The sequence below is a fragment of the Vidua macroura genome, chromosome Z, assembly GCF_024509145.1.
Source record: "Vidua macroura isolate BioBank_ID:100142 chromosome Z, ASM2450914v1, whole genome shotgun sequence".
Taxonomy (NCBI): Eukaryota; Metazoa; Chordata; class Aves; order Passeriformes; family Viduidae; genus Vidua; species Vidua macroura.
In genome coordinates, this window is record NC_071611.1 from 46,518,323 (window position 1) to 46,584,496 (window position 66,174).

Here is a 66,174-nt window from a genome sequence, read left to right on the forward strand (position 1 = left end):
CCCTTTCTGTCTTTCTTATAGGCTCCCTTCAGGTACTGTAAGGTCACAATTAGGTCATCCCAAAGCCTTCTCCTTTCCAGGCTGAACAATCCCAGTTCTCTCAGCCTTTTCTTATAGGAGAGGTTTTCCTTCACCCTGTTCATCTTGATGTCCCTCCTCTGGACTCACTCCACTTCCTGTACTGGGACCCCAGAGCTGGATGCAGGGTTCCAGGTGGGCTCTCACCAGAGCAGAGCAGAGGGGCAGAATCTCCTCCCTCCCCCGCTGCCCACGCTGCTTTGGATGCAGCCCAGGACATGTTTGTCTTTCTGGGCTGGGAGTGCCCATGGCTGGATCATGTCCAGCCTCTCACCCACCAGCACCCCCAAGTCCTTCTCACAGGGCTGCTCTCCCCCTGTTCATCCCCAGCCTGTGCTGATACTGGAGATTGCCCTGACCCAGGTGCAGCACCTTGAACTTGGCCATGTTAAACCTCATGAGATTCCTATGGGCCTACTTCTCAACCTTGTCCAGGCTCCTCTGGATGACATCCCATCCTTTTAGGAGTGTCAACAGCACCACTCAGCTGGGTGTCATTAGCAAGTTTGCTGCGGGTGCACTCCATCCCTCCTGCTAACGAGTCAGGACAGGGGTGACTGACCTATAGTTGCCTGGATACTCTTTCTTGTCCTCCTTGAAGACAAGAAAGACAGGAGTGACTTTCTTTTTCTTTCAGGTCTCAGGAACCTTTCCCAGTCACTATGATCAGTCTAACATAATTGAGAATCACCTCACAATTATATCTACTAGCTCCCTCTGCACTCATGAGTACACACCATCAGGGTCCATGGCTTTAGGTATTAATTTAGTTAAATATTCCCTAATCTGAATCTCTTCCAACAAAAAGAGTACTAAATCCTCTTCCCTTCAGACTTCCCCCCACTCTTACCAACACTTAAACAAATTAATTCCTACAGATCTTGACAAGCAAGCAGTCATATTGTGGCCAAACCACTCCTTGTAAACCATGAGGAAGCCATTGTCTACTGATACAGACCAAGACAGGCAAGGTACAGAGGTGTCTTCTAAGTGTTGGCAATGCATGAATGGCATCTTCAGTCTCCTGTGTCAAATTCTGAGCTCCTTGGTTTGTTATTTAGCACCCAAGTGAGATAGCTTTGATTGTTCCTAAGTGCTGGGAATTGAACAAATCTATTAGCATCAGTAACACAATACAACAGCAAGAATAGGAGAATAGAAAGCGTTGTTTCTTATGTATGCCTGTGTTTACCCAGTATGACACTTTCCAGATAAGGCTGGGACAAGGCTTATTGCTAACTGTGATGACCATTCTTTAGAGAAGAAATCCATGTATGGACATGGATCACTGTTGTTTTCTGATGGGAGTGTGTTTTTTCTCTTGTCTATCTGCTACTAACCAAAAACCTCTATATTTTGATCCTTAGCTGTCCACTCCTGCTCAGGTAATTTAAGCTGTGGAAGAAAATCTTATGCTTCCCCTGCTCTGACCAAAGACAGAGAGTGAGCAGTCCTCAGGGTTATACCAGAACAGCTGGCTAAATCTTCCCAGGGTAGATTTCAAGCCTAGACATATGATGACACATCTCATCTCAGAGTGGGAACAGAAGCACTCAGTGCCTCTCACAGCTCTGTCAGGGAAGACATGACAGGCAGCTCTGAGAACATCAGCCAGAGCTCTCTCATACTCTGACACCTGACGACAGTGCATCCTTCATAAAGAGCCAGCTCTGTGAAGAACCAGGGTTTATGGGAAAGTGCTGAATCTGGACTGGTCCCCCTGGTACACCTCATCGCAGCCCTGAGGTAGAAGGCAGGTAAAGGTATTTTCCCAAAATTTGGTTAAGGGCAGAGGCTGTCTAAGGGCCATCCTAAGACAGGTATGTTCTGTCCAAAATAAGCAAGTGCTCTTTTCTGTCAAAAGTCAGATCTGACCTGGACTAACAGTTCCATGGATCTGTTTCCTTAATTAGATCTCGTGACTCCTGAATAATGGTCACAAGCCTCCTTAGAAAATTCTAAGATCCACGTGGCTTTCCTAGAGCTAATCACTCACCTTCCTCAGAATATTTATTACTCTCATTTCCCTTCTGGAGCACCAGAACAAGTGTCAATCTAAGTGACCAAGGAATCTGAAATCTTCACAGGTAAAAACTTTTAAGTAAAATGTGACCTTCTTTAAATACAGGACACCAGACAGGCCTTTCTTGTTTTCTAGGTAAACACTCTATATCATCTCAAATGAATCCCACCTTCAGCCTGCTTCCATACATACTTGGCTATATAAATCTAGTGCTTCCAGACTCCTGCTTCAATAAAATGTATCAGGGATTACAGTTTATTTCTGCCTGAACAATCAGAAGATGTCCACCATACAAATACTACGCTGCACTCCATCTGTGCAGGATCCTTCAGAGCTTGAAGCTTTTGAAAGTAGAAAAGCAGGGGTAAATGTTCTCCTCTAACACCACATAACTTGTGGTGTAACAGCTACATTATTGGTATACAGCAGAGGACTTAGCCAAAAACTTGCTAAGGAGTAAGATCTGAATTAATTGAGTGTTGTAACAGGCTGTGAACATATAACAAATGTGATATTGCTCCTGCTAGCAGAAAGATGCTATTATACTGTGGAGGCTACTGGTTTTATTTTAATGAGCTGTTTTCACCTAAATATATTAACCATTCACCATACTGTATGTTACTAGTTATAGAAACTCTAGGGCTTTTACCACACTAACACACTTGGACTTTTATGAAGTTTTGGTCTTTTTGGTAAATATCAGTAAGGTTTTTTAATCATCATCTGTTTGAATCTGTGTAAATACTGGGTCTTACTAAGTCTGCAAACCTGGGGATTTTCTACACAGAGCTTTTCCATTCACCTCCCTCTTGATGCAGAGTCTCTGCTGTTGTCATCCAGGATCCACATTCCACTTCTTTCAGACAGTCTGGTCAGGCACTCATGTAGTGGATGAAAAGGGCACAGAAAGGCCTCGTCTGCCTCATCCACAGTCCCTCATGGCAGTGGCTGGTAGAAATCACCTTTATTTCTGTCATTCTGGAAGTTTAGACCTTCCTTTCTCCTTCAGCAACTTTACTGTGCTAACTGTTATACTGAATTCCTCCAGTGTTTGTGGTGAGATTTTTAGCTAAGCCTGCATGAGCTATATAACAGTAGTCTGCTCTTTTCTTAGTGGTCCTTCTTCACATGCTTTTTTACAGGAACAGCCTGGAGGCAAATAAAGGAGGGTAAAGCAAGAAAATATAGTAAAGCAAGGCTAATTGTTTAATCAGAGATTACTTGAAAATTTCCTTCTGTCCCTCCTTGTCCTAAAGCAGAGAGAAGTAAGTATATCCTAGAAGGGCTTAGAGGACCTAACATTTACTCTCAGCTTCCGGCAACAGCATCTCAGTGCTCTGAATGCCCACAAGGAGCAGAAAAAAACTTCTGCAAATCATCCATGTCCACACTTCAGCTTCCTCCGCACCTAATACCTCATCACTTGGGCAGGGCATAATATCTCCAGACTGTTTAAACTGCCAAGAGATCAAGTGAACCTAAAAGAGGTTACTGAAAGCCCAGGCAATACTAGCAGGAAAAGGGTGATGTTACCTCCCTTTCAATAGGAAAGGTCAGTGAAGATGTGTGGAAACCAGACATGGCTGTGTGAAGTCATACATGTATGTCTTATATACAACTACACTCATTTTAATATGACATACAGCTTTACAAAGACAATGTCTTTTTTATTCCCCTTTTCATTATTAAGCAGCCAGGCTGCAATCAGCAACATGTCAGCTGCCCTAGCTGGCCAGCAGAAGGCAATGCAAGCAGCTCAATTTGAGTTCCCTGCACAGTTCCCTCTTCCTCAGAACATCCTGTTCAATGGGGTTATTGCTATTTGCAAGTCACTGATCTCATCAAAGCAGGGGAAGAGAGGGAGAAATTGAAACTTCTGCCAAATTGATAAAAATTGACCAATATGTTTTTTCAAATGCAGTATTTCTTTTAGACTGTAGACAGAGTTGACATTGGGCAACAGCATTTTATCAAGACTTTTTCCTTAAAGGAGACGCCAGAAGACAAGATAAGGCACTTGACAGTCTGGTTTTGTGTGAGAAGGCAGGCTCTCAGTTAGGTCCAAGTAGATTGTACAACCTCAGGTTTCTCACAAGCCTACTGAAGATTAAGGAGAACACAACCATCTCCATTTGTCTTGCGTGCAGAGAAGGAGTGGTGGATTGTCGTGGTTTAACCCCAGTTGGCAATGATGCACCACACAGTGGCTCATTCAGTCCACCCTCTCATCAGGAAGGGGCAGAAAATCAGCAGACTCAGACTTCTGGATTTACATAAGGACAGTTTAATGGGGACAGAGAGAACATATTAATGATGATGGTGGTGATGATTAATAATAAGAACAAGAACAACAATGATAATTAGAATATATAAAAGAGTGAGTGATGCATAAAGAAATTGCTTACTGTCTCCTCACTGATTCTGCCAATTCCCAAGCAGCAGGCCCCAGACAGCTTTCCTCCCCAGTTCATATGCTAAGCATGACATCATATGGCACGGAATATCCCTTTAGCCACGTGGGGTCAGCTGTCCTGGCTGTGTCCTCTCCCAACTTCTTGTGTCCTGCCAGCCTTCTTGATGGCAGAGCAAGAAAAGCTGAAAATTCTCTGACTTAGTATAAACACTACTATAAATTTAGTAAAAACTGAAAATGTAAGTCTGTTATCAACATTATTCTCATACTAAATCCAGAACACAACACCATACCACCTACTAGGACAAAAATTAACTTATCCCACCTAAAACCAGGACATGGACATATTACAGAAATGACCTGTTGCTGTTCTAAATCGAGGGATAGTGAGGGAAAACCTTGTTAAAGGTTTATTTTATGCAGCCTCTGCCATCCCTCCTGAATAATGCCTTATAATTACGAATTACCGCATCTACACAGGCATGTCTGTAGAGGCTGCCTGAGAATAACAATCATCTTTCAGCTGGGGAGGCCAGGACAAAGGCACATAATACTGAGAGCCTCAAACACCTTGGGGATACTTTACTGCACCTTCGAAGACATGGTTTTCTGCACACTGGGTAAAACACCAGTACAATTCACATGGCACAAGGGACCAGGACAGGAACACTTGACTGTCACTACAACCACTCAGGTGTGCTCATTTGTCTGAAGGAGTTGGTGAGTTTTCAGAGCAGACTCAATAAAGTCCCAGGCTGACAACCCAGACTCTTGAGCTCCTGCTTTTGCTAAGTTTCAGGAAAAGTAAAAAGTCCTGTAGCACAACAGACACAGTTTCTGGCAGACAAGAATTTTCTGCAGTGCTACGGATCACAGTACTAAAGGAAAAAAAATGAGCTAAACTAAAGAACTTGCATGTGTATCAATCCAGAACAAAGGCCTATCTCTAAGGGTACTAATCATCAGTAGAGTAGGAAGTAAAGGTCCCATGCCAAACAAATGACCAGTGACATTTGAAGAAACAGGATGACAAATGTTTGCAAAAGTGGAAAAGTACAGTAAGAAAGGAATGCTGCTTGGAGAAGCCCAAGGGAATTTGGGCTTTTCTTTTTAGTAGTCTTGTCCCAGAGGAAAAAAATAGAGCCTCAAGTTCTAAATCTAAAGTTCTCTTTTTGTCAACAACAGAGAAATTTTAGAAACCAAGTATCTCGCAAAGGGAAATTTCAATACAGATTGTTTTCTCCCACAGACAGCAAGTATGTTTAAAACCTATATACCTACATATATATTTATGTGTATGCCTACACATATACACCACTGTAATGCAGCCCTGGGGGAAGAAAATCTGTTAATTGGATGTATAAATGCTGAGAAGAAATAAGAGCTGAAAATACTTATGTGCAGAATGAGACTTCAGTAGAACACAGTGTAACACTGTTGGGTTTCAGATTAGACTAGAGACAGAAAAAATTATGTATATTTCTGAGACAAAGAAAGAAGAGAACTGCAAAGGACTCACGGTGAAAATATATTGAAAAGAGAATCACACAGATCTGCACGCTGTGTAAAATGGGGGGGAAATGCAATGTACAGTTTACAGCAAACTAAGAAAATGCCTCCTTCTTCTCCAATTCCACAAATGCCCACCTTTTTAGAGTCTTTTGTGCTGCTTTATTGTCCTTCCTTTTGTTCTGATGTTTTATTTAGTAACTCACCTTGTAGATATATAACAGGATAAAATGAGCAGCTAGGAAAACATTGTGATAACAGAATGTAAAACCAAAAAATTATAAACTGCCAATTATAAACTGCCATGGCTACAAGGGAGGTATCAAAATAGATACCAGTGAATTAAAATATCACAGCAATAGTCATGGACACTACTGTTGAATTGTTTGTGTACAGGTGTAAATCTGGTCATGGAGAAAAAGCCAGTCAGTAGAATTTACAGGTGCTGTGTGCTGACCTGCTTACTGGAGTAAAGTGCTATACATTTATGTGTCACCTTGAACATCTGTGTTCCAGGAAAAACAAGCAGGACAGGAGAGAATGGTTGGAGACAAGTAATTTCTCTGCAAACACTAAGGCACACATCTCAAAAATCAAAAGACATTCACAAAAAAACTGCAAACACCCCAAGATAACACAGAAATTTGTGGTCACACAAATGTCTAGATCAGCTTGGGGCTCTGCATGAGAAGGGTAACTTCAGGGCTCCCTTGGCACAGGGTGGACACATGCAGGCCCCAGGACTTCCAAAGGGCCAGAGTACAGCTACAAGACACAACATGTCACAGCCTTGAAACATTGTCTTGGGACAAGAAGAAACTGGAATCAGACTTGTGAAGCTCTGGCTGCTGCTGTCTTCCAAACCTGTGTTTGGGAAGACTCACTTGACAGGTTCCTTGCCTTGAGACAGCTGCAGATTCCTGTTGTTCTCACCGGATCTGGGTAGTCTTGGTGACGTTTAACACACTCGCTGTCATGGATATTAGCGGGTAATATCCACAGAGATGCTTGGTAGCAGTAAAGTTGCCTGCATTTCCTCACCGCTGTGAGTGCTCTGAGGGTACTCAGCCGGGGAATAGCTCCCCGGGGAGAGCACAAGGAGGCGATACCGGGGGATACCCGGAGTAGAAATCCTCTTCCCACGCTGCCCTGCGGGGATAGCGCACGGCCTTAGCGCAGGCAGTGCTAAAGCCTTGGACGCCGGGACCACCCCAGAATACCGAGAAGTCTCATCACAGCCCCTCATCCCTCGACCCTCCGGCACCTTCCAGCGCCGCGCGCGCCCCTCCCGGCGGCGGGCGGAGGGCGGCGCTTGCGGGGCGGTCCCGGCGCGGCCCCGTACCCGTCCCCGGCCCCGTCCCCGGGTGTCTCTCGGCTTGGCAGCGGCAGAGCCGGCCCGGGAAAGTGGCGGGGACCGCCGGCCGTCATGGGGACGAATGCGCCGCCGCGCCGGGAGCCGCTGGCCCGCGGCCCCCACGTAAGTCAGTGCTGGGCGCGGGGGGCCGCGGGCGGGCCGGGGGCGCTGCAGGGCCGTGCCGCGGCTAAGCGCCGCGGCGCGGCCGGGGAGGCTGCGCTCCGCCGAGCCCTGCTGGCTCCCATTATGGGGGGATGCACCTGGGAGGGAGACGCCCTGCCCGCTCGGCGAGGATGTCACGACAGGCGCTGTCTTCAGGGCCATCTCGGGACCCGCCTCTGTGTCTGTATCTCCGTGTCTCCACCAGGCACTCGGGATTTGGGGCCATGCCGGCTGCTGTTCTGGGCGTTTAGAAGTTCTCGTGAGACCTGTGCTGAATGGTTGCCCATTTGTGCCCTTTCTCTCTGGATTCTCTTTTTATTACCCAGTCCATAGCAAGCTGTGGGGAGCCAGTGACCTTCCCAAAGCTAGCACCACTGTTCCTTGTAACTGTGACTACATTTCTATTATTTGGGAAGTGAGAAATTAGATTCACCCACATTAGGCTCACCCACCCTGGAAGGTGGTCTCAGCAAGAATAATTTCCAGTTTTATTTTGTTCATGTACCTGTGGCAATAATGAATGGCCCCAACATGCCAGGTGCTGTACAAGCACAAGGAAGCATGCACGCTCCAAGGATTCACTTTCAAGTAGGATGTGGACAGGGCTCGGGAGAAGAGATACGAATACAGGCGGGATAAAAAGGAGACTTGAGCTCTGTAGGCTGCTTTTTCAGGTAGGTTTTCTCAGAAGGTATTTAGCCAACAGGTGAAGTAACACAACATTGAGGGGAAGGCAGAGGAGAGTCGTACAGCAGGGAGGATAGCAAGCGCAGAAAGGCTGGGAAGACGGGGGCCAAGACTTATGGGAGGGAGGGGTCCAAAATCCTTGCTCTTTGGCCAGAAGTGCCACTGCAGGAAATAGTCCTGCTGATATTGTTGCCCCCAGCCATTGACTTTGCCACCTGTAGAGCAAGTTTTGTAGGTGACTGACAGCTGGTTTTAACTACCAGGAGCTACAGCTCTCTGCATGCTTGAAGAGTGTGGAACAGATATCAGAGGTGATGTCTGTCAAAGTACAAAACAAAAGGTGTGTGCCTGTCATGCAAGCAAGGCCTGTTCCATTTCAGTCTGAATGTCCTACCATATCAGTTGTTTCTCTGAAGTTTTTCTTTACCTATCCTCCCTTTGCTCTTGTGTTCCAGCCAGCTTTGACTTCAGATTTGGCACCAGGTCTCCCTGAGATCTGGAGATGCTGAAAAATATCACCTTGGATATTCACCAGTAAAGATATCCATCTAGGACTCAGATATAGGCTTTAAAGAAACTGATTTCCAAAAAGCACTGAAAATATATCTGTTGTATTTATTTTTAAGTAAGAAATTAATTGACATTTTCTGCTGTCTAGTAGCAGTGCTTTCCTATGGTGGTCTGAGTCCAAATCTGAAACCACCAGGACAGCACATCAGATACTGAAGATTAAACCAACACAGGGACAAAACTAAGAAAGCTCAGGGACAAAAAAGAAAATTAAGAAAGCTCCCCATTCATATTAAGGAAATCAAGGGTGGTGATGGAAATTATACAATGTTTGCATATTCCCCAAGATTTTAAATGAGAATGTCAGTACACAGGAACTATGTGGACTGTCTGACTTGGGAGCACTCTTCTATCAGAAGATTTCTCACCTCTGCTGCATTGCTCCTTAAGCATATCACACTTAACAACTGTACCTGCAGCCTGGAGAATTTTAACTGGTAAGAAGGTTGGTGGCCCACACTCAGGGACATGAGTCCCATCAACACTGTGCTGCCTGGGGAAAGCAGATTTTTATGGGCTATGTAAAACTGACACTAGGGCAGAGCCAAGGACAACCATAACATTTTCTGTAAATAAGCATGATTTCATGTGGTAGAAACCAGTCATAGGGATTTTTCCACTAAGTACTTAGCTTTGAAAATACAGGATTGTCCTTTTCAAAATCAAGTTCAAACTGTGTGCTTTTTCTTAAAATTGTAATCAAATTTTAATTCTAATCAAAAGATTGATCTTGATCATTGGATCTTTGTATGAGAAAATACAGGCGTGAGAGCATGCCACACAATGTCAGTATTTCATAACTGCCTTTCAGAGACACACAAGAGAGTTTCAAAAAGCACAGGAAAAGTAAGAGGGAGAGCCTTTCACAACCTGAAGTCTCATTGTCAGATACATTCAGGCTGAGTTTTTTATTAATAATGCCTCAGCAGCTAGACCAGTCAGAAAGTGGTCAGTGTCCACGTGATTCTGAGTAACCTCCTACACCCTGGCACGCGGAAGGCCTTGGGAAAATAGACTGCTGTTCTCTTAATAGTATATGGTCTTTCCCAGAGGGACTTGGCACAGCCTAAGGACATGGGTGTCTGTTAGAATGACTGTTGTAGAGTTACTCTCATGGCAAAAACCAGGGAATATTTTAGCAGTTACTTATATGTCTATGTAATTTTGGACAATTTTTCATTAAAACATCTGGTACTAAATCAAAACTTTAATAAAAGAACATGGATTGCAAATCCATCTGAGAAAATCAGACTATTCTAGAATAACAGCTTACTCAGATGTTCTGCATGTGACTATTTTCCAGATTAGTATCAAAAAGACGTAAGGAAAGAAGTAAATAGCAATTTAGCATGTAGGGTTTCTTGCGTTTTTTTCTAAATGTCATCCTGAATTCCAGAGATTTACTCTTCATCATCAAGATCTTGATTTTCTGTCCAATCAAAGCAAATTTACGGAACTTTTTGTTGTTGGTTGAAGGCTTTAGAAACAGAACCTCTTTTTAAAATTGTGTGCTTGTTTTTACTTTTCCTTGACTTTTATTTGTTGTTTGGAGAAACCAAACTTTTTCTGGACATTTCTGGTAATGAAAATAAGGCCTACAGATACTTCGAAAAACAAGGAGATTTTATTCTTGACCCAGAATTAAAAACACAGATGTACTTTTGTGGAATACCTGGTACCATTGTGCTTTTGACTGGCACTTAAGCCTTCTGTTGCATCTCTACAAGCTTCTTCATATGGAAAATCTGAAATTGTTTCAGGGAATTATAGTAGCCATGCAATAGACTAAGATTTAAGATCCCTCTGAGGGTCACATGATTAAAGGAGACATTTCAATAACTCACCTAATAATACCTAGTGTGTTAAAAGACAGGAGAATCTGGACTTAGTGAAGGGTAGCTACTGCTACACTTCTTTGTCCATTTTATATTCTGTCTCACAAAATTTCCTCATCTGTCTTAGTAAATGTAAATTGACTATCTGCTTTGTACTGTAACTTTACAATCTAATTTTCTTCTTTAATCACATTTTTTGTCTTAGTTAATAGCCAAAATCCACAAACTACACATGAAAGAAATTATTTTAATATGGCATAAAGGGTGGAAATACATGTTTACTATTATAATTCTTTAGTCCTGATAATAGATCACTTCTTAATGGATTTTTTTTTTGTAATTATGTAGTAGAATTAGTAATCCTTAAAATTAGAAATTAGCAATTACCAGAGAAGATACAATATTTCAAATATTTGTAATCTGATAATCACATTGAAAAACACAGTTGCATTCAAGTAGGATGCCAAAGAGCCTCAAAAGGACTAGGAGAGATGAAAAAAAAGAACAAATCAGTTGGACAAGAACAGCAAAGAGGAATCTTTAGACCAGTATGCAACACAGGATGTATTTATTAATAGTGAGAAGTGGCCAGAGTTTGATTCCTCCTTCCTGACAGACTTTTAACCTTCTTTTCAGCACTTCATGGCAATATGAAGTGAAAAAAGTAGGCAGTCTTAACGTCAGAACTGGGAAAGCTTAACAGAACTTTCTTTCCAGACTTTGACAAATGAGAGACATTTGCATCTTTGGCTGTTGCAAAATTGGCTCTTTCTTCTGCATAGTTTCCTCAACCAGGTATATTTCTATATATATTCATATATAACAAATAATTCTCCCATCTGTACCTGAGGTGGAAATTGGGATCTTGTATTTGGCAAAGTTACCCACCGTCTTACCTAGTGATGACAGCTTCCAATCAAGTTCATTTTGTGCTGGATCACATCCAGATACTCTGAGTAGGTACAGCAACTCTACTCATTCCATTGTGAACACACCCCAAGTTGTTTTAAGTGAACCACAATGTCTACTAATCAAGGGGTGTAGATGCACAGCACAGTAAGAGGAAGAATTACACCACAAGAACCACCCCAGCCTGGGCTGCCATCATTATTCAGGACCAACTGGTTTGAAGCCAGCTTGGGTATGTTGAACTGCATCAGATTTCCCCATGAATGTCTGATGTGTGTCAAAAAATCATCAGCAGCAATCATTCCAGCAGGACTGAACAAGAAGTGGAGCTTCAGAAGAAACAGACAAGCCATAACCTTAGCAGCATTGGTTACAAGTGAAGAAAACAGACCCTTTTGAAGAATTAAACTGATCACATAAGCAGAGTTAGTCACATGATGAGAGCAAAAAGTGGGTCAGTTCCACTCTTTTTAGATAGAGTGGGAAAGAAAAGTTTTGTGGCTTGGTGGTTTTTTTAGCAGAAATTAAGAAGATAAAGGCTCAAGACATTGAATGAACTGGAAAAAAACCCAAACAAACAAACAAAAAAACAAAAAACAAAAAACAAAAAAACAAACAAACAAAACCTTAGCAGCATTGGTTACAAGTGAAGAAAACAGACCCTTTTGAAGAATTAAACTGATCACATAAGCAGAGTTAGTCACATGATGAGAGCAAAAAGTGGGTCAGTTCCACTCTTTTTAGATAGAGTGGGAAAGAAAAGTTTTGTGGCTTGGTGGTTTTTTTAGCAGAAATTAAGAAGATAAAGGCTCAAGACATTGAATGAACTGGAAAAAAACCCAAACAAACAAACAAAAAAACAAAAAACAAAAAACAAAAAAACAAACAAACAAAAAAACAACCAAACAAACAAACAAAAAAAACCACAAACCAACCATTGAGGTTTCCCATACTCTTTCCAGTGCTTTCCATCGGTTTCAGATGGATATATATATTCAGATGGATATATAGCCTAGCCTACACATGCACTCCTGATGAATTCTCTACAACAGAGATTGCTTTTTTGCCATGCATCTATCACATTCTAAAACTCTAGCTAGTTACAATAAACTTTATTCACATTTTAGAGGATATGTGCAAATGCCATTATTTTGTAACACACCAGACACCAGAATATGCCATCTTTCCAATATGGAAAAAAGGGACTCTAGCCTATTACAGAACATTGGAAACTCTGAAAAAAAGTATAGGATATTTTTTACCTAATTCCTAATTATGTCAATGAGATTCACAATTCTGCCTGTTACCTGAGTTTTTGAAGCACCTAATTTTAACACCAAGTCATGGAATATTTAGATTGGAAAAGAACCTTAAGGTCATCAAGTCCAGCCATTAATACAGCACTGCCAAGTCCAACATTAAATCATGTCCCTAAGTGCCACATCTATGTGCCTTTTAAATAATTCTAGGGATGATAACTCCAGTACTTCCTTGGGCAGTTGCTTATAATGCTTGATAACCCTTTCAGTAAATAAGTATTTCTGAATATCCAAGAATAAACCACTGTCACACCCTGAGGCCACTTCCTCTCGTCTATCATTTATTACTTGGGAGAAGAAACTGATCCCCACCTTGCTACAGTCTCTCTTCAGGTAGATGTAGAGAGTGATAAGGTCCCTCAGCTGCTCGTCATAAGATAGCTCCCTGCACCAGTTTCATTGATTTCCTTGGATAGTATCTTTCCAGAGACAAAGAATAAATTTTCATATAGTTAATTATTTCCTCTCCCTTAGCTCCCTTAGGGAATTCTGCGTCTTACAATCTTAGTTACATGTAGATGCTCATTTTATGTTAGCAAATGCTCAGTGTCTTTGTTATAAGACACTGAGCAAAGATGTAAGATGTGTGTTGTGATGAGAAGAGAATAAATCCCCAAATTTCCCTTTTCATGGCATCTATGGCATTGTCTTATCCCTGATCTCTTCCCCTTCTCCAGAACATCAGATATGAACTGTGATGTGGTTGTCCACAGTTGCTATTAATTGCACACCTCACCTGGTAGTTTTAACTGGGAAGAACAAACAGGAAAATGCAGGAAGGTAAAATTTGTTAGGCTTTCCCTACTGTGTGTAACTGTTTATATTCTACTTATATAATGTAGTACATTGTACTTGGTCTCTTCCTACAAGGGATATTTGTAATGGAGTGCATTCATAGTAGCTGAACACTGCTGTGCCAGAATCTTCAGAGGTTATTGGTTCAGCTGTGTCAGAAGGGCCTGCTTTTCTGAAAGCCCTGATCTGTAAAATTCAAGCTGCTTTCAGGTGTTTTAGGCTGGACAGTACAGAATTGATATGGACAGCTGCTTTTGAAAATCTTAGTGGAAGTTTTCACCTTCTTACTCTCAGCATGTGTCTTTGACATAAATAAAATGGACTTAAATGAAAAATGAAGTAATAAAAGATTCACATCATGTAGATGCTGAAAAGTCAAAATGCTCTGCTTTCAGAAGGGAATAAGCAACACAGTGCTTAGCACCAGTGCAGAAGGTCAGAGTGCTACTGATTCTATCTGTCCACACTATCCATCTCCCAGGCACAGTCATGCACTGACCATCCCAGGTAAGCACCTTTCACCTTTTGCAGGATGGGTTTCCAATGAATCCAAACCAGCTGCAAACCAAACCCACTAATTTTGGTTCTTCTGTTCAGATCTTAAGCAACATGACCTCTCCCAAAATTAGTAAACTACTCATCTCCAACATTTCCCAACACTTTGACACTAATGTCCATTTAGTCTCTGCAGAGCCTTTACTATTCCTGCAAAGCTTTCTGATGAGGGAAGTGCCAATGAATTACCTGGATACTGAGACCCTATTCCTCTCATTAATCCCTTCACAGCCAGTGGCCTTGTCAAGGACAGAAGGCCCTCTTCACAGTGTCATTGGAGATTTTGAGCAGCAAAGCATAAAACCGACTGGAGCAGGCAGATTATGGGCTGAGGCTTCTCCTCCCATCTGATTTCTCTGCACAACATTTGTCTCTCTGCTGAGAAGCCTTGAGGCAGGGCTCACTCAGTAACAAGAAAAATCTAATCTTGTTTATGTAATATGTGAGGTCTGTGAGAAATCAAAAGGAGCATAGTTTCTTGTTTCTTCTGCACCTTTTACTGCAACATGCTGAAACACCATTAGAACATTTACAGAAAAGTCACATGAAGAGATGCACTGATGCTGTTGTAGGAGTAATTAACTCTCAATGTAGTTGCTTCTAGCTATGTTAGTACTAGTATAAACCAAAGTCTGTCCATATGTTCACACTTCCATACACTCATGCTCAAATATGATTCAGGCTGCTCTTCAGTGTTTCAGTGAAACCAACCATAGTTATGCTGGTAAGCTTATCATAACCTGAAAGCATTTATAGGAGACAATTCAAATTTATTTAATATGGCATTTCCAGAATGTACATGGGTTTTTAAGCAATGTGCATAAAGTAAATCTAGTGGTGCAGAGAACAATGAAAATAATTTAAACTGGACATGAATTGAACCTAAGGTGCCTTCCAGTTGCTATTACTGCATGTGGTCAGTATTGCAAGCAAAGATGCCTGGTAACTTCAGAAGCGGGTGTGCTGCAATATTCTCAAAACACTGAGTCTTTGCAGAGTTATGATTCATTGAACTGCAGCTGTCTGAGGACTTTCTGAACATCAGTATAGGATAAGATCCTTTCCACCTCTCTTGGGAAACAGTCAAGTCATCATTTTAAATTCCCAAAGGCAAGTCTTTAAGAGTTTTTACTTTAATAATCACTATTGAAGATTTTTTTTCTTTTAGCTGAAGACTTCACTAATTGTTTCTTAAAGTCTTTTTAAACAAGTATTTGTAACTGCTGGGAAAGTCAACCTTTTTCTCCCTGGTAAAGGCCAGAAATGCAACTATCTCATTCCTTGCACCTACTTTCTTCTAGGTGTGTCAGACAGGAGTCACTCTTACAGCTAGTTTTTCTAAGAATTAAAGGGCAAAAGTAGAAGGGATTTGAGACCCCTCAAGTATTATATGGATGAACAAAGATGCAATCTAGACTGAAAAACTGTGGCAAAGTACAGACTTGTTCAGATGTATCGCCCTACCACACTAGACTCAGGTTTCAGCCACACAAATGTGAAATCAGAGAGATAAAAATGGGAGAAAGATTGTCCTTTTACTAGGACTGGGTGACACCATTTCAGCTACTGAAATGTTTTAGGTAATTGTTTTCATAGTAGAATATAGTGGGTACAGATTGCTGATGTTACACATGGTGCCTCAGGTATTGGGCTGGGATCCAAGTCACAGTCACTTCACTAATGTGAGACTTGACCTCGAAATACCTCCAGCTTGAGAAAATAAACCACGTCTTTTACAGTCAACTGGAACACAGATGACAGCAATACCTGGTAGTTGGTTTAACAGCTTTTTTGATTGTGCTTCACACCAATGAAGTTGTCATTTGGTGGCACTCTGGGCTGAATTAATGCCAAAATTATAAAATTCTGGATCACACCCAGGCACTCTTCAGGAGCTACTGGCTGGTGCCCAGACTGGAAGGCTGCAGTTCCTCACAGCCTGCACCATCAGGCTACTGCCTTATTCTTCCATACACCCCTGTAGGCCATTTGTGCATCTGTGCATCCTAACTGTGCATCTCCTACAGCAACTCCACAGCCTCTAGTTCCCTGACAGCCCTCACTTTAAAAGCTCTTGACATGATGGCAGTCGCCAATCCAGCAGTTTTAGCTAGCTAGCTCAGATGTGTATATATGGAGTATTCCATATATGGACAGGAAGAGACTGTCCCACCTCAACAACATGGCTCCTCTTTAGGAAGAATTTCTTCACAGAAAGGCTGATTAGACATTGGAACGGGCTGCCATTGCAGTGGAGTCACCGTCCCTGGCGGGTGTTTAAGAAAAGACTGGATGTGGCACTCAGTGCCATGGTCTGGTTGACAGAGAGGTATTGGGTCCTAAGTTGGACTCGATGACCTCAGAGGTCTTTTCCAACCTAATTAGTTCTGTGATTCTGTGACGGCAAACTTGCATGAAGCCCTACAGACGCGCCGCTGCCCGCCCAACGCCTGGCCGGGGGCAGCTGGGGCCTCCGGCCCCGAGGCGGACGGGGCGCGGCTAGCGGCAGCACCCTCCTCCGCGCTCACTTCCTGCAGGGGCGGGGCTTGTTGCCGGCGGATGCGAGCGGGCCGCCACCGCCGCCGTGGTCCAGGCGCTGGGCAAGGTGACTGCGAGGTGGCCGCGCAGAGCCCGGGTCGGGCCCAGCCGGGCGCGCCACAGATGTTCGGGGAGGCGGCGGGAGCGCGGCTACGCCTGGGGGCGGGGCAGCGCGGGCCGGGACGCGTCCCTGCGGAATGCGGGGATCCACAGACCCGGAGATGCGGACGCGGGTTCCCGGGAAAAGCGGGGATCCAGAGCCTCCGCAGGGGGAAAGTGCGCACGAGGGAATTGTCCAGAGGAACTGAGAACGCGGGCCGCAGGCGTGGTTTTTCCCGGGATGGGGGGGAATGGGGGGGTGGTGCGGAGAGAGAGAGAGTACCAGGGCAGACTTGTGTAACAAGTGAATGGCCTGAAGTGTCAGGGTGGGCTTAGGCTGGGTATTAGAAAAAGGCTCTTCACCCAGAGGGTGGCTGGGGTAGGCTCCCTAGGGAAGTGGTCACAGCACCAGTCTGACAGGGTTCAAGGAAGCATTTGGGCAGTGCTCACAGGCACATGGATACTTGGGGTGTCCTGTGCAGGAGTAAGGGTTGGACTCAATGATCTTTGTGGTTCCCTTCCAGTTCAGCATTGGAGTCGTCATATTCTGTGATTCTTGGTGTATCAGTATTTGAAAAAGCACAGGGGGTGATGATCCCTTGCACCAGGGAGGGGCCTAGTGAAGATATCAGCCACATTTCATGGGGGGAATGGTGGAGAGCATTTTTTGCCCTAAAACACGTGCAGGACGACGGATGTTTTTCCACCCTCACAGAGGTGTTTGAGGGTGTTGTTTGATGTTTGGTCACCTGCACTGGGCTCTAGGAAGAGGCCCTGGGTGTGTGTGCACACAGGCGATGTAGAACTGATGGCTCAGCGGATGTGTGGAGAAGTGTGGTGGGAATACACATGCTGGTAGAGGGTGTGGGAAGAGTTCAGGGCAGAATAAACTATATGCCACGCGGCAAAGCAAGTGGAAAGATGAAATTGCCCTCAAGACATGGGCATACACAGAGTGTAGAGACTGGGTCTTTTGATTTTATAACCCAGTGTTTCAGAGGTGTGAATGTAGAATATAGAGTATACAGGTGGTGTCATTTGTTTGTGAAACAGTGATCAAGGGGTGTCTCATGCTCTGAGGACTGCTAACAGAAATAGTAGCTGCTTGGCTGCTGTAAAGTCTGGCCCAGAATTTCCCAGTCTTAAAAAGTCTTTGAATCTGTGATAATCTAAAAGCTTTAGGATGGGATACAGAAGAGCAGTAGACCAAAGCACATGGAGATTAAGTATTTCAAGTAGTCCTTCTTGGAAGACTGTTTTATTTCTTCTCTCTTCTGCTAAAGATTGTTAGTCCCTGCAAGGTGGAAGAGATAGACCTTGGAACAGAAGGATCCCCCAGCTAGAGAGTTCTGTTGTAGATCAAACTCAGTATATGATCAAACATCTAGAAACTAAGAGGCAAATGTTAGTGATTCGTTATTTCAAATAATTTTGGTGAACAGTCCTGAAAAGAGATTACTTACCTGCAAAAGCTGATAATAAATGCTAAAACAACAGTGGTAACAAAATTTTGTAGCTAGGGCGTCACAGCTCTGCTTGAAGGAATTTGCTGTTAATGGCTGAAGGGATTTGGGCATTGCTTTTTGACTGTGAATACTGTCTGAAAATACAGAATTATTTTTGCATTTAGGCTCAGAAAAGTTGGGAGTCAGGATAGAATAATGTCTGTTATTAAAATGTGATGTGGTAATACATCACATGTTTCTTTAGGAAACATCCAAGTCATCCTAGAAAATAATAAACCAATTTAATTAGTGGCAAATTTCCACATGCAGTTGATAATTATATTGCATTGTTACCTACCTTATGCTAGGGTAAATATTTTGGTTCTTCAAATAAGCAGGTGTTTAAAATTGACAGCAATGGAAAACCTGTCTGCACCAAGGCCAGTGTGTGGCTCACTTGGCAGCTTTTTGAAACTACTGTGTTACAGAGTCTTAAGTCAGTACTGGAAATAATTCTGCTTTGAAATGTAATGTTAACAGAAGTTGAACTAGACAAATACAGGAATTGCCTTTGATTCTAGTCAATTCAGACAGATTTGGAGTGTCTCAATATCTATGTCTGAAATTATTTCAAGAGACCATTGTTACAGCCAAATACTAATTGTACTTAAATGTGATCTTCATGGCTGGAAAGATGTGTGGGCTAGTGATTCAGTTCTGTTGGATCTGTAGTTATGGTGAGAAAAGAGATTCTATTTTTTTCTCAACTTACAGACCTGTTTTAGGAGATGGTATGTTCTGTGTCTGGATGGAAGGTTTTTAGAATTTTAGACAATGCTTAAAGAAAAAAGTAGAACAGAAAACTATTCTGCTTCTTAAAAGACTGCTTTGCATAAATGAAAAGAAACTGCTTTGTCAGAGGGGTCTTGGTGGTCTTAGCTCAGACAGCTAACTTGGAGTTAGCAGACTTCAAATAAGTTTGCTTTGTCACTTCCTTATTTTGCAGTTTTTTACTTTGGCTTCTTGTTTTATGTAACATAGAATAGGCATGCATCAGTGGCCAACTGGAAGAGTTTTGTGAGAGGTTTGCCTCTAGTTATACTAATATTGTTCATTCAGTTTCAAAGACAAGCTTACAGGTGTGTCAGAAGTGGCATCACCATTTTATTTGAATTAGTGGCTGGTTTTACATAAATAACAACAGGACGTCCTGCTCAGAACCACCTCCAAAGAGAGGTTGTTTTAGAAATTAGGAAAAGCAGTGGGGTCTGTTAGATGTGAATCTGGCTGGTGTCACTGCCAGTAATAGTTTTGCAGAGCTGTAATGGATTGCAAGTGGACTAGAGATACCACTTGGACAACTTGGCATAGATTCCTGATCACCCTAATGTTGTTATTACACCAAAGCATTGTTTTGTTACATGTGATGAAACCTAAACTAATGTATTAAAAATAGGGAAATCTTGAAAAGTTGCTGAATTTTGTAAGTTTCATGAGAGTGTGATGTCACAGTAGCCTTTCTTTTAGAACTATACTGAAAAAATCTGAATGCGGTCTAAAAGGAGCATGGAATCGCTCCTGTTAATATAATCATGTACTGTCATGCTTTTCTAGCTGGCAAAATCAGTAGAGACATTGATACTTCTTTGAGTCAAGGATAAGCAAGCCTTGTCCATTAATCCAGAAAAAGTTCCGTCTGCCGAGTGGAGCAAGAATCTGACATAACATTAGATTTATACCAGAAGGATGGTACTTACTTAAACTCTTGCTAACACCTTAGTAATTTCTGTCTGGGAGGAGAGAAAATTTCGGTTATTTTGATTTTCTGTAATACTGATTTTCTTAATGTACTTTGGCCTACAAAAGGGTATGTAAGGCTTTAGAAATAAATGTTTAACTTGCTTTACCTCACCAAAATGTGTTTAATGGAGATACATAAACTGTCCTGGTCAAAAACTTTCTCTTTTTGTTTACAGAGCCTCGGTGGATGCATCTGATCAATTTGTTCCATTCTTTTGTTTGGAATATGAGATTTTCTTTCCTTTATTTACTAAGGCAGAAGAGTTTTTCTACTTATACCATCAGAACAGGGAGAAGTCATTTTACTGCTTAATTACAGTTGAACTTCATAATACTTAATTATTGTTTATACAGTATTTTTATATACTATTTGTAGAAATAGAGGTATTAAAATTGAGTTTTAACTAGGAAAAAAAATTTTGGGAACAGAACTCCGTTTGTTTTGTGAGGTGCTAGATGTCCATTATAAGTGGAGTAGTTACTGTATATCCACAGTTGGGGCTGCACTTGTGTACTATTGATGAAGTATATACCATTTGATGTAAGTAAATTCTATTATTGATGACACACTTCTTGTTTTCTCTATTATGTCAGGAGGTGTACTTCAAGAATCTTTCAAAACAGAAACAAAAGGAAGTCATGGAGAAGAATGGAAACAACCACAAACTTCGTGTTTGTGTTGCTACTTGCAACCGTGCTGATTATTCAAAATTGGCTCCCATTATGTTTGGTATTAAGGCAGAACCACAGTTTTTTGAGCTTGATGTCGTAGTGCTTGGTTCCCACCTGATTGATGACTATGGGTAAGGTGAATTTTTATCTACCAGTATGTTTCTGAGGTGTTAGCAGTGATAATATGTACATTAGGTAAAACGAACTCTTGGCATCATGAGTGTACACAACAAAGTTTTACTTTTTTTTTCCAGAATTTTATTTTGCAGCTCCTTATGAGATTGCATATTTCATGCAGTCATTTTTTTCAGCCAGTCTTGGAATTCTAGAAAATTTTGTGCATATGCTGTAATTGAGACCGCCAAAATGGATCACAAACTGTATGCAGTGAGAAACTTATGTCCTGCAATTTTCCCTAAAACCTGGTGATTGTCAAATGGAAATGTGCTACAGTTTTTTAATTTTCATGGAGAAAAGAGCCTCCTCAGTCATTTTAAATTGCACCTCTTCTGCTTTACAGTTATTGGAGAAAGTACTTATGTATCGTATATCCCAGAAGAACACTGTTAGTTCTTTCTTCCAGTATTGTGGAGGCAGGAAAGTGTGGTCATATATTTCTGACAAAATGAATAACAAAATGACAGATATATGGTTATCTGTGGTATATGGGTAGGTGGGAGAGAAGAGAGTCCCTGTCCATAGCTCTCCATAAGTAAGCAGTCAAATCACCCGCCCAGGAGGATTGAATTGGTCTGAATTCCTTCCCGTGGAAGGACATCCCAGATCCCTGGTGGATATTCTCCTGATTGCTGGGGAAAAGGTAGAAGAAACAGCATGGATAGCCTTTCTGGGATTGTGGTTGATTTTCCTCAAGCAGCATTTACCAGATTGGACCCAGTAAGTGGAATACATACGAAAATGCATATTCTGGAAAACAAAAGCAGACTTTAGCTTAGGTCTGCAGTATATCGGCATTGTCGAACTTTAGGAAATGTATAAGCATATAGATTATACAAGTAGAGATACTTTTTTCAAGCAGAGATACTTTTTGGACTTTCCATTGAGAAATTTTGGCATTTTGTAAGCCAGGACAGGATGAAGTTATCCCATATTACTAAGACAGGATGTTCCACTGGTGACTGTTCTCTTTCTGCACATTATAGCACTCTGTTCCTTGCTTTGTACTGGACATTGTTTCCATCCAGTAACATGGCAAGATGAATTCAACATCACAAAACTAACTGATTCAAAAAAAACCCCAAAAAAACAGTTGAACTTCTTGACAGGATAGTATGTTGAATTGCACTGTCTGATTAGAGAAATAAAGTAATCCCATTTCATTTGCTAAAAAGGACAAACACAGTCCTGATTTCTACCTTATCACATAACCCTTGGCTGTCTGCAAGACTTGTGCAAAGTAATACAAAATACTACTATTTCAGTTCCAAGGTGTTTAATGTTTGTCTCTGTATTGTGAATGATTTGTAATGCACAAAGCAAACAGTAGAGATTTCGATCTGGCAAACGTTTTTGCTGTTAGTTACTTTGTAGTAAGTATTCTAAAAGCCAGGTACTCCTTGGCATCTTTTCAGGGCCTAGCCCTGCACCCCTTAATCTGGGTCATCCTAGGAAATTAGTGGATCCTCAGAACATGTATGTTCTAGTGATGTGAATGGTGTAATCAACAGTAGCAGAAGTCGGATGACGGTGATTCTGTGAAGTGTCTGGTACTGAAATGTTTGGAGAATAATAAAGGAAACAAAACCACTAGAAATGCACAGTCTTGCCTGTCTCCTAGATTTTCACCTCTCAAAAGGCAAAAAATACAGAAACAAAGAGAAGAAAAGTTTTCTGAGATGAATGTACATAATCAGGAAGATGGTAGGTCTGTGAAGGATATTTGTAAATGGAGTTGGAAATGTAATGAAATTTATACTATAAAAATGTGAGCCCCTTTACTCAGTAAAATAAAAAGGATATGCCTTAAAAGAATAGACAATCTGAAATAATATATGCTGCCTGCAGGACGTTTTCTTTAAACATACTGGCCTCAGCTTTGTATCACATTGGTTGTTGTATTTATAGAGTTGTCCACAGAAGAGTCGATAAACATACCCTTTCTGACAGGAAATCATGCCACATCTATTCTCTGAAAGGCTCAGTGGACACATGAAAGAGTTTGATTTCTGAGGATTTCCACAATATGTTCAGCACAGTTCCTCTTTAAAGGTGCCTAGAGGAACTGGATGTTTGGAATATTAGGGAGGATCTTCACATGGATGAGAATATTCTGTTAAAATCTTAAAAGCTACTTTCCTCAGTGAAGAAGATGTGCAAAGCAGGCCTTTTTTCAGCCCCAGTACAGCTGTTGTAATTTGTGTTTATTTTGTGAAGCAGTATTGCTGTAAAATCAAGTTGTATTTACTCTAATAACCCTTTTTCTCTGACCTTCAGTAATACCTATCGTATGATTGAACAAGATGACTTTGATATTCATACAAGATTACACACCATTGTGAGAGGGGAGGATGAGGCAGCTATGGTGGAGTCGGTGGGCCTTGCATTAGTCAAGTTACCTGATGTCCTCAACCGCCTGAAACCTGACATAATGATAGTTCATGGGGACAGATTCGATGCTTTGGCCCTGGCCACGTCTGCGGCCCTGATGAACATTCGCATTCTTCACATTGAAGGTGGGGAAGTCAGTGGCACCATCGATGACTCCATCAGACATGCCATAACCAAACTGGCCCATTACCACGTGTGCTGCACAAGGAATGCAGAGCAGCACTTGATAGCCATGTGTGAAGACCATGACCGCATCCTTTTAGCAGGCTGTCCCTCATATGACAAGCTTCTCTCTGCCAAAAACAAGGACTACATGAGTATTATTAGCATGTGGCTAGGTAAGTGGGTCACTTTTTATGTTTTTCTCACATGTATTCAACACTAGACAAACTCAGTAAGTAGGCTATCAGTCAAAAAGTAATATATATTTTTTAATAGTACCTGGTATTTCTTTCTACATTTGCGTTCATTCTGTATTCTGCCACGTACAACTGAAAAATTACAAATCTATTTTACTGAGCATTTCTAGACCTTCTGCCAAGTCAGAAAATAACTCCTTAAATGGGTAATTTCTCTGAGCTGAACAATTTAAAAGCAGAACAGTCTTAAATGAGCAGTTACCTTGGTGTAGTAGAGTTTTAGTTAAATAGAATCAAAGCTGTTCAGGCCTAATATAAAGAATCATACAGAATTTGTATTATGAACCTTTTTTTGAGGAATGCACCAAAACAGGATAATATGCATCTAAGGCTTTTGGTGTTTAATACTCAGTGACTTAGAAATAATTCCTGTAAACAGTGGAGTTTTGTGTTTGCTTTTTATCTTTGACAAAGCAGTCTCCTGTATGGCTACCATGTGTAGAGCTGCAGTCTTTTTCAATCAGTATGTTTTGCAGATAAATGTTTATCAAACGTACTAAGACAAGTATGATTGACTGTTTTAAAGCAGTGGAAATGAAGTCTTTGCTTGAGAATGGACAATTGACAGAAAATCAGAGTGACTTCAGGAGTTACTCCAGCTTTATAGTGGTGTGAGAACAGTCTCTTGATCTTGGTGTAGTCTGGGAAAGCTTCAGAAGTAGACTTGCAAGTTAACAGTTTGTTGACATTTAGGTAGTGTTCTCTAAAGTTAGGAGGCGTGCTTAGAGAGGCACATAACAAGCTAGGCTACCCTGTAACTCCCTTAATTTTTATTCTAGCATTGATCCATATGTGTTAGATAAATCCCATTCAGTGCCTTGACTTTTCAGGGTTTCACATCTCTAGTTCCGAAAGTATGTCCTTCCTTCCTCTTGCTATTCTACACTGATAAAAAAACTTTTCTTGCCCTCCATTTGGACAGGTGAAGATGTCAAAACCAGAGATTATATAGTTGCTCTGCAACATCCTGTAACCACAGATATTAAACATTCCATAAAGATGTTTGAGCTGACACTAGATGCACTCATCTCCTTCAACAAGAGAACCCTTGTTCTATTCCCTAATGTGGATGCAGGTGAGTAGAATACCTTCATGACAGAGTGACACATAACAGATTGTCCTCAAAAGAGTGCTTTTATCCCAGCTCCTCTAACCAGATGGAAATAGCTGGATTGTGTCAGCCTCATGGGTGCATCTGCTGCAGCTCTATGTTCACATTGCTGGAGACATTTCAGTTTTTCAGTGTGGGAAGGAAGATGAGAGAAACTACATAACATGTAGGAGCAATAATAGTGCCTCTTAAATTAGCTTAAAACTGGAAAGATACTTTTGCAGTGAATTCTTGTATCAAACTTTGGCATATGTGCTGAGCTAAATGATTTACAGTGTAAGGATAAAAAGAGAGCAAAAACCTATTCAGAGCTGGCAACTCAGTGAATGGCTGGCTACTAGATTCTTTGTGTACTTGGACTTTGATTTTAAAAGTAGAACTTAAATCATTTATTCTACTTTGGTTTTCTGTAGGAAGCAAAGAGATGGTTCGTGTGATGAGGAAGAAGGGCATTGAACACCATCCCAATTTTCGGGCAGTAAAGCATGTGCCATTTGACCAGTTCATTCAGCTAGTTGCTCACGCTGGTTGCATGATTGGTAACAGCAGTTGTGGTGTCAGAGAGGTGGGAGCATTTGGTACACCTGTCATCAACCTGGGGACACGTCAGACGGGAAGAGAAACAGGTACATGTTTGCTTAACTAGCGTTTTGTAATGCAGGACAGTGTATCAGAGGTGTCACCGTTGCTTTAGTGGAAGCAAGGGGAGGGGAGGCACAGAACTGATAAAGAGTGATGTAAATGTGATGGGCATCTTGCCCTCACAGAGGAAATAAAACCAATTTTTTTTTCATTTCTAAAGCAGCTCATACTCTAATGCAATTTGAGCATCTGATCTGTCCTATTATGTTAATTTTTGTCATCTAGGTGAAAATGTTCTTCATGTTCGTGATGCTGATACACAGGATAAGATTCTTCATGCTCTACAGCTGCAGTTTGGGAAGCAATATCCATGGTGAGTACATTCATCTTAATTCATTGGAGGGGATGTTAAAGCAGCAGAGTAAAAGGCATTTAGTCCTAAGGTGTTTCATCATATTTGATTGGAGTGCTTTTAATGCACTGATCTGAGGTTACAAATGATTTTTCATTTCAGAACCATAATGCGATATCTGGTATGCAGTAGTATTTGTACAACAAAATGTTACTAGTAATGTTTCAATACAAGTAGTCATTTAACATCCAACAGAAAGTCAAGAGGACAAAATTCATATTAACCTACTAGACCAGTGTGATTCGGAGAGCTTGTTCTTTAGGAGCAGCATGGGGAAGAACATCCTTTCTGCTTACTTTGACTTGTGCCTGAAGGACACTTTTTCATGTGGGTACAAATGATACTGAAAGCTGAAAAATGACAAGGATCAAGGAAGACTATAAAGCCCTGGCGAGGCACATGAAAAATATCTCTGCCCAAGTCACCTCCTCATGTATCCTACCAGTCAGAGAAATCAGGACAGCCAGAGGCAGATGCATTGTGCAGATCAATATCTAGGTTTGTGACTGGCACTATCGAGAAGGTTTTGGCTTTTATAACAGTGGGTTGTGTTTTTATGATTTTTAGCCTGTTACAGGGGAATGGGATCCCCCGGCTAAAAGGGGCAGAGAGTCTTTGGCAGCAGGCTGGCCAGTCTAGTGAGATGGACTTTAAACTGAAGGACTGTGAGTCAGGGTGCAAATGGCAACGATTGTGCTATTGCTTCCTCCTGGGGAGCAGGTCATAGCAACCACTGCAGAGACCGGTGTTCCTTGGCTGCAGCTCAGATTGAAGATCTCTCTTGTTTTGAGGCAATTTAAAGAGATGAGCAGTCTGAAATGAGTAACCTCCCCCTTGATTCCAACCAATCCCTTTCCACCAATAACGAACAACACACAAGTAGATGCAAGTGAAAAAATAACAATTTATTAACAAACAGGATGCCAACAGGCAGCGGGGGTGGGGGGAATAAATAACTGTTAGATACCAAACTGCTAAATCTCACAACCCCACGGGAACAAAGAGAGACTTGAAATGCCGGAAAGTGGTAATGCCTGAAGTGGTACCTGCCAGAGGCAGCTGCATGGCGAAGGACAAAGGGAAAGTGGCATTTCACCCTTCCCTTCCAAGATGGTGCCTCCCAGGTGACCACACGTTTGCAGGAACAAAGAGACAAGATGGTGAGAACCCCCACTGGGAAGGCAGAAGTCTGCAGAGCAATTCTGGAGGCAGATGGAAACTTACTGGTTCAAGTGGCTGCTGCCACTTCCTCCTGCTGTCCCTGGACTCTGCTGGTGCTGCTGCCATGCTCTGCACCATGGTTCTGGGATGGGGTGGTGGAAAAGGAGCAGTCCATCCACACTGGCACAGGGTGCCCAACCCCAGGAACTCGCTGGCTTTTTTGCTGCCAGCAGACCTTGTGAAGATCACTTTGAAACAGTTTCTAACTGCAAAATGCAGTTTTTAGAATGGCAAACCCAAGGCTGCCACAAAAGGGAGAAGCTCTTCTCCCATAGTCTTCTCTCATGGAGTGGCTTGGACTGAAGCGAGGCCAGTCCCTCTCTGCAGCAGCAAGAGGGCACATATAGACTTTGCCCCAAGACAGCCCGGAAATGCCAGCTGGTGTCCCTCTGAGGCAAGAGGGAGGAAAAATGAAAAGAGAACCAGAAAAGGGAAGGGAAAAAAACTCTGCCAAAACAAAGATGAAACAGCCCTCAAAGCAAACACTATGCAGCAAAAGGCTGCCTGGGCAAGGCGATTTTAAAAATGCCTGCAGTCACACCCCCACCTGCCACACACACACAAGGTCCCCAGCTGCAGGGTCTTGAAGAGACAATGATTTTTTGCACAGATAGATACAGAATACAGTAACATATTAGATCACTCCAGGACAGGATCAAAGGGCAAAACACGTCAAGGGTTTTTATTACTATGGTGTTCATGGACTCTCACACCCCTTCAAGCAACCTGATTGATTGAACTTCTGTGAAGTGCCTGTATACCAATGCACACAGCAAGTGGTATAAACAAGGTAATCTAATAAACTAGAAATCTATGTGAGGTTGCAGAGCCACGATCTCATTGGAATTATGGCAAGATACCTGGAATGTTGTCATGGATGGCTATGGATTAGAGAGGACAGGTCAGAGAAGCAAGGTAGTGGAGTTGTTCTTCATGTGAGAGAGCAATTGGAATGTATCAGGCTCTACTCAGGGAACGATGAACAAGTTGAGAGTTTATGGATGAGAATTAAGAGACAGGCTAATATGGGTGACACTGTTGTGGGTATTTACCAGAGGCCACCTGATGAAGAGGAGGAAGTTGATGAGACTTTGTGTGGGCCACTGAAATAACCTTACAGTCACAGGCCCTGCTTCTCCTAGGAGACTTGTACCTGATATTTGTTCAGAGTGACAGCACAGCTTGGCACTCAGTTCAGGAAGTTCCTGCAGATCAGTGAAAATAATTTTGATGCAGTGGTGGAGGAGACAGTGAGGAAGGGTGTGTTCTGGACTTTTTACTAACAAACCAAGAGGCACTGGTTGAATATGTGAAGGCTAGGGACAGCATTGGCTGCAGTGACCATTAGAAACTGAGAATTCTGCATTGGGGAAGCAAAATAGCAAGCAAGATTAGAACCCTAAACTTGCAAAGAGCTAATTTTGACTTCTTCAAGGGCCTATTTGGAGGAATCTGATGGGTTAGGACTTCAGATGAGGAGCGTGTCCAAAGAGCTGGTCAGTATTCAAGCATCACTTTCTCTGACCTCAAGACCAGTGCATCCCTGTGATCCAGAAATCAGGCAAAGAGGGCTGGAGACCTAAATAGATGAGATTCTAGTGAAACTCAAACAGAAGAAAGAAATGTATGGGATGTGAAAAAAGGGACAGGCCACATGGGAGGACTATAGGAACATTGTCAGAATATGCAGGGATGTGAGAAGGAAGGCCAAAGGCCATTTGGAATTCAGTCTGGCTAGGGATATAAAGGACAACAAGAAGGACTTCTACAAATTCATCAGCAGCAACAGGAAGAATAGGGTAGATTCTTGGATTCTCAGTGGCTGCTGGATCATATGGATGTCCTGGTGTTGGAAGACACTGAGAAGGTGGAATTACTGAATGCCTTCTTTGCTTCAGTCTTTACTGCTGAGAATGGCCCTCAGGAATCCCAGACCTCAGAGGTAAGAGGAAAAGGTTGGAGAATGGAAGACTTGTTTGTAGAGGGTTGGGTTAGAGATCAGCAAGGAAAATTAAACACCCGTAAATCTACAGACCTGATGGGATGCACCTACATGTGCTAAGGGAGCTATTAGATGTTGCTTATCTTTGAAAAATCATGGAGTGGGAGAGACGCCTAATAACTGGAGGAAGGCGAATGATACTCCCATCTTCAAAGAGGGCTGGTGGGAGATGTGGTGGTTGGGGGCCATTTGGGATACAGTGGTCATGCAATAATAGAATTCTCAATAATTGGTGGAACAAGGAGGGGCACCAACAAAACTTCCACACTGGACTTCCAGAAGGCAGACTTTGACCTAGTCAAGCAGCTGATTTGGAAAGATCCTTAGGAAGCAGCACTTAAAAACAAGGCGGTCCAGGATGGATGGATGTACATCAAGAAAGTAATCTTGAAGGCACTGGAGCAGGCTGTCCCTATGTGCCAAAAGATGAGCTGTTGGAGAAGATGACTGGCCTGGATGAAAAAAGAACTTCTGAACGAACTAAAGGAGAAAAAGATGATGACCTTTGGAAAAAGGGGCAGGTAATTTAGGAAATGTTTAAGGATGTGGCTAGGTCATGTAGGAAAAAAAAATCTAGGGAGGTAAAAGCCCAATTAAAACTTAATCTGGCCACTTCTGTGAAGAATAATAAAAAATATTTTTATAAAGGCATTAATGGCAAAAGGAGAGGCAAGGATAATCTCCATCATTAGATGTGAAACAGAATTTAGTAACTAAAGATGAGGAAAAGGCAGAGATACTTAACACCTTCTTTGCCTAAATTTTCATCAATAAGACAGGTTGTCCTCAGGACAGCTGTCTTCCTGGGCAGGTAGATGGGGACAGGGAGCAGAATGGTCCCCCTGTTATCCAGGAGGAGGCCATCAGAGACCTGCTGAGCCACTTAGATGCTCACAAGTCTATGGGCCCAGATGGGCCATCCCAGGGTGATGAGGGAGTTGGCAGATGAGCTTGTGAAGTCGCTCTCCATCATTTACCAGCAGTCCTGGCTCACTGGGGAGGTCCCAGATGACTGGAAGCTGGCAAATGTGATGCCCATCCACAAAAAGGACAGGAAGGAAGATCCAGGACACTACAGACCTGTCAGCCTGACATCAATGCCTGACAGGATTATGGCACAGATCATCTTGAGTGTTGTCACATGGCACCTACAGGATAGCCCAGGGCTCAGATGTAGCCAGCATGGATTTAGGAGGGGCAGGTCCTGAACAACCTGATCTCCTTTTATAACCAGGTAACCCACCCGATGGATGAGGGAGAGGCTGTGGATGTTGTCTACCTGACATTCAGCAAAGCCTTTGACACCATCTGCCCGTAGGACACTCCTGGAAAAGCTGGCAGCCCATGGCTTGGACAGGAGCACTCTTTGCTGGGTTAGAAACTGGCTGCATGGCCAGGCACAGAGAGCGGAGGTGAATGGTGTCACATCCACTTCGTGGGCAGTCACCAGTGTGTCCCTCAGGGGTCTGTGCTGGGACCAGTCCTGTTTAATATCTTCACTGATGATCTGGATGATGGGATCAAGTCCACCATCAGTAAATTTGCAGATGACACCAAGCTGGGAGTAAGTACTGATCTGTTAGAGGGTAGGAGGGCTCTGTAGGGGGATCTGGACAGGCTGGATAGATAGGCCAAGTCCAATATAGGACTCCAAATAGGAGGTTTAGCAAGTCCAGGTGCCGGGTCCTTCCCTTGAGTCACAACAAGCCCCTGCAGCAACCACAGGCTGGGAACAGAGTGGCTGGACAGTGCCCAGGCAGAAAGGGACCTGGGGATGCTGGTCAGCAGGTGATTGAACATGAGCCAGCAGTATGGCCTAGTGGCCAAGAAGGCCAACAGCATCCTGGCCTGTATCAGGAATAGTGTGGCCAGGGCAGTGATTCTTCCCGTGTACTGGTTGGGCCTCTCCTTGACTGCTGTGTCCAATTCCTCAATTTAGGAAGGACAGAGATGCTTAAATTCATGCAGAGAAGGGCAACAAGGCTGGTGAAGGGCCTGAAGTGAGGCGCTATGAGGAGTGGCTGAGGGAGCTGGGGTTGTTTAGCCTGGAAAAAGGGAGGCTTGAGGAGACCTTATCACGCTCTACAACTGCCTGACAAGAGGCTGTAGCCAGGTGGAAGTTTAGGCTAGATATTAGAAAATATTCTTCACAGAAAGAGTGGTTCAGGAATGGAATGGGCTACCCAGGGAGGTGGTTGAGTTGCTGTCCCTGGAGGTGTTTAAAAAAAGACTTCATGAGGCACTCAGTACTGTGGTTTAGCTGATAATGTTAGGTAACAGGTTGGACTCGATCATGTCAAAGGTCTTTTCCAGCCTAGTTTATTCTATGATTCTGTTATTTGGGGTCTGGAGCATCTCTCTTATGAGGAGAGAGAGACTGTGGAAGCTGGCCCTGTCTAGACAAGACAAGACACAACTGAGAGGTGGGATCTGTTCAATAAATAAAAATATCTCCAAGGCAGGTGCCCAGAGGATGGTGCCAGACTCTTCTCAGTGGCTCCCAGCAACAGGACAAGGAGTAATGGCCATGAACCAAAACACAAGTTACAGCTCAACATGAAGAAGAGCTTTACATTGAGGGTGGCAAACAACAGGCAAAGACTGCCCAGATTGTTTTGAAGTCTCCCTCCCTTGGAGACACTAAAATCCCACCTGGATGAGTTCCTGTGTCACCTGCTCGACATGACCTGCCTTGGGGGCATGTTGGCCTAGATGATCTCAAGAGGTCATTTCCAACCCAAGCTATTCTGTGCTTTTGTGACACAATACTCAATAACTGATTTGACCTCATGATGCGTAGAGAGTCCTGAGTGCAAGCTTCCAGGAAAGCTGCAGAATTCTGGCAAGGTGCTTTTCCTCATTCTTCAGCCCTAATGAGTATTGACTTTCCTTTCTCTAACATGTAAGTTCTTACAAACTTCGATAGATATTTGCTCAACTAAGGACAAGGATAAAAGCAGTATTTCTTAAAAATCTAAACAGAACAATGAAACTGAATTCTTTAATACCAAGTAACTGATACCATGTATGATATTTTAGGAACAGGCATGTTGAAAACTGACATGAATATACAGTTTATTATTATATAGTTGGCACCTGTATGATAAGTACATCTTATTTGATCTGTAACACATACATAAACTGTCCAGATTTTTATTTCTGCTTTATGGTGTGGGTCCCTTCATGAAACTTAATTTTACAGGGGTTTTGGTATCATTAGTTTCCAGTTTTCTACCTTCCAGTTTCATATTCCAAAATTATTGAGCTAATGCCAGACTTTAAAGATCTGTGTGTGTTCTTTAAACTACTGTACATAGTCTGTCATAGTGTGAGCTGCAGTACTGGCAGAGTAGCCATACCATAATATTTTATGACACTGTTACACTCTTCTGTCATAGAAAGAACTTTATAGATTGCAGTGTTATTTCCGATTACATTAATTCTTTTTTGTATTATAGCTCAAAAATATATGGAGATGGTAATGCTGTTCCAAGGATTTTGAAGTTCCTTAAATCTATTGACCTCAAAGAACCATTGCAAAAGAAGTTCTGTTTTCCTCCTGTCAAAGATAATATCTCTCAAGATATTGATCATATTCTAGAGACACAGAGTGCTCTGGCAGTGGATCTAGGTGGAACAAATCTCCGAGTAGCAATTGTCAGCATGAAGGTAAATATTCTGTTGTGCTTCTAGATATTCTGCAAACTCCACTGGGCTTTATGGATGTGGGGTTGTGATGCAAAAGAGCTCCAAAACAAAGCAGTCTGTTGACTTTTATTGAGGGATAAAGAAGATTTCTTTCCTGCCTCTCATAGAGTCCTGATACAACTTGCCTAAGACTGATGTTAAACTAGCAATGCCCATTTGGTGGTGCAAGGTTTTAGCTGCTTCTTTGTGGGTTGACTACAGACTTTGAAGAATAGAACAGCTTTCCAATGTATTGGTTCTCCTTAAAAGGTGACTCGGTTCAACCTGCAAGTTTTTGTATGTCAAGCAAAACGTGGAGGGCTCCAATAGTAGATTTTTTTTTGCTTCCCCACTGCCTTACACTTCAATTACACTTGTGATTGACACACAAGACCATTCTGAGCAACAATCAGCATCTAGCAAATCAGCATTTCAAAGATGTGGATAAAATTCATGATGAGAAGTCTTTTGCTTTTGTTCTCAACAGTATTGGACAATTACGCCTACAGTTACACTCCATATTTGCAGATAACTAGATCAGTTCAATAATAATTGCCCAGAAGGCAGAATAAGGTGCCTGAAGCATGAAGGGTTATATACAGTCCAGAATTTTCACATTCATTTAAGAGATGTCTGACAGATCTTCAAGGCCTTAAAGACAGCTTTTAAAAGTGTAATATTTTTAGAAGCAAAATTGACACCATATTTTTTCCTATGAGTCAACACAGACTGGAAAAAAAATAATGTAAAAAATTTTTGCCCACTTTACATAGCTCAAAGTTACATTTGTGAAAATTGAAATGCTAGCAAATCAGAGTGAAAACAATCAGACTTTCGTAATAAAATTTACACAACAAATGTAAGCATTTAACAGCCAGTGGCAGAATATGAGATTTAATTTTATTTTCACAAAAAAAAAGGAAATTTTAAAATTCCATTTAGAAGCCCTTATGTCTTCTGATAGTATTTGCTGCAACCTTGTCTTCCAAAACAAGTTCTCTGATGCGCCTTCGAAACTAAAAGTGAAGAAGAAACTAAGCATCCAAAATCCACAAACTCTGTCGCTCACGTGATACTGAGACAGTGGAACCCAGTACTCAAACCCATTGTCTGTTTGGAATTTTCCAAGTTCTTTGGCAACAATGATTCAGCCATGTTGCATATAGAATGTCTTTGTTACCCCTCTTTGCTGAGTTGCATTAATTCAGTGCAGTTCACTGAGATACATGGTACAGGAGATTTAACAGGGAGAATAACACTCAACACAGGATACCTTCAGCAGTCTCCTGGCTTAATCCTGCGATGTAAACATTGAATTAAGATCAGTTCCTTAGTACCAATCCAAGCAGGTGCCATGAATACTTTCATTACACAGCACAACTACGGTTGAAGATAATCTTCATGGCCCCTCCCCACCCTCTCCAAACTATTTACAAGGGCATGTTATGACAGGAAAAGGGGGAATGCCTTCAGCCTGAAAGAAGTTGGGGTTAGATTAGATTAGATTAGATATTAGGAAGAAATTCTTTATTGTGAGGCAGGGGGGCACTGGAACAGGTGGTCTAGAGGAGTCTGGGATGCTGCATCCCTGGAAGTGTTCAAGGCCAGGTTGGATGGAGCTCTGAGCAACCTGGTTTGGTTCAGTGTCCCTTCCCATGGTAGGGAGTTGGAACTGAATGATCTTTGAGGTCCCTTTGAACCCAGACTATTCTATGATATATGACACTTGATGGCACTCCAGAGATACTGCAAGTGACTCAGAAGTGTAATTGCTTAGAAGATATTTCTGAAAATATAGTCCTTTGCCTTGAAATTTCTAGCATTTCTGCTGTCTGATTCTGTTTTCATGCAGTCAGATTGGAAAGATTTTATTTTTAAAGCACTGTGGGTTTTATGTCCTTTTTAGCAATTGTTACTCTCTTTTTTTAACATTTCAGTGTTGAGCTTAAGTACATTGCTCTATCATGGTTCATGCTTAACAACAGTTGCAGCAGCTCTGGTGATACTTCCTCACACAAGCTATGTGTTCCTTAAAATGTATATTTAATTTCAGATGGGAGGTTGATTACAGAAGCAGAACATAATGCCTAATCTTACGAACTTGTCCCCCAGAGCTGTCAAGAACATTGCCTGCAGGCCCAAAAACTAAAGTATAGCATCTATGTTTTTTTTAAAGAGATAAGTTATGGCTCTCTATTTTCAAATTGACCTGTAATTTATATGGAAGAGAAATTTCATCATCACATACATTTCTCTGGGGCATGTTTTGTTGTTTTTAATTTCTAGGGTGAAATAGTTAAGAAGTATACCCAGCTCAACCCTAAAACCTATGAAGACAGACTAGCATTAATTCTAAAGATGTGTGTAGAGGCTGCATCAGAGGCAGTAAATGTAAACTGCAGAATTTTGGGAGTAGGTAAGTTAACACATAGTTTTTACATCTATCTTTTTCAACATTAAATTAAATCACTACTCATTAATTTAAAACACCTCTCTGAAACAGATCTCATGTAGTTTAAGTTCTTACATATTCTAAACGAATAAACGTTTCTAAATGGGTGAAAATGAGAAGCTGACTATAAAGACTGAAGTTTCTACAGTTTGTAACAACCATTAAACAATCTGTTATGGTAAACTATATCTAAAATGTGTTTTTGTAGTACTCTGGATTTTGAAGCTCTCTGCATTTTGAAGCTCTCTGCGGTCTTGGCCTTGTGAATCAGATGCTCAGTGTTTATCAAAACAGCTCTTTGCTGTCTGTAAGCCTTCCTTTAGGGCTAGGATCAGCTGTGCAGCAGAATTTTCAGATACACCAAGGCAAACTAAAAAGGCTAGAATGTTAGGAGTAAATTTGTAGCTAACAGAGAAAACAGCAGCCCTTCTGCTGACTTTTAGTTCACTTGCAGTCCCCTTCTGTGTTAAACTATGTTATATCAGACATGACTTCTTCAGTTTAATGGTGACTAGGAGATTTGGCCTTAGATATTAGTTATTTATGAAAATGTTGATTAATATGTCATGGATTTTTAAGAAGGACATAGAATATTCATTTTAGCTGAGACATGTTCCTAAAGAAAAGTAGTTTGTTCGAGATGAAAACTTACCTGAATCACACACTACAAAGAAAAGTTAACTTGGACATATATTCTTTAAAAACAATATAAGTACACAAAGCTGTGAGGAGAAATGTTAGCCCTTCAAATCAGATCTTTCTTACACCTTTAATGTTCAATTCAGCTGCTAGTTTTAGAGCTTTTATGGCTGCTTTCTGTTACAGCATTAACCCTGAAACCATCTTCATACGTGACTCAGTTATATAAGCCCTGTACAAGAAAATGTTCAAACTTTACTGCCTAGAGCTAAATACCTCCATAATAGAGACCTGCTTTTCAGTGGTCCTTCCACCAACTCTGGAAGCCTCTCCAGCTAGGGAAAACTGGGTTGGCTAATGGAGCCTATTACTGGCCTACTCTATTCAGTAGACAAATTTCCAAACACAGTTTTGATCTTTCACAAAAACAGTATGTTTTTAAGGAAAAACCACTACTCAAGGTCTAGTAATTATTTTTAGTCATTCTTAATCTTGAGAGTTACAGCAGACTTCTGGACACTAACAGTGTTCCAGGGTTTGAATAATTTATTTTTGCTGTTATGTCTTTTGTACAGCAGTAACAAGAAACACAGCTATTAAATGATTTGCTGCAATCTTGCCTGAAGTAGGAACATTAACTCTCTGACTAACATTAACCACTTCCCATCTAGTTAGTCTTAAGATACTTGGTGCATTGTGATTAGAGGTGTGGCATTCTATGAACTATCTTCTTTACTTTGAGGGTGACTGAGCACTGAAACACACTGCCTGGAGAAGTTGTGGAGTTGTCTTCTCTGGAGATATTCAAAACCCACATGGACAGAATCCTGTGCCACTTGCTGTAGGTGAACCTGCTTTAGCAGAGAGTTTGGACTAGATGATCTCCAGCGGTCCCTTTCAACCCGCACCATTCAATGATTTTGTGATCTTTACATGTCCAAAGTGGAACTGCCAGTAATACTTCAAAAAATTTTATTTTTACGCTCTGCTTCAAAGCCTAGTATTAGAGGGAAAAAATCTTGTCATTAGAGAAAGAAAAACAAATTTCTACTTAAAGTCTGTTATACAGATTTAGTTTTCATTTTTCTCTCCTGTATTTCTGGGACTTAGGTATTTCCACAGGTGGACGGGTAAACCCTCGAGAAGGAATTGTGCTTCACTCTACAAAACTCATTCAGGAGTGGAGCTCTGTGGATCTCAGAACTCCTATATCTGATGCTTTGCACCTGCCAGTCTGGGTGGACAATGATGGAAACTGTGCTGCTCTAGCAGAGAGGAAATTTGGTCATGGAAAAGGAATAGAAAATTTTGTAACACTGATTACTGGTACAGGTGTGTATGTCGTAGTTCAATGACACCCAAAGTCCAGCATCATCACTTAGAGGCTCAGGTGTTCTATAGGCATAAACATTACCACTATGCCTGGAAAACCAAAACTTTTTTTGCTACACCATTTGTTTGGTTTAAGGTGTTTTTTAATATATTCAGGCAAATAAAACCACTTCAATAGTTTAGACTTTTTGATGAAAGAAGTTCTTCTGGTACTGCTACACAGGCAATTAAGGAAAATCTGAGCAACTTCAACTAGAATAATTTTGCATTTTTCAGCTTTATAGCTTAATTCTCTTTCAATTTTAGAAATACAGAATATGTATCTAGAAGATAAGCAATATAAGAAAGTATGCTTAAATCTCAAATGCAAATGTGAGGTAACTTTTCTCATTTGCTAAGTATATAGTCCTTTAGATGGTGGCAGTAAGAACTAGCTGATGAATCTACACCCAGTTTGGGAAGGGGCAGCAGATACCTGCACATTTATCTGTTCTGGCCATTTAACACGCAGGTTTAACTGTCTAAATACAAAAATGCAAGATTTTGAGGCCAATTTGGATAGTTTTCTGTGTAAAGAGCATGACTCACAAGCTTAAAAGATCTGTCATAGTTCAGTACCATCCATAGGTTTAAAAAAAAAAATACAAGCATTATATATCATTTTGTGCCATATATGAATAGGAGGGAGCTATGAGCTTGTCTATTATGCATTTCAAAACACTGAACAAATTATTTTATCTTGTATATATCAGAATAAGCAAATATCAGTGTCTTGTAGAACTGAGGCCTTTAGAAACTGTTGGGGAGCAGGGGGTGTTTGTCTTTTTTTAAACAAAAGAAGTCTTAATATCTTTGCAGGAATTGGAGGTGGAATCGTCCATCAACATGAATTGATCCATGGCAGTTCTTTCTGTGCTGCTGAGCTTGGGCACATTGTTGTATCCTTAGATGGACCAGAGTGCCTGTGTGGCAGCCAAGGATGTATAGAAGCATATGCCTCAGGAATAGCGTTACAGAGAGAAGCTAAGAAACTGCATGATGGTATCTATTTACTCTGGGTTTGAAAACACAGTTACTAAACTGCAGTATAGGAAGCCATTTTCAAAGAAGGTATTAAGAGAAAGTAAATGTGCCTTCTTTTTTCTAGGAGGAGACAAGAATAGGTGCACAGGCAGCCTGCATAATACAGATCTTTTTCAGTAGCAAGGAACATTTGGAACCAGTGGTCTCAGAATTCCCAGAAGCACACAGTCGAGCTTGTCTCTTCTTTTTAAGCTTCACATAAACTAATCTGTCGGGCATTCTGTGACATTTAGTTTCACAGTGATTGTCTTTCAGCAAAAGTTTCTCAGTCTTAAAGAAGTTTGAGAATATTTATATTTTATTTATTTTTGAGTCTAACAAGACTAATGAATTACCACACTCTAACTGTTCGAGTTTGATTCTCTGCTTCTGCAGGTAGTGTCCTGAATAATACAGATACGATTATTTCAGCTAAACTCAGGGTTGGACACATTGTTCAGGATTCAGTATACAAGTAAAAGAGATGGAAATATTTTAATTGCCTATTTTTTCACCCTCTGACTTTTTCACCCTCTGCCACATTATCATGTTTTGCTCTTGGCTTTCTCTCCTTTTCAGATGATCTGCTTTTAGTAGAAGGAATGTCAATGAAGGAGGAGGAGATTGTTAGTGCTGCACACCTTATTCAAGCAGCTAAACTTGGGAATACAAAAGCAGAGAGCATTCTCAGAACAGGTGAGAACATAGTCCAGAGGGTGAAACACTTCCATGATTGTATTTTAGGAGGTACAGAAATGGTAATGCACGGTAACACTACAAGAATCCTGTACATGTTGAGGCCCTCTCAATATAGAAATTACTTATGGTAATGAGATTTAAAATATAAATGTTGGAAAAAATATCAGAAGTGTTAAAAGTATCTGTTCCAGTTAAAAAAAAATATTAAAAGGCTCTACAAAGATGAGTTTAAAAAAGAAGTCTCAACATTATCATAATGGAAAATTCTGGGACATTTCATTGTAGGCAAGTGAACGGCTGGTCTGAGGTAGCAAAGGCAATTTAAGTTACGTGTTACTTTACATGGAGGATTTTACTGGTTTACTTGTTTTAAGAATAGTCCTCCCTCATACATACCACTAAGGTGGTAGAGCGATGCTTTCCTATTTTCTCCTTGCTTACAAGCATGCTTAATGCCTTGTTTTGTCTTTTCACATCCATAATGTTGAATAACGCATTACTGTGCAAAAAAATTTGCCTTTTCTTTTTTCCTTTTGAAAGAAAATGTAATAGCAAGACACATATTGCCTAATAACATAAAACAAAACACTTTACTGACTTTCCAGTGTTATTTGCTGCTAACAGAACTGCTTCAACTACTAATGCCAGAATTGCTCTGAGTATTCTACTCAGTTTCTTTTTACTTCATCTTTTCAGCTGGGACTGCACTGGGCCTTGGCGTTGTGAACATTCTACACACCATGAACCCGTCTCTTGTGATCCTTTCTGGAGTTCTAGCTAACCACTATGTTAATGCTGTCAAAGATGTGATAAATCAACAGGCGCTGTCCTCTGTTAAAACAGTGGATGTGGTGGTCTCAAATCTAGCAGATCCTGCTCTTCTCGGAGCTGCTAGCCTGGTACTGGATTATACTACACGTAGAATATACTAAAGAATTACAGAAGAATTAGAGAATTGGACTATTCAAATTCCTAATGAGTGGAGGGAATACTTTGCCCCAAACTTTTCTTTGATGAGAGCAGCTAATGAATCAAAGTAGTGTTCTGAGTAACTAGTGACTACTTTAGCATTTCCTAATTAAGGTATTGTCTTTTTGTATTTTTCCTAAATTTCAGCTGACTTCATTGGAAGTAATGTGCAATTCTGGTTTTTTAATCACCTCTGTTGTTAAGCCTATACATTACTTTTGAGTGTGGCTGAATTATTTATGAGCATCTCTTGCTGTATGGGGATAATGTGTATGGTGTGTAAAATTATTACAACTCTTGGGGATCCATATCTCATTTCCCACTTATGTGAAATGAGACATTTACCAGCTTTTCAGTTTCCAGGATTCCATCCACAAAGTAAATATGATGTAATCACCAGTAGCAGGTAGTAATTTCAGTGGGTGGAAATGAGGGCCTCTAGAATTAAAAAAGGCTACACTTAGAAATTCCTTTTCATGAAGGACTTGGTAGAGGCAACCAAGTTTATTTATTAGATAATCTCTAAAGGCCAGTGTCCAATTCTAGAAGCTTTGCATATGAAGGAAAAAACCTACAGTTTAATCAGCTTACAGACTGCAGAGGAGTCCAAACAAACTGATAAGCAGTTGCAGTGATGCAGTGAGCATCTTTGTTTTCTGGCTATGACCAATAGTAAATTGTTTGAATTTTAATCTCGGGGGATAGCTCAAGAGACTGAATCTACTGCTTTCAGTGAGGGGGGCTGCTTATTCTTTGGTAGCCAGTTAGCTGAAATGCAGCCACATGGCACAGCTAATCATAAAGAATCTACCTTTCACTGCAGAGTGACACAGTGCATCTCAGCTATTCGCGTGGCTGCAGGTGCAATGTTCTTGTCCTGCTTTCGCCATCAGCTTTCAGGATGGAAAGTCAAATCTGACCCTTATCCTTGCCTTCAGAGCATTCAGAGGCCTAGGGGAAAAGTATGTCAAGTACCAGTGAAGGCTTGCCTAAGTAAGCTGTGGTTTGTATTTCTTTAATGAGTCCTTGATATACAGTGCTGTCTTTATCCAGCTCCCTTTTTAGCATACTTTCAAGATGCTGGAGAAATTGAAAAACCTATCAGCTATCTGTCAGCTAATCCAGAAAGATAACTCTGGAGGAACAGTCAGAAGACTATCCTGTCCTGAATTTAATTACCTATTTTGAATCTAACTCAACCACTGTTACTCTCAGGAGTCCAGTAATGTGTCAATACAGGGGCTATTTCCACACTTGAACTTCCCCTCCAATTAAAATGAAACAATCTTCTGCTATATAATGAACTTTGAGTGAATAGTTCACTCGCTAATTCTGGGATATAATCTATACAGGTTGTCTTTACTTCACCCTCTCTTCCACAAGGAATGCTGACTGGTAACTCACATATTCAGCGCAGATTTTAGGACCACCACCAGATCTCCCTTCTAATGTATCCAGGAACAATCATGCAGCCTCTATACCATTGGCAAATAACTGGTTGCCAAGTTATACTAGGCTTTATGTAACCAAGGAGTTTTAGTTCCTTTCCCTACACATCTTTGTTTGCTTGATGATTCCCATTACCTTCAATACCAGAGCATTAGCTCTATGAGCAGGTCAAAGAGAAACTGGCATTTCTCTGCAGTGACAGTAGCTCAGATCAGGAGTATGGAGGTTCTAACAGTGATGAGGCGTGTCATTTGATCTTTCCATCCTCAATTATCACAAGGAATGCCTAGCTGGAATGCCTGGCTAAAAGTGGGACCAGGCTTTTGCTTTCCAGACCCTCTGAAGCTTTGTATTTCTGGTATCTCAGACTCAAAATCTTTTTCCCTAGCAGCTGAAGGGAGGGTGCAGGCACAGAAAAACCACAACAGACTAAAACACAGTTGAAATGTTCTACACCTTTAACATCATGTTAAGAAAACGATTCTTCACATGCTTTTGAAAATGCTTTTTTTTTTTTTTTTGTCAATTGACTAAGAACTTGCTGCATATGTACAAGCAGTTTATAAAATCAGAAAGAATAAAAAATCATGTTTAATAGCATAATAGTGGTTTTGTTTGTCTCTCCTTACCCTGTACAGAAGCATCCTTTGAACTTCAGGTACTTTAATGTGGACCAGAGCTTTTATGGATATCAGCCCCCTGTTGTATCCAGTCCCAGAAGGAGCATCAGATGTTCACAGAATATCTGCAGCAATGTGCTTACTTGATGTGGTCCAATGTCCTTTAGAACAGCCCATACCATCAAGTTTAGTTATTCAGTATTTTGAATCTTTGATATGCCACCCAGACACTTGGAAATAGTAAATTCATTAGTTTTCTGGTGGTCTTGAAGCACTGTCCTTCCTCCATTTAATTGTAACAAAATTGTCAAAAACTTGCAAACGTATTATCAATGGAAGCAATGGCTATTTTGTATTAAAAAAACACAACACAGAGTAAGGTGCAGACGGAATTTACACTTGGATTCAGTGAAATCCGTTCACTGTGTCAATTTCAAATGCCATGGAGATACCACAGGCATTAGCAAGTATAAAATACCTGGGCTGTACACCCCTTGGGCCATTACAGATAATTATATCTGGATTAGAACTAGTGCCATAGTAGACAGTTCTGCAAGGGAACATGCTTGCATGCATAATAAGTACTGTTGGAGGAAACATGCTGCACCATGTTTTTTTATGGCTGCTTAAAACTTAACCGTTTTCCACAGGCTAAGAGGATGAATGCACAGTGCTGTTGTTTTCAGGCTCCCTGCTTTCCAATGAACACATGACCTCTCCATCCCCCTTCTTCTTTACAAATGCTCACTGTAATTTCAGACTGCCTGGCTGCTGGCTGCCACCTGATCAGAAGCTAAACAAAGCAAGTTCTATACCAGGATATATTCAGCAAGAGTCCACAGCTTCTCTCAATACTGCCTGAGATCTTCACACACATGCAGCTGGGATTATATCTGAAGGATAGAAAGCGTCCCAAGTTTTTTTCCAGATTCCACTGACTAATGCTATGGAGAAAAGCAGCAACAATGGGAAGTTAAAGCCAGTAAGCAGGATTGAGCATGCACAGGAGGCCAGAGGTGTAGCACAATACTGTCATGTCACATGAAGTTACAAAACAAAGTGAAAGATACTGACCTCTGAAAAAAACGAGTCAATGTTTAGAAACACGAACAAGGAAACTAATTTTCCCAAATAAACCTGAGAATTCCTTTGCTCTGTCACAAGGTCTAGGTATCTAAAGCAATGCTCAGACACAGAAAATGTCCTGACGCCAGGAGTGCTGTGTTTGTTTCTGAGCTCCCCAGTACATAAGAGACATAAGCACACCAGAGAGAGTTCAACAAAGAGCCACAAAGATTACAAAGCAACTACAGCATTTCTCCTATGAGGAAGGGCTGAGAGCTGGAACTGTTCAACTTGGAAACAAGAAGGCTTAGGGGAATCTTACCAATGTATATAAATACCTAAAGTGAGAGTGCAAAGAAGATAGCCTCCTTTCATTTGTGCCGTGACAGGAGACACTAGGCACAGGCTGAAACACAGGAGACTCCATCTGAACATCAGAAACACTTCTTTACTGTACAAGTATCCAAGTACTGGCAGAGGTTGCCCAGAGAGGAAGTGGACTTTGACTTCTTGGAGATCATCAGAAGCTGTCTGGATATGGTGATGGGCAACAGGCTCAATGTGGTTTTGCTTGAGCAGAGGAGTTGAACTACATGACCTTTAGAGGTCCCTTCCAACCACAGCCAGTCTATGATTTTGTGACAGCACTGATAAAGACAGTGAGCTAGCATACTTGAATGTAAAATTAAGGCAGAAGAAGTAACCTGCAAAATCTCTGCACCAGAGTTAGCAGAGGTAATCAGAATCCACAGAGCTGCATTTTAAGTGTTCCAACAGGATGAAATATGTCAAAAGTCTGCAAACACATTCTTAACCTCTGCAAACCCAGCATATAAAATACTGCTTTAACTTCTGTAACATTGCTTTAGCCTTGAATTTGAGTCTTTGCTTATTTTCTTGGATTGCAGTTCTAAGCCACATCCATAGCCAGATAAAATATTCTGTAAGATAGGAAAATGTAGTGGTCAATAAATACCATAATTCAGTGTGCAGAAATCTCTCCAACCTGCTGATCTTTCAAATTCTCTTAAATTCATATTAACACTTTAAAGACTCTATATTTAATGTAGTAACTTTATTACGTTATCAGCTCATTTTGAACACCTTTGTTTTCAAAACTTTTGAGTGTGCAGCAAAAAGGAAATTTTCAGTCAAGGTGAATGCATAACTAGTCAAGGCTATGAATGAGTGTCAGTATTCTACAGACTTGCTCGGTGCTTCAGTCTTGTTGGACTCACCTGCCATACCCTTGTGCAGGTCAGAAGATACCTTCTTGCCTTAATCTTCCATGGAATCAAGCTTTCAGACCTGTAAGCTACTATAATTCTCATCACCACACATCAGTAGTGTGTGAATACACTTGAAAACGTGAGACTAGGTCCAGTCATTACAGACAACAGCTTAACAACTGCAGCCCAACTGGAAACCATTTATTGACTACCTTACCCATCAAAGGGACACAGCTGCTAGTAAGACAGCTGCTGTGCAGCAACATCCTGAGCCATCATAATCTGCATCTGCAACCCTTTTCAAACTGCCTGGACTAACCCTCCAGCTTGTACATAAAAGGTATTAAAGCAATTACGCTACACAGTAGTTAAGATACTGTGTCTTTGATAAACACGGTGGAATAACATAGGAGATTGAACAGATTAGTTTTAGAAGATAGACAGCTAAGGTAAGGTTTAACAGAGCAAGGCTAGAACACAGCTCCTGTGACTGCTGGGTGACCAAAGGAAGCCGAACAGAGATTTTCCAGATCAGTTTGATTCAGATTCAACCACCTTGGCAGACAGAGCTCCAACCTAGAGATGAGCAGCAGTAAGAGCAAGTCTTCCCTTCTCTTACTCTCCAGCTCTTCAGTTCACCACATAGTGGGAGGAAGTGTCTGCAAAAGTCAGTGAGGACAAGCACACAGTTCAAAAACATCCAAACAGCCTCTACACCACAGATCTTTGCATATGAAGACAGCATTGAAAAGCTAGTGGAACACTATAAGCAGTAGAATACCAAAGGTCTTAACTGCGCAGTGCCCTCTCCTGTGTGTTGAGCCTCAGATAGGCAGCCAGAGTGACAGCAGAAAATTATACAGAACTACTTACCTGCAGAAGATGGCATCCTCAGTCCCAACGGAAGCAAGATAAGGCCCTTAACAAGCCCGCTGTTTAAGTTTTCTTGAGCTGCTGTCTAGTGTGATAAATTGGATAGGGGAGAAGTTTTTAAACTAAAGCTCTCAAGAGCTTTAAGAAAGCTTAAAGAAACAAGGAGGACAGCCCTGCAGAGACCAGAAGCACTGCTGGCTGGACATTCACCAGCAAGGTGAAATCACTAGCAATCAAGAGAAATGTTTACTCACACTTAATTGAAACACACTCTGTCAAAAGGAATCAGGAGACCTTCTCAATTCATCCAAAGTCAACACATTTTGCTGTTTAACAGATCTTTAATATCAGTAATGTAGTAAGTGACACCTTGGTGCACAAAACACAGAGAATGCAGTTTTGGAGGTTCTCCCATTTCAGACACAGAAAGGAAACATCAGGAAGAACATGCAATCAAACAATGATCAAGTCTAGATACATCATGATGTGGTCCAAAAATACACATTGAAACAATTAATCAAATTACTGCAAACATAGCTTCTCTGAGTAAGGTTAAGATATTGCATTTGTAGTGTCTCCATCAAGCTTTGCTTCAGCGAACCAGTGGAGCTTGCTTGAGCGAGATGAGGACTGAACGCATGCGAGACACATCTTTTGCCTGCTTACTAGACTTGGGATTAAAGTCACAGAGCTGAGCCACACGTTCCCACTCAGTGCCCGGAAAAACTTCTTCTGCATCATTCACAAAGGCTTCTTCAGCTGCCCTAAAAGCAATGCAATGCACCTTGTGTTAATGCCCAGCATATAAGGCACTCCTTCCCTCTTACAGGATGCAGTTTCTTTCAGCATGTTTTGTAAGAAATGTGACCTGACAGCTGCTTGTGGACATTATGACCACATATGCTCCCACTGCCCCAATCCTGGAGATGAAAGTAGATTGCTGTAGTATGATATGCACAAGCAGTGCAGAGGATCGCAGAGGATTGTGTAAAATGTTGGAATACAGGTGTTTGGTTTTAAGAATACTTATTGAGTCTTTGCCTAAGGAGTCACCACACAAACTTCCAGGAAGTAAGGTACTTCTATGTAGGCATTTTATTTATGGAGAAATGCCCAGGTCTTAACTAGGTAAGCCTCTGCCACTTGATGGCTTATACTGAACATTTGCCAGCTGGAAATTTACAACTTCCTGTAAGCATGTCTTAAACAAATTCCATTTGAGGATTTTAAATCAGCCCCAAGGCCTACATTATAAAACTATGTGCTGATGATTCCCAATGCTGTAGTGAAGCAGCATGAATCATAAAGAATTTAAGTCAGGAATCCCATGCTTGTGAGTGCAATAGACTACAGCGTATCTTGGCAGAGGAAATGACTTGTTTGAGGTCCCCTCACAGAACAAAAGTATTTCCCCTGCTCTCACCCTAAGGATACTCTAAGAAGGCTTTGTACATTATATACTGTATAGTGCCAGTGGCTTCCCAACTGTATTATTTTGGCTTGTCTATGCTGCCAATAGTATTGCTTCAGTGCAGGGATAACACTCCAGCATCTAGTTTACATGAACTGTGGGGCCCTGGTAGCTGCCTGAGTGCAAAAGCAGTAAGCATCAAGAGATCAAACCAAATCCATCTACGCCAACAAGCAGTACAGAGAAAGCAGTGAAAATGACTCTCTCATGAGGGTTCAGCACTATTCACAGGGATGATAAGGTTACAGACACCACTGAAGACAAGGATCACTACAACACTGCTACTTTATGTGACATGACACTTTTAAGGGCAGTAAAGATTTTTTTACTTAACTGTTCTAGGCTGTAGCAAGGATGATTTATGTTTGTGCTTAAAGGTGAAGAAAAGAAAAGAAACAAGGAGAGAAAGTTTAAGTCAGATATAGAAAATGAGAATGAGTTTAATGCAGATGATTAGCTGGCTGAACATGCACTAGTAGCTTAACCTACATTCAGGAAACAGGCAGCCAGTTTTATTATGCAGCACTTACACTGCACATTTGCATGGGACATATAACAATAAGGGTTTTATTGAAAAAATCTACCAAAACCAACTCCAGATTTCAGAAAAGATAAACACCACCTGTAAATCCATCATTTCACAAGTCTTGGTATACATCCCCCTACAGTTCGCTGTGAATTTCACACCAAACCTTCAATATTAATGCATTCAAAGCCACAACACGGCTCACCAGTACACCTTCTAAAGGTGTCACCTTAGAATCTGTGACATGTCCATCTTTCAATTCAAGTCTACAAATTAAAGGAAGAAATTAAAATACATGAACAAGCCAATGAACATTCCAATCCTTCTACCCCTCAGAAACTAGCATACTCACTGGGGCTTGAAAGTCACAGCTCTGTTGTCACTGACCTATTAGCCTGGCAAAACATCTACACTGCTCCTAATGTCTTCCCAGCAGTTTACATTGATTTCCCCCAATGCCACCTTCTTGTACTTTCCATCTGTTCTCTAACAGCCTCCTATTTCTACATACATGCACATTTTCTACCCTGATTCATGTCAGGCAATGCCTTTCTACCTTCCTTGGCTTGTGAACCTTTATGTGCGAGCATTGCTTGAATAGTTTTCTGATATGTAGGCAAAGCAGGTCATCACTACTTATTACAGAGTTAAAACACTGCTTTTCTGTGGAAGGACTAAATACAGCACCCATGTGAAACTGCAGGCACTAACCCACACCCCCAGCAAAGCATCTTGCTAAGCAATGTTCACTGGCCTGGAAACAACTGTAAACCCTTAGGTCTAAAGAGTACTGAAGTCATCGCCTTAATTCCAGCGCTATGTACACTACATGACTTAATCAGAAAGTGCAAGGATTTGTGCAGTGCATACAGGAGAACTGCACTTAATACTGCAGACCAGAATTGGTCCAAAAAGTAAATATTCAGAAGGCACCTTCAGACATTCAGCACTATTTCTAATCCTGCTTATTATCGTTATTATTAGCAAACAGAATTAGTAGTTAAGCAACATACACATAACCAATCACGTCAGCGAAGGGTTGTTTGTAGAAAGCTTCATCGGCCACCCTAGGTAGCAAGTAGTCCAACAGGCAGGCAAGCAGGCAGGAGAAAAGAGATAAGGATGAGAAATACAGAACACAGCTGGAGGCAGTTTTAACAAGCACATTAACCTTGCATCACCCAGACTTACTGTAACAGGAAAGCAGTTACTACATGGAATGAATCAATCAAGCCGTTGGTCAGAGGGGCAACACAGAAATTCTGCTACATCCTAGAAGTTTGGATCAACTAGTTGAGGACTAGAGCCCCAATGTTAGCATTAGACAACTCCCAGAGGACAGAAACTACCATCAGGCAAGAGATCTCTCCAGGGTGATGAGAATGCCAAACACTTCTATGTATTTAATGAGCCTGCTCCAGACTCCATATCCTGCACTCAAACACTGGCCATAATAAAATTGAGGGTATCATGAATTCTGGCCACCAACTAGGACAGTACTAATCCTGTTTCCCTTTCTTCACTCAACCAAAAGGTAGTGAATTCCTCAGTGAATGGAAGTGGCAAATCCATAATTCTGAAGAAAGTGTAGGCCTCCTTTCTTCCTTTAGAAAGAAGAGTAGTCTACCTAGGATTTTATTTAAAAAAGACTAACCTGATGGCCATTTTGATAAGAAAGGCAGTACTTACAAAAAACAAACTAACAAAAAAACAACAACAAAATGAACAAAGCAGCAGTTCATCTTGAACCCTGTGAGTTCCCAAAATATAAAGTAGTCTTGATGATTACCTGCACAGAATGAAGTAGAGATTTAAGAAGCAGTAAGTCAGTTCTATCACTTTTACCTTCATCTAGCTTGAAGTCAGAATTCCACAGGGAACTTCTAAGAAAGTGTCAGAGCTTACTATTCCCGCAACCAAGTCATCACTTTCTACCACAGGACCCATAATTAGGCAATTCAAACCACCACAGACACAAGTCACCATTCAGTTTTTCACTAGCAGAACTAAGTCATGTTATTTCTGAACTGCTTCCAAAAAGAGCAGCAAAAGATTTTAAGATATTTAATGAAATGACCTGTAGCAAAGATTAACTAGAATGCCACTTCCATAAGTTCTAAAGTAAGCAAGTAAGAATGCTAGTCTCAGGGTAGGTAACTGCAGACATTGAAGGCCTATGCAGCTGGGAGCATGACAGCAAGCAGGTAGAGTAAAATATTTTCTGGCCATGTTCAAGCTTCATGTCCTAAGGAATCTTCAGTAATACCTGATCATCATCTTAATGCTTCCTGGATACTTAATCTAGATTATCTAAGAAAAAAAGGTAGGTAGTAGGAGTGTTTACCGTAATGATCTGAAGGACTATTGCCTTAGGACATAGAAGAAGTATTCTAACCTCCCTTCCCAATTATTTTCATAATTCTCCCGATGGCTGGAAAAACTTTACCTGTTACTGGCTTTTGTTTTCTCAAGCTTTTCATCTTGCCTTGCATACCACTCTTCCAACTCTTTTATTGCTTTCTCTTTCCATTCTGCTTCCTGCTTCCGTGAGTTTGCATCTGAAGATTTAAGAATTGCTTTGTCAGTCACGTTTGTATTCAAATGCATCTTGTAAACATTTCAACTGATAGTTCAGGGTGCACTCTAGTGCAGGCAGTTGCTTCACCAACTCAGGTAAGGGCTAGGAGATTTCCTGATTTACACTATGAGAACTCTAAATACTACAAACATTCAAAGGATTACTGTGCTGCATAACTGGGACAGTCCACTTCAGTTTAGGATAGGCATTTTGCAGAGTAGTTCAGATTCAGTAAATCTGTTGGTCTGCAAACTGCTCAAACCAGAAACAGTCACCTTGCTATGCCAGTGCTAGAACAAAGCTTAGTAAAGCCTCTGTGCTTAGACAAGTGAAGGAATCTGGCACTCCACATACTTTTACACACAGCCTACAATTCAGGACAACCTCATCTGCTGTAACTAGTACAAAAGAGGAGTAAAATGGTCAACTCTATCCAGAATTACATTTTACAGAAAGTTCTATCCTAACAATTTCAAGCAAAGGCTCCTCCACCATGTAAGTGGGAAGCACACCAGTTTGTAGTCCCTTAGACACTGTCCATGGGTAGGTACCACTGCATTTGATAGCTGTATTTAGTTTAGTTAATAATCCATTACTTTCTTAATTTAGTTATTAGATTAAGATTCATGTGACAACAGATTGCCTCAGCAATTACAAAATGCTTTATCCTTTGAAATACACTACTAATGCCTGCAGTATTTATTATCATCAAAGCTTACAAAAGCTTTTCATTTTCTGTCAGCTCATCTGTAAGTAAAGGTTCAGAGAGCCACTTGCTTGCTGACTCCCATACCAGTCTTAAGTCTGCTTACTAGAAGACTTATCCAGGTTTGCTCCTTGAACACAGAAATTCACTTCCATGTCAAACCACGACACTATGTTAAGACTCTGAAGAGGCAGTGTCATGGTTCAGAATTCTACTGCTTAAGAATCACAGAATGGCTTGAGTTGGAAGAGGCCTTTAAAATCACCTAGTTCCACCTCCTCTGCATCTCTGTGGGCAGAGATACCTTTCATTAGACTGGACTGCTCAAAAACCCCATTCAGCCTGGGATGGAGCATCCACAGCTTCTCTGGGCAGCCTGTGCCAGTGCCTCATCAACCTCACCATAAAGAATGTTTTCCAAATGACTAATCCAAATCTACCCTCTTTCTTTTTAAAGCCATTACCCCTTGTAAACTACACACCCTTGTAAAAATTCCCTCTCCAGTTCTTCTGTAGATCCCTTTTAGGTACTGGAAGGCAGCTCTAAGATTACCCCAGAGACTTCTCCAGGTAGAACACCCCGACGTCTCTCAGCCTGAGAGAAGCTGACATTAGGTTACTCAACAAATACCATGCTTACCAAGTTGCTCCAGGCGCTCCTTTTGCTCCTCTCTCCACTTACGAATACTTTCCGGTTCTGATTGCAGTCGATCTACTTGGGAGATGGCAGCATAGCAGTCTGTGGGACCATTACTCTCCTTGAAGAAAATGAATAGTAAAGTTATTTGTGCATAACATGGGATTTCAGATAACTACCTCCCAGCTATATAAAATTAGACTCTATTTGAACTGAGCCAATAACACATTCATTTGATGTTATAACACATTTCCACCATTAAAAACATCTTACTACAAATTACAGAATCAAAGGAAATTAACACAGAGCTTCCTCCAGAAATCAGGGATAAAACAAAAATTCAAGACAACTGGAAATACAAGTGCCACACAAACTTAGTGCCAGAGCACTAAGCCTGCAGAACACAGAAGGCAATGCCTAACTCCTTACTACACAGCTGTAGGCCAGATATTCTCTGAGTTCATCTCACCTTAAATATTTGCTGTGAAAGTAATTTTTTTTATGGTTTTGCGCACAGGACTACAAAACATTCTTTGCAGCTTATTTGTCGACTTCAAGAGACATTACCATACCACATTACAAAATTTGGATTGCTGTATGCCACTTACAACACAAGAGGCATTTCAATATTTAAACATCAGAACAGTGAGAGTACTAACATCCTTTTCACAATGTAACATCTCAAAGACTTGAAATGAATAGGGCTAACATTAATACACCAGATTTACAAAGCTTATGAATATTGTGGTATTTGCTACAGAAGATACTCTAAGTTTAACAACTTTTATTGCTTCATCCTACAGAGTTAAGAAATACCACTTCTAAAAGTACCAGGTCGATTGCAGCTGACCACAGATTTGCCTGTACCTTGCCCCTCTCTGGACCTCCTGTAGCCCTCAATGAAGGAATAATGCAAAGAGAAGAGGCTAGGCTGGTGCAACACCATCAGGCTTCACATTTCATCCAGAGCACAATAAATTGGCCAGCTGCAGGGCCAACTAGTTACAGGTAGCTAAAACGTAAGTTATGTAAAGCCCATTTAGTCTCTTCTTTCTGATTAAGAGGAAGTTCTGTCAACGAAAGCAACTGATCTCTTAGAATTCCAAACACAAAATCAAGGTATCTAAAGAGGGAAATCTACCTTCTGTTGTACAAGGAAGCGCAAAGGGCCTGTAAAACACAGGTTGTCCCATCTATCTCACAGTAATGCTGAGGATATAAGAATGTCAGCAGCAGTGAAAGCCATTTGTGTCTCCACAAAGCTCAGCAGTCACTTCAAACTCTAAGGAGAAGTACATCGCTCACACGTTGCTTCCTTCCCAAGCATTCATTTAATCAGGCTACCAAGCCAACTCTGACACCAGGCAATGATCATGCCATGGACAAACTGGTGTGAAATTTAGTTACAACAAATTGATTGCCTTAGTATGCCTCATTCTTCCCTGACACCAATAAAGCAGGTATCTCCTCCTTTTGTCATTACCATGGCTGTCTAACATGCTTTCATAATGCAGTTGAGCTTTTTAGCCATCAACTTAATTTCATGCAACTTCATGTCACTAAGAAATGTATGTTTTCAGTCCATTCCTTGTAAGACTATCTTGATACGAAAACCAGGATGCATTAATTATCTCTAAGAGCAAGCAAATCTGAAAACTCTTCTTTAAACTAGATAATCAGAGCACACTTTCAGCTTAGCAGCCAGTGCAAGTCAATGTAAAGTTGTATCACAGAGCCTAACAGTCTGCTTTACAGTGCTTATGTACCCTTAAGCCACATTTCAAAATGAACTACTGCTTTAAGTAGCCTCTAAGTTCAGAGGATGGGCATAGTTAAGAAGACTGACAACTCCATGAGATAAGCTGCCAGTATAGAAGACCATCCTCAGCTATGAGACAAAATTACTTTAAAGACAAGAAACAGGAAGTATTAGTCTATATTAAGGTAAAGTTGTCAGAGTACAACGGCACATTCTAAGTACAGAATACTTCTATCTTACCTGATAGACATCCCCGTTAGCCACTCCATCAACGGCATCTGTAAAGAGGTGACTTGTTTAGTCATTTGAGAAAGATAGAACAGCCAGATTTATTGATTTCTGTAACTTATATGGAAAGCTTTACTAGAGGAGGTAAAATGTGGGAGTTGTGAATGTTACTTGACACCCTGCAGGGACACTTCCTTGTCCCTGCACTTTTCTGGACGGGCATGAAATCCAAGTGAGCCAACATTCTGCAGAACCAGAAATACAAGGTCATTTCTACATCATGAGATCCTGCTTCTAACAACATAAAAAGCAGAGCTGATACTGCTGAGAAGCTGCTACAGACTGTGTTCTAAAGCTACTCCCACTGTGTCCTTCCTCTCTTAGAAGCTGATCACTATACAACTGTTCTGAAGTTAAGAGAGATTACTACCAGTTTTTTAGTGTCTACCTAGAAAATTAACAATGCTGCAGCCAACAACTGGTAATTCTTATCCTAGTGTTGTTATCTCCTAATTAACTCAAAGATAGAGCTAACATTCCTAGCAAAGTCACCTTTCTGCTACCATCTGTGATGACATGCTTGAGAGCTCCTACTTCAGTTGCAGCATTATTATCTCTGAAGTGACAGTGGCAATACAGCCGTAGGGAACAAATACCAGTTGTGAGTCAAACTCTTAAGTTTTTGAAACCATTTATATCTCTGGACTATACAAAATAAACCAAGATTTTCAGGACAGGATTTTTTTGCTACATCTCAGCAGGGCATTTCTCTGGAGCAGCGCCACGTAACATCTGTCTGCATGCTATAGCGAGTAGTCATGTTACTCATACCACCATGGATAAATCTATCACACAAAAGTGTTTCCACCATAATACACCCCTCAGTGAAAGTAGTGACTGTACCAAACAGTAAGCAAAAAAATCTTATCAAAAAGTTATTTTGCACCACCTTCTTAAAAACAGATAGCTGACTGACCCAAAGTTACTCTGCTGTATCCTCTTTTTTGTGGCTAGGTGTGCACCAGTTTCATAGCTCTAGTGAATTTCTTCAATCTCCTTTATCAGTGAACTAGGCAAGTGTTTTAAGTCTTTATCTCTGAGCCCTGAAGAGCAATCATTAACTGTGTTATGTAGAGGGCTGTAAATTCATCAGTTCAGAAGAACAGTAGTTAAGTTGGAGGATACTAGTCCCCAAGAACATAGTAACTAACTTTTGCATGGGAAGACTCAAATTAAGAAAAAATAGCTTTTCAGTTATGAGAAACTGGTATTTTATAACTAGACTCCCATAATTGATAGATGGTTGCTACTTTGTCAGATTCCTACTCCTCTGCAAGGTACAGGAGGCCTTTACAAAGACTAAAGTCACCCACTGGACAAGAGGGCTCATAAATCTTGAGGATGCTTCCAAGTACAGTGATAATATGTTTTTCTTGTCACACCAAAACACATTCATTACGGTCTTCACTACTCAGGCTGGCAGGTAAAAGGAACATCATTGTTTAAGGCTGTGCCTGAGATGAAACACATAGGTTTGTCCAAGGGCTATTTTTGTTGTGCACAGAAACAGACACTAACAGACACCGAACTAAGTGTTTCCAGAGGGCACCCAGGTTAGAAGCATTAGCAGGATTAGAACGAATTCCCCATCTGTTCTGAGCTCCCTAGAACTTGCAATTAAGCTGCAGAGTCAGCATGCTGACTGAGCTTATCACAAGCAGAAGAGGAAACAGAACTGTACCAGAGTGCTGTCATATGCCAATACAAGTGTGCTACCTGGAACAAGACCAATAGTCAAACATTGCTTCATTTCAGCTCTCCAGTCCTCATGCTTCTATAATTAAGTATGAAGTATAGAAAATCATCTGTCAGCCTTCGTATCAGTAATCAATGCTAGTTGTGTATCAGGTTTTTCTGTTCACAGAAACATGCAATTTCATAAGCTTCCCACAGAAAAAGCCTACATACTGATAGTGCCATCACAACATTTTCAGCAGCCATGAACAATGAGACCCCCCTACAGGCTTCAGAGTCCATCCAATTCTATCATAGTATTGTATCTTCTGAAGTTAAAATCCACATATTTAGAACCATCTCAGTTAGCAATGATCCATACTCCTTGTTGTTTGCTTTTGAACTTAAGATAAACTTTTATTTTTAAGGGCACTGCTGCAATGAACACACAAAAACATCTACAGTTCTGGAACACATGCTGACAATATGGTAATAATGAACATTCATACAGCAACACAGATACTTTTTAAAGTCTGGAAGAGTCTGGAGAGGATAAGTCATATCAACTGCCTTGCATTCACAGGAGATACAACACCCAAGCTTGCCAGAAATAGGAAGCTAGCATCAATGCCCTCCACATTTACCACAGCTTACAAAAGAAAAGGCTGGGTAGTTTCAAGATAAATACAAACCCCATTTTGTCACTTCCTAGAAGCGAATATATGGCCTCAGAGGTTTATCACAATAATGATCAACTATTCTGAAGGCTGCTTCTGTCATCATTACCACATCAGTACCACCTGGCCTAAAAGGAAGTTAGCTTAGCCTAGTTTACCAGCCTCTCTGAAGTCTTATTCTCAATGCAAAAGAGGACTGTTATCTGAAACGTTAGAGGCAGTTTGCAGTACACTGAAATATTTTTTTATACTCTTTTAAAGTAGAAGTATTTTGTATGAGTCACCTTCAGCATCTCTTTTAAACAATAAGTACTCTACGTACTGCTACATTCAATGAGCTAACAGCTCTAGTTAAAGCAACAGAAGAACATAAAAGTTTCATATATTCTGACATAAGGTTAAGTCACTTCACCACTCAAGGCCTAGTTTACCATCCTTTTTCTTTCAGGCACAGTCATGTTTTCCTTTTACCTACCTCTAACCCATAACATGATAAGAAAGAATCTTTTACAAAACTTTTGTTTACATAGTTATGCAAGAACCTAGAGAAGAAATCATTTTTCTAGCCATAACTCATTCTCATGCCTGTGTGTAAAATAAAGGCAAGCAGCTCAGGAAGAGTGCTTCTTTCCAGTGTTTTAGTTTAATCTGCTGTCCTATCAAAACCCATTAGTTCCCTCATTTTCAATATAATCAATAGGCTAGAATTAAAACACACCTGCAATAACACTGTGCTGTAACAGTTTCTATAATTTTCCAGTGTAACAGCTCCTGTAATTTCCACCTTCTGCACATTTCCACTAATATTCTCTTGAAAAGAAAAAAATATAGATTTTTCTGTCCTGACTTTATAATAATGCAGTATCACTAACACAAGCTAGACAGATGTCATTCATTTATCATACTTATCTCAGTGCTGTCTTTTGGGGCTCTGAAGTCTCAGATACTGATTGCCTAGCAAAACCCAGATCAATGGCTGTTCAAACAATTAAGAAAAAAATCAATTGTCAAAAACAAGAACTCTTTCTGTCTGTGATGCAAACTACAAAGACAGGAGGAATCAATTCTTTCCTAAACAATTTTGAAGCTAATTGATTCTCAGTTCCTGAAAGGCTATTAAATGAAATACCTAGGCAAACCACCAGACACAATTAATTTTCTTAATTGCTAGAGGCTCATGAACATCTTTTGAAGATAGAGAAACATAATTCAGTCAAGTTCATATAAAACTTACAGAGGGTGAAAATGTGAAAGCAATGTTTGAGACTAGTCAGTCAGCATTAAACTTGTGTATTTGCACACTTGTTAACATACATAACTGCTTGTCTTTGAATGAAATGCCCCATAAGAAGCTACTCAACAAACTGGCATGATGATTAGTATTGGCATACAGGATCTAGAAACCACACATTTCCCCCTGAACACTTTCTTACTCAGAGAACACAGTAAGTGAACCGATACACACTCAAGACATCCTATTGTCAGAATCTCACTGCAAATACAAGGACTTTGATTCATCACTGAAAAAGAAATGTCATAAGACATCACGTTACCCATACCTAGGCAACAGCGTTGTATTACTTCATTTATACAGTACTCTCTGCCTTCTGAAGCAGGGATTATTCACCTTCCAAGGGAAATAAGATTAGGTTTTTGCAAACTCAGGCAGCTTGAATGGCATAGCTATTTACATCATGAATGGCCTACTGGATGAGGTCTGGATTAGTACTGCAACCCTGATCACGGCAACATGAATTTATGCTATGTGAGACACACAAGCCTGGCAACATTTTGCCATTCCCCCATACTCACCCAGTATCCACTATTACGACAATTAACAGAATTCCCAATACTTATATTTTCAATTTCTGTCCATGAAGCTCACTTCTATGTATTTGTCTAATCATTTACCAAGAGACTGAAATTGAAAGACTGTTTGTTGATGAGACACTATGATTTTATAATATGATTCTACAATATGAGTGTATTTCAAAAAGTTGATGACTGCTTGTCACTATATCTGAACTTAATATCTTCAAACTTCAGTTGGGAGCTCCCCAAGTCATTACTTTTGGTCCAGTATTTAGAAACAACTTATCCAACAGACCTGTAAATAAGGAGTTCAAAAAAGGTTACGGTTAAAAAAAGTAAATCCACAAATCCCTGGTCATGATGCTTAAGGATTTACATAAGAACTTGCGTTGTTTCAAGAAGAAATTTGCATTCACCTATTCAATTACAGAAGAGTTTAATGAGCTAATACGCCAGAGACTACAACTGTCTGATATTTATTAAGATACTGATCAGATGATAAGAAATGTCTAACATAAATGGAACAGAAGTCATTAGATAATTTGTCACCATGCCTGAACCAGTACATTTTGCATGGCTGAAGTCTGTGCTTTTTAACATAGAGAGAGAGAGTACAGGCTCTGACAGTCAGCAAAGACCAATTTTTGTTATGTTTCGGGGTTTTTTTGTTAAAAAACAGGACCACCACTAAAAGTCCACAAGCATCATCTACCGCACCTATTTAACAGAGCATAAATACAATCCCAGGGCATAAAAGAAAGTAAAATGACATACCGTTCCTGCTTAAAGTTCCCAGATCCTTGGATCATATTATCATATTTATTATTTTATTAACTTCTTCTTAAAGTTCTCCAATAACCCTTTTGCACTTCATGACAAGTCAACTTACATGACTTGAGAAAAAGCGCTTGAAAGGCAGTTTAAGAACTACTTTTAAATATCAAGCCAATCTAGAAGCATTGAACAAATCAACTTTTTGACAAGAAAACACTTTGCAATAGTCATCATTATATGTATGTAGAGAACATACTCTTCTAGTTGTTCTTGTACATTGTGGGAAAGGTAAATGATAGATTTTTTTTTTTTTCAACTAAATTAGTTTTCTAACAGCCACTTTAATGTTCCAGAGTCTGTTTGGAACATAAAGCCCATGTAAGGCACGATAGTTGTCTAAGCCTTCTGAAAGTAAGAAGGGAAGTGACCATTGTGTCTGTTTCTGCACGATACATAGAATACGGAAGTCAAATTATATATGATACCAAAACAGGATGGTGTTCTGATAACAATTATCCCCAAGTTCTTGTGCTGGGCAAAATAGTCCCCAGTAAATACCTTTTTTTCAGAAGTATGTGATCCATATGTTTTGGACCTTATGAGTGAGCTGATGTTAAGGGCAGTGCTACCTCTAAATAAGCACTGGAAGGTCTCCATTACCCAGTTTATCTAGATGAGCTTTATTCACTGAGATACTACAAACCTGCCCCCTCATACATAAGATACGCCAGTAATTTCTGAAATCAGGTTGCAAAATGAAGACTTAATTCTAAAGATGTTCCGACAGTGAACTGGAGAGCAGTTATTCAACTTAGTCTGAAGGAGAGTGGCATCCTACTGCAGAGACAAACGGATGTCACATGAGAGCAAATATGTCCCTGTGGCTCTGGTGACAAGTAGAAGAAAAGTCTTCTGAGAGTTTTGCAACATCAACCCCTTTCCACTCAGGCTTCAGTTAAAACCTTTCATAAGGAGAAGTGCTTATTTTGGGCTACTTTAGCCACCATTAGACTATAACCCATACTTCTAAACACACAGTTCCCACCCTTCTCCAAAAGCGGGTCCTGCAGTGTCAGGTTTGTTACATTAAGTACAAAGGTTACCAAGGAACAAAGGCTAAAGGTTTAGTAAAATTAAACATTAGCTTAACTGCTCTTATGCTGTAAGTCTAAGATCACCCCCGCTGAAGACAGAAACTCAAGTGGCGGATTTATTCAGCTGTCAGAAGGCTTCCTTCAGACAGGCTGCTGGATTAGACGAGATCAGCACCGTTCGCATTAGGACACGGGTACGCCTTAGGCATCTTCAGGAGATACCAGCCATAACAGAGGGAGCAGGGAGGTAGCTCACCTTGCGGCACAGCGCACCCAGGACGGCCCCGACCCACCCCCAGGACCACCCCCGGGCAGCGGGCCCCGCTCGTGGCAGAGCGCCGGGGCGAGGGTCCCGCCGGCACCGCCCCCGCCCGGCCGCGCCGCTCCGAGGGTCAAGGGGACCCGGGACCCCTCACCCCCTGGCCCCACCCGCCGCCCCCGCAGGGCGTACCCGCGCCGAGGCCCTCGGGACCCTGCAGCGCCTCGGGCACCTCGCCGTTCTCCAGGATGCCGTAGCCCTCGTCGTTCTCGATACCCGCGATCTCGTTCTCCTGCTGCGCCAGGAAAGCGGCGGCGGGATCCTCCTCGCCACCGTCGGGCATCCCGTTGCCGGCCGGCGGCTGCTGCGGCTGCTGGGCACCGAAGAGCTCCATGTCGGCCATGGGTGAAGGCAGCCAGGGAGCTGCGGCTCCGCACCGCGCCTACGCCGGGCAGCAGCGCGGAAGGGGCGGTGCCCTCCCGCCTGCGCCAATGAGCGGCGAGCACCGCCCGCTCTGCCCAATCAGCGAGCGGCCGTGGCGGGGCCTGCGGAACGAGAGCCAATCAGCGCCCAGAGAGCAGCGGGCGGGACGGGGCGGGGCGGGGCGCGGCGCGGCCCCGGTGCCCGGAGAACCGGGTGGCAGCAGTGGGCTCCGCTCCCTCGGGATCCGCTCCCTCGGGCTGTGGCTGGACCGGGGTCGCGTCTGCCAGCCTGCCAAAGCACAGGTGCTCTGCTGGGACCGTCGGCAACTTGGAGACAAATTCGAACCCGTAGAATACGTCCAAAATACCGGTTGTGTCAAACATCTTTCTCTCGAGATTTTGGGTGTCTTCTGTCTGACACAGGGAAGCTTAAGTCACAGAAACACAGAAGGTGTTGGCAGGGACCACACTGGGTCATCTGGTTCAACCTCCCTGCTTAAGCAGGGTCATCCCAGAGCATTTGGCACAGAATTCGGTCTATATGGTTTATAAATATCTCCAGTGAAGGAGATTTCACACCATCTCTGGACAATCTGTTCCAAAGCTCAGTCACCCACACAGTAAAGCTCTTTCTTATGTTCAAGTGGAATTTACTGTGCATCAGTTTTTGACAGTTGTCTCATGTCTTAGTGGTTGGCACCACCAAGAAGAGCCTGGCTCCATGCTCTTTACACCCCTGACTTTAGATATTTATACATATTAATGAGGTCATTGTAAATTCTGGAAGCATGTGTTCCATTGACCATGTGTTGACAAAATGTTCATTGGAAGGGCAGTGATTTCTGATACAATTTTTTTGACAGTTACTTTGATGTTTCTGTATCTGGCTTATAACACAGATAGAATAACACAATTGTAGATTAGAATGGACTAAGAGATCATCTAGTCCCAACCCCTGCTGCCTTGGGCAGGGACACCTTCCACTAGAGCAGATTATTCCAGGCCTTATCCAACCTGGCTTCAACACTGCCAGGGTTGGGGCATCCACTGCCTCCCTGGACAACCTGTTCCAGTGTCTCCCCACCAGTAGACTAAATAATTTCTTCCTAGTATCTAACCTAAATTTCCCCGTTTCAGTTTATAGCCATTATCCCTTGTCCTGTCACTACAGTTCCTGACATTGGCTCCCTCTCCAGTTTTCCTGAAGTAGCCTTCAGATAGTGGGAGGTTGCACAACCTTCTCTTCTCCAGGATGAATAGACACAGCTTCCTCAGTCTGTCTTTTTAGGGGTGGTGCTCCAGTCCTCTTACCAACATCATAGCCTCCTCTGGACTTGCTCCAACAGTTCCATGTTTTTCTTACTGTGAGGGCATTGGAACTGTGTGCAGTACTCCGGGTGGGGTCTCACGTGAGCAGAGACAGGGACAATCACCTCCTTTGACCTGCTGGCCATGCATGTAGTTTATTGGCATAGCAAAGAGGGAGGGGAAATATTTCTGTAAAAAAGGAGAAAGTGATGCTGGCAGCTTTCAAGCTGGGGCAATTGCTGCAAGAGGTACTTGTTTAATTCCGCTCACATGTTGCCTATAAGTCTGTATGTATCAGGAAATATTTGAGGTAATGCCATCCAGGCTTATGTTACAGTCCCAAACAAGGGTTCAGACGTATTTCAGAAGGAGGCCAAATTCAGAGAAAAATTTAACTCTCAAAGACAGTTGTTTGCCTTGTGAATTTAATGGGAGAGATAAATCACATGCTCAGTTACACCTTTCCCCCCATCAATATCATTTGCTAGAGAAAAAAGCACAAGTAAATTCCTGTAGTATGACAGAGAGCTCCCTTCACCTCATTTAGTCAAATAAAACATGTGCCTAGTTTTTCCTATGAAAACTCAGAATCTGGTATGGCAGGAGGCTAGATACTTCTGTATTTAGTCTCTCATGGAAAAACAGCAAGGTTATTTATTTTAAATAATCTCCAGCTGCCATGGGAAAGCTAAAGAATTAAAAACAATAGCAGTAAGCAGGCCCATAAATCACAACAGGAGATGATAAAAATGAAATGCCATCATGAAGTGTATGCCATGCTCTCACAGAAACTTGCTGACTTTGTTCCACAAGTTCTTCTAAAAAGATACTCCCACATTCATTTTCATCACTCTTCTTTCCTTATATGTGAATAAAGGAATATTGCACTGCTTCCCTTTAACTATGACTAGTGAATGTTGGATGACTGTCTAGCTATTTCCTTTTTTGCATTACCACTGCCTCTTAGCCCTCTGGGGGATTTCTGATGGCACAAACACAAGTAGGACATTGTGATTTAAAATGAAAAGCAAATCTGGTTACTTGCTTGTCTAAAAATAGCAGAATAGGGATTAAGGAATATGAAATATAAGCAGAATTGCAATTTTTCAAATAGCCCAAGAAAATTATTTTCTGTGTTCTATCAGAATGAGTAACTGAATGTTATTGCTTTAGATACAAAGGAAAATACAGTGAGCCATTAGATCTGTTTTGATGATGAATTCAAAAATTTGTATGTTATCTATCATTCAGATGCACTATGAAGTGTTCTTGCACTGTCAAAGCTATTATTACTTTTCTGCTTTCTTACCCTGTATAAGAAGTCAAGATACCTCCTTTTTCAAAGGCAGGTGTTACTCCTTAGAGAGTAGAACAAAACATAAGAGTAGCATATCCTTTGTTATTCATCCATAGAGGTTTGTTGATGTGTCACACTGAGGAGAAGAGTTTATTACAGAAATATTACAGAATAAACCCTTATAGAAATATGAAAAGGCAAAAAGACTACAAAGGAGTGTCAGGATTGTTCTGTTTCTCTCCATTCTTTAAAAGATTACAAAATTCAATTCCAGTTTCTATATGAACTGAGATTTCATTCAGAAGTAGTATAAAAATATGTTTTTGAGCATTTATAAAAATATGGGTTTGCAACTCTGCACTTCCAACAATAAGAAAGCCATCAGGGTATTGTTGACTTTTGTAAGAATTGCAACAGGGTAGTGGGATTTCTCTGACTCTTTCACAATGTTTTTGATTTAAGAAATTAAATAATTAGTAGAACAGATGTTTCTAGAGAAAAAAAAATTGAAATGCAAGTCCTTACAACACTCTGTAAGTATGCAAATGAGAAAGGCATTGCACAGCTGACATCTGGACATGAATCACTTCTCAGGAAATCTCTCTAACTAGAAGCTCCCTGCACAAGAGCCCACAGCTGGTGGCAAGTCAAAGATGAGAGCAATGACTAGGACTTGGTCCAGTTCCATTGAAACCAGTTAAGAGGTTTCCTCAGACTGCTGATGGCTAGCAACTTTCAAGCAAGCTATAGACAGAAGTTAGAAAAACCTCCCAGCTTTTCACTATGAGAACCTAGTATTTTATAACTAGACTCCTGTATCAGAAAGATGGTGCCTACTTGGGGTCAGATTGCCACTCCTTTGCAAGGTACAAAAGCCAAAAGGAACTGGTTTGAGAGGCACATAAAGCTACCAGCATCAGTCTGCTCCACAACAGCTAACCTGCACATCACATCAATCTGGAAGCTCCCTCAAAGCAGATTTTTAAAGGTCACTGCACATACACTGACTTGGGCACTTACAGCTAAAATTAACAGTTCTTCTAAATGGGTTTATGAAGACTAAAGCCCACAAAGAAAACATTTGTACACATCACTGCCATTCAAGCCCATCTGCACTACAGAGTCATGCTGCAGCTGTTCACTTTGTTTTGATGGGGTTGGATTTAAAGCCAAGCCAGTGTCTATAACTCATATTGACAGTAGCAGCTTAAACAAGCCATCTGCCCACTCTGACTACCTAGGAAGACCAAAGAGCAATTCTCCTATTCAGATAATCAAACTGGAGACATGATTATTGCTACAACATGTGAGAGAAGCCGGTGTTTAAAAATATGTAGTTCTCATCCCAGAAGAAAGGCAGTTTTTTCATGAGAGAGGCTCCTTGGGTGCACCAAGTCACCTGCAAGGCAGGAGGGTTTGAAGCGGCCCAGCCTTAATTCACATGTATATTGACAAGCATGTCTTCTGCTACAAGACCTCCAGTACCATGCCAAGACACACTGCTTTCAGTTTATCAAGCTGATTTGCTGCCATGATAATTTAATTAGATGAGGTCATACTGGTAGTGTCCACACTATTAAACACAAACATCCCAAGATAAGAGGTGCAGCTGTTTTTCAAGGAACAGTCAGTAGTCAGTAAAATAAGGAACATACCTACAACTAATAAATATGTGGTGTTATGCTGCTTTTTTGTTGCTCTGACAGCTGTGTCTAATCATCACAGCTGTGCAAGGTATTCAAACAGAATCTGAGTAAGCAGAGAAATAGACATTGTTCCCTACCTAAGGGAAGCACAGAGCTGCTCAAAGAAGAACAGAGTGGAGGGTTAGACCGCCAGAGCAGAACAGTAGTAAGTAATATGACAAGAATAGTATAAAGAGGCAGGTTTGCAAATACAGGGTCAAGATACTTGAAATTATATGAATATGAATTATAGAGTAAGCAATACCATGAAGGTAAAGTCTTACCAAAATTTTGTATGGATACAGTGGGCCTCTCCTTAACACAAAAGTACTTCAGTCCTTTAATAATCTTTGTTGTCTTGCCCTAGACACACTCCAGTATGTCCATGTATTTCTTGTTCTGTTGGCCCGAAACTGATGTGCTGAATGCAGAGGAGGATCACTTTCTTTCACATGCTGGCAGTGGTCTTCCTAGTGCAGCCTAGGATGCTGTTGGCCTTTTTCATTGTAAGGGCATATTGCTGGTAGATAATAAGCTTCTTGTTCCCAAAGACCCCAAGGCCCTTCCTTGCCAAGCTATTCTCCAGACCCCAGAATGTACTGATGGCTGGAATTATTCTTATCCCATTGTAAGGCTTCACGTTTCCCATTGCTGAGCTCTATGAGATTCCCCTTTGCCCAATTCTCCAGCCTACCATAGTTCCTTTCAGTGGTAGCACAACCCTCTGATGTAATAGTCACTCCTCCTGGTTTTGTATATGTGAACCCAGATTGTTAATGAAGAACTTCAACAGTACTGGCCCCCCTGTCATTCCCTGAAGTATTATGCTAGTGAACTTGCTTCCAGCTTGATTTTGTGCTACATATCACAACCTCTGGACCTGATTGCTCAGATAATCTTCAATTCACCTCAGTATCCATTTATTTATCCCATACTTTGTCAGCTTGCCTTGTTAGAACATTGTGAAAGACAGCATTAAAACCCTATTACAGCCAAGGTAAACATTATCTCATTGCTCTCCATTCTTGCAGCAGGCAAGGCAACTCACTGTGGAAGGTTATCAAGTTGGTTAAGCATGACTTTCCTTCCGTAAGTGCATGGTGGCTACTTCTGATGACTTTTTGTCCTTCCTGAGATTGGAAATGGTATCCAGGATTAGTTGCTCCGTCGTCTTCCCAGGGGCTCACCTGAAGCAGGTTGGCCTGTTGCTCTGGTGATGTTATTTTTTGACTTTCTGGAAGATAGGTGTAACACTTGCTCTCTTGCAGTCTTGAGGGACAATCTCAGTTGCCATGGCCTTTCAAAGATTATCAAGTGTGGACTCCCAAAGACATCAGTCAGGTTTGTCATTGGCAGAGTATGTAAGGCCTATTTGTTTATGTGCTCCTTAAACTGGTCCTTCTCCACCCAGGGAAAGTTTCTTTGCTCCAGACAATTTCTCAATAGGTTCAGCCTATTGGTTGTGGAGCCTTGAGATTCTTGAAGGATAGGATTGTTTTATTTCAACAGGCCTAATAAGGTGCTCCAAATTTACTCATAATCCAAGGTGGAGAGTTTGAGAGTTTAAGAGCATCGGCTTTGCTAAAAGGAGTCAGAGGAAATGCACAGGAAAAACTCTTATAGCATGTTGCATTTCCATAAAGATGACAAAGTCAACATTTTTGTGGTGTTCTGAGAGGTGTATGAAATAATAAGAGAGAATGTGCTTGAAGGGTCCCTTTTACTTCTTGGTACAAAACTCATTAATTATCAGGGGAAAAAAGCCCTATGTAGGAGCAGAATAAAAAAGTACCTATTTGCAGGTATTTCTGGAACACATTTTCAAGCCAGGTCATTGATTCTCCTTTTCAGGATAAAGGCTTATTGCAAAAAAAAAAACAAAAAAAACAAAAAAAAAACAAAAAAAACCAAAAAACAAACAAACAAAAAAAAAAAACAAAAAAAAAAAAAAACAAAAAAAAAAAAACAAAACACCTCCCCAAAAAAAAAACAACAAAAAAAGAGTTACCATGTGGAACTGCTGAAGCCTGCAAGAAGCTTCAAATTCCTGCCT

At 41.2% G+C, this 66,174-nt stretch overlaps 2 protein-coding genes across 7 annotated transcripts; one reads left to right on the plus strand and one right to left on the minus strand.

Annotated features, from left to right (window-relative positions):
• Positions 1–7,431: 7,431 nt before the first annotated feature.
• Positions 7,432–42,062, plus strand: GNE (glucosamine (UDP-N-acetyl)-2-epimerase/N-acetylmannosamine kinase). 4 transcript variants are annotated; one of them, XM_054003738.1, is made up of 12 exons: positions 7,432–7,500; positions 20,686–20,894; positions 23,218–23,669; positions 24,673–24,825; positions 25,275–25,487; positions 25,729–25,816; positions 32,537–32,747; positions 35,052–35,181; positions 36,967–37,188; positions 38,047–38,229; positions 38,830–38,946; positions 39,646–42,062. In XM_054003738.1, exons 1-12 carry the CDS (start codon positions 7,450–7,452, stop codon positions 39,879–39,881), a joined length of 2,265 nt encoding a protein of 754 aa, XP_053859713.1. In that variant the 5' UTR covers positions 7,432–7,449; the 3' UTR covers positions 39,882–42,062. The 4 variants fall into 4 exon arrangements, with proteins under 4 accessions (XP_053859713.1, XP_053859715.1, XP_053859716.1 ...); XM_054003739.1 differs by lacking the exon at positions 7,432–7,500 and adding an exon at positions 16,782–16,814; XM_054003740.1 differs by lacking the exon at positions 38,047–38,229.
• A 3,413-nt stretch (positions 42,063–45,475) lies between these two features.
• On the minus strand, positions 45,476–59,877 carry CLTA (clathrin light chain A). Of its 3 annotated transcripts, XM_054003899.1 has the most exons (7): positions 59,602–59,877; positions 53,072–53,109; positions 51,076–51,193; positions 49,598–49,709; positions 48,165–48,218; positions 46,960–46,995; positions 45,476–45,918 (listed from the first exon to the last, which is right to left on the minus strand). In XM_054003899.1, the coding sequence occupies exons 1-7, from the start codon at positions 59,810–59,812 to the stop codon at positions 45,747–45,749; spliced, it is 741 nt and encodes a 246-aa protein (XP_053859874.1). In that variant the 5' UTR covers positions 59,813–59,877; the 3' UTR covers positions 45,476–45,746. The 3 variants fall into 3 exon arrangements, with proteins under 3 accessions (XP_053859874.1, XP_053859875.1, XP_053859876.1); XM_054003900.1 differs by lacking the exon at positions 46,960–46,995; XM_054003901.1 differs by lacking the exons at positions 46,960–46,995; positions 48,165–48,218 and having other exon boundaries at positions 59,602–59,876.
• Between the last annotated feature and the right edge of the window lie 6,297 nt (positions 59,878–66,174).

Bases quoted from the DNA above. Each gene is read 5' to 3' on its own strand.
- GNE (XM_054003738.1), top strand. From the start codon at position 7,450: ATGGGGACGAATGCGCCGCCGCGCCGGGAGCCGCTGGCCCGCGGCCCC. The intron at 23,670-24,672 runs GTAAGTGGGTCA...CCATTTGGACAG, and splicing joins TATTATTAGCATGTGGCTAG to GTGAAGATGTCAAAACCAGA. The intron at 38,947-39,645 runs GTGAGAACATAG...TCATCTTTTCAG, and splicing joins AGAGAGCATTCTCAGAACAG to CTGGGACTGCACTGGGCCTT.
- CLTA (XM_054003899.1), bottom strand. From the start codon at position 59,812: ATGGCCGACATGGAGCTCTTCGGTGCCCAGCAGCCGCAGCAGCCGCCG. The intron at 51,194-53,071 runs GTAAGATAGAAG...ATTTTCTTCAAG, and splicing joins CTAACGGGGATGTCTATCAG to GAGAGTAATGGTCCCACAGA. The intron at 46,996-48,164 runs GTATGTTGCTTA...TTCACCTTTAAG, and splicing joins GCTGACGTGATTGGTTATGT to CACAAACATAAATCATCCTT.